This window comes from Nelumbo lutea, chromosome 1 (genome assembly GCF_056320005.1).
Source record: "Nelumbo lutea isolate HS-2025 chromosome 1, American lotus-T2T, whole genome shotgun sequence".
NCBI lineage: Eukaryota > Viridiplantae > Streptophyta > Magnoliopsida > Proteales > Nelumbonaceae > Nelumbo > Nelumbo lutea.
The window spans coordinates 182,888,832-182,950,792 of record NC_142684.1 but is presented as its reverse complement, the minus strand read 5'-3'; the positions used below and the strand labels follow the sequence as shown (position 1 = coordinate 182,950,792).

General features: G+C 40.7%; 2 protein-coding genes across 2 annotated transcripts; one reads left to right on the top strand and one right to left on the bottom strand.

Annotated features, from left to right (window-relative positions):
* Window positions 1-14,603: 14,603 nt before the first annotated feature.
* On the top strand, window positions 14,604-32,902 carry LOC148879679 (crooked neck protein, putative / cell cycle protein). The gene is made up of 7 exons (XM_088961296.1): window positions 14,604-15,928; window positions 16,098-16,163; window positions 17,112-17,256; window positions 17,340-17,558; window positions 31,672-31,888; window positions 32,046-32,241; window positions 32,651-32,902. Exons 1-7 carry the CDS (start codon window positions 14,772-14,774, stop codon window positions 32,763-32,765), a joined length of 2,115 nt encoding a protein of 704 aa, XP_088817422.1. The 5' UTR covers window positions 14,604-14,771; the 3' UTR covers window positions 32,766-32,902.
* A 2,164-nt stretch (window positions 32,903-35,066) lies between these two features.
* Window positions 35,067-58,239, bottom strand: LOC148879678 (mitochondrial adenine nucleotide transporter ADNT1). Its single transcript, XM_088961295.1, has 8 exons — window positions 57,459-58,239; window positions 54,676-54,724; window positions 52,433-52,596; window positions 50,936-50,973; window positions 39,806-39,918; window positions 39,525-39,638; window positions 36,199-36,543; window positions 35,067-35,448 (listed from the first exon to the last, which is right to left on the bottom strand). Exons 1-8 carry the CDS (start codon window positions 57,620-57,622, stop codon window positions 35,365-35,367), a joined length of 1,071 nt encoding a protein of 356 aa, XP_088817421.1. The 5' UTR covers window positions 57,623-58,239; the 3' UTR covers window positions 35,067-35,364.
* Window positions 58,240-61,961: the final 3,722 nt, after the last annotated feature.

The following is a 61,961-nucleotide window of genomic DNA, read 5'->3' as shown; positions in this document are numbered from 1 at the left end:
TCTATCATATATTTAGTATTTTACTAAAACATCACTTATAATTTGCAATGGATTTAATTAATCTTTCATTAGATGACATTGGAAAATGATAGTGTTGACCCTAATTTTCATTTAAATAAAATTAATCAAAAGAAAATAAAAATAAAAATATCATTTTTGCCCTTAATAAGACACGAGCAACCACTATATTGGCTATATTTGGTCAATTTTGTTTTCTAGACAAAAAAGTGTTAAGGGTATTTTTAGAATAAAAATCATGGGCTTAATGGCCAAAGAAATACTCCTTAATAAAAAGATGATTAAGTAAATAAGTTGTAAAATATATAAGATGTTTTAGTAAAATGAAAACTATAAAGTAGTATTAAGTAAATATGTAAAACTATAAGGTGTGTTCTAGTAAATGACCCTAATAGAAACACATAGGAGTATACAATTGTTTTATATTTTCAAATTTTTAAATAATTAATAATTATTCATATTTTATATACTACTTTTAATAATTTTTTCATAATACAAAAATAACGATAATTAATTTCAATTAGGTTTATTCATCAAACTAATGAAACTGACCAACCCGATCAACTCGACCCGAGTTGGTCGGTTTTCTAGTATTTTAGGTCGACTTTGGTTAAAAAATTTCCCAATTCGACCAAATTGGATTAATTTCACTTTGGTCATTTGTAAACTGGCCAAAATCGAATGACCTAACCATTGATATGTATATATATATATATTAATATTTTATTTTTTAAATATAATTTTTAATATAAAAAAGTGGGAAATTTCCCATATTTCTTAGTATAAAATGTTTTAAATCATAAATCTAATTTTTTTAATTTATTTTTTAATAATTACACTCTAATTTTTAAAATTAAATTAAATTTTTAAGTTTAGATCTTTTGAATCGACTGACCAAACCAAAAAACCAACCCAAACCAATACAACTTGAGTGGGTCGGTTTTCTCAAAACGTCAATCAGTTTCAGTTGACCAACTCCTCAACCTAACCAGCTCAATTTAGTTGGCCAAATAGCCTATAACCGAACTGAACCAACTCATGAACACTCATAATTTCAACTAAATTAATAGTCTTATCTCTAATAAATAACAATAATTTAATCTCCATAATCATTGAAAATTTATAGCAAAAATACACGATTATTGAAAATATAATTATAACGAAAAAAATACAATATTTACAATATTTACAAAAATACAATAATTACTAAAAATATATTAACTTAGTCAATAAATAGTATAATCTCAAATATTAGTTTAATCTCTAATAAATATTAATCAATGAGTTATAACAAAAATACAATAAATACAATAAGTACAATAAATTAAATTTATAAATTTCAATAGTAGTAGTTTAATCTCCAATAATTATTGACAGTTTTCTGTTAAATAATAAAACAAAATAAATTTATACATAATCATTGAAAATACATTTATCACAAAAAACAATAAATAATTACTGAAATAGATGTGGGCACTACCACCAGATCTGGCCACCACAATAAATTATCAGGCGTGCTATGCTTTTCAGGGACAGCAGGCACGATGCCGCTTGGAAAGAGATGTGGGCACTGCCACCAGATCTGGCAGGTACGGATGTCAGGCGGATCTTCCCTACAGGCTACCGAACTACTCTGATCCGGTAGGTATGGATTCTGCAGATGCAATCCCGAGGTACTTCTCCCTTGGGACACTTAGCCAAAAGCTGAGATGCCCCCTCCTCAAGAGTGGAGAGCTCAGGGCTCCCTAGGAGAGGAGAGCTCGGGGTTTCCTAGGAGAGGAGAGTTCGGGGCTCAAGGGGAGCTCGGGCTCCTTCGCGAGGAGCCCGGGTCCCTTAGGGCTGCGGGAGATCGGGGCATTTAGGCCTTGCGCTCGGGGCGAGCTGAGTCTCGCCTCCTAGCGAGTTGTTACTCCCACTTAGTCGCTTGGTTGAGCTTCATCAAGCTTGTTATGTCGGGTTGTGGCCAGGCTGTCATGTTGAGTTGTTGTTCATGCCAGGTCATGTCCACGTGCCTCCGTGTTACGAGGTCGTGCCAAATCTCCCTACATCAATTGCCCCCCACTCCCTATGCTAGGGGCGCTGACCTTAGTGCGAGGAGTCCGAGGTCTGTCGGGTGGATTTGACTCGGGGTCTAAGCCTTCTTGTCCGCCAGCTCATAGGTTGGACCAGTTCCTTGCTCGGGTCACGTATAGTCTACGCGCGGACGTCACGCGATTTATAGACTCCGCGGATGCCAAAAAATGCACTAAACTGATTTCGTCTCGAAGGTCGTGCAACCGGTTTTCATGAGGGCCGTCAGATTGCTTTGATCTCAATTGTAGATGCCCGAGGATAGTGGCTATAAATAGTGGGGGTCTTGGTCATTTTCCTTTGCCACAAATCTTCAATTGTAGTCTTGAACTCGCGTCCAAAGCCTCCATCTCGGGTCAGTTCCTTTCCAGTCCGGTCTTACTTCTCTTTGGTGAGTCATCCTAGCTCTTCCTTAGTTTCAATTATGTCTTCTTTCGATACCCTTTTGGACGAGCCCGAGGTGGGTAACTCGGCTCAAGGCAATCCTCCCGAGGCGCAAGAGGCCTCGGGTCACCAGGCATCCACCTCTCATTGAGTTCGCGAGCTCATTCGGCAATACAACTTGCCAGGGGAGTACACCTACAGTTTATCTACAGGGAACTTCCCATGGGAGCACGGCCCTGATGAGGTCGTGATCTTCCGAGAGTAGCTCATAGTCGGGCTACGTCTTCCCTTTCATCCAATCTTAGTGGAGGTCTTGAAACATTTCAACGTTATGATAGACCAGCTTCACCCGAACTCAGTCCGTAACGTGGTCGAGACCATTCTCTTTGTTATGAATATGTCATCCCCTTGACTTGGACATACTCTACTTCATTTTGACCATAAAAAAGAGTGTTTCATGCGTTCTTCCCGAGCACAGGAGAGCTTACTACTTGTCCCCCCACTCGGGCTTTAAGCTAATGCACAAGCTTCCTAGCAAGGTCCCGCCCTGGAAGTAGGACTACTTCATAGTCCGGAACCCCACGGGATGGCCATTCCCTACTCACTGGAGGGCAGCTATCCAAGACCCTGGCATCATACTTGACAAGAAGACCAGGGAGGCATTCCAATCATGGGCTGAGGTCGGCTGTGATTTCAGAGATTATATCAAAGAGGGTATGCTCTTCCAGGCCGGCTTGAGCCCGGGTAGGTAGTTAGTACCTTAGCTGTTTGGCCTACTCTTCTTTTCCTTCTTTTAATCGAGTACTAACGCCGAACTCTTTTATAGGTCCTATGGAGGCAAATAAACTCAAGGGAAACCGGCTTTTTAAACACATGAAGGGGAGGAAGAAGCGGGCTGCCAAGAGAGCTCGTATTGAGTCGCCGCCTGCCCCCACTCCCGAGCCCCAGCTTCCACAGGCTCAAATTTATGAGCCCGAGCTCCCCGAGGCTCCTCCGATCATCGACTTGGAGGAGTCCCTACCACTTAGGGAGCCTGGGGCCTCGGTTGAGACCGTAGTGAGGTTGGAAGTCGAGGCCAAGGTTGTCGCTGGGGCTGCTAACATTGCAGCTGAAGTCTCCGCCGAGCCTATTCACACAGTCGAGATGGCTGTCTCTAGCTTGGGGAGCCCAAATGGGGTCTGAAGCATCTTGCTCCCCCAATGCGCTCTTCGGAAGAGCAAGGGGGCTACTTACTCTGAGGAGATTGCGGTTTGGGCTGACATGCTCAACTCTTCTCAGCTCGGAGCCCGGGCTGCCACCCACACTATGGTGGTAAATCTTCTTCTTTTTCTTTTTTGTATGTGCTTCTTTTTTATATGTTCTTCTCTGGTACTAACTAGCTCCTTTGTCAGGCAAACTCCGCCATGCACGCACTTACTCTTCAGACCGAGAGGTACCTGAAGCGGGCTTTGACTGCCGAGGAATCTTCCCGCGCTGCCCATACCAAACTGAGGATGGCTCGCGAGCAGATCCACCGGTTGGAGAGCGGCGCCATGGCCCAGAGGGGCGTCATCACTGCGCTGACAGAGGAGAAGGATGGGCTAGCTCGTGAGAACAGCGAGCTGAGGGGAAAAATGGAGGCCCTTAAGGCAGAAGCGGAAGGCCTTAAGGAAAAGGAGAAGGTTCTTCTGCACGAGGTGGAGTTCCTCAAGGCGAACATCGCAGAGAAGACCGAGATCTTTACCTAGGCGATAGAGGAGACGAAGGTCAAGGCCATCTTTGAGTATATTCAATTCGATAAGTTCGATGCCATTTTGGGGGAGGCCTACCGCAAGGGGTTCAAGCTCAGCAGATGATTGATAAGGCATATGTACCCTGAGCTCGACACAAGCACCATCACCACCTCGCGAATCACGAGCGAGATAGTCCGTCAAGCCGTGGAGGATCCAGACTCAGAGGAGGAGGGTGGTGATGGAGAAGCTGATACCCCTGACCAGCTCGAAGCTCCTGGGGGTGTTGAGCCCCCGAAGTAATTGCCCTTGCATTTCAAGCCTGCGAGCTCAGTTCTTGCATTTTGTTTTTTCTTTTTGTTGAACTCGTTGTATAAAATTTTACATGTTAATGAAATTGACTCTTTTCTTAGTGATCTTTCTTTTCTACGTATTGCCTTATCCGAGCTTGTCGTGGTTGTGTGCGGATTGGTTTGTCGAAGGCATAGTAAGGTGCATGCCCGAACTGCCTTGCAGCGTACACCGAGGTGTTTGCTAAAGTAAGGCATTGTAAGGCGTGTGCCTGAACTACCTCATGGCATACACTGAGGTGATTGCCATAGTGAGGCATAGTAAGGCGTGTGCCTGAACTGCCTCATGGCGCACACTGAGGTGATTGCCTTAGTAAGGCATCCTAAGGCGTATGCCTAAACTGCCTCATGGCATACACCGAGGTGATCGCCATAGTAAGGCATCGTAAGGCGTGTGCCTGAACTGCCTCATGGCGTACACCGAGGTGATTGCCATAGTAAGGCATCGTGTGCCTGAACTGCCTCATGGCGTACACCGAGGTGATCGCTATAGTAAGGCATTGTGTGCCTGAACTGCCTCTGAGGTGGGCTAAGCGCTATAGGGTCTGTTTATGCCCTTGACGCGGCGTGCTATGGTGCCGAGCTCCTTGTTCAACTTAGTGTTTTGGCCCCTTAGAGCTCTAAGAGTGATTCGTGGTCTACTCCATTACTCATAGGTAATACTATCTTAGGTTGACGATATTCCACGCCTGAGGTACTTGTTTCCCTTCTAGGGTTTCGAGCTCGTATGTTCCTTCCCAGTTCGAACTGAGTTTGCCAACACCGGGCTCAGGCACCATAACCATACGCAGAACCAAGTCGCCAATGCAGAGAGTCCGCTTTTTGACCCTAGTGTTATAGTACCGAGCTACCCTTTGCTGGTAGGCCGTGGTCCGGATGTATGTGAGGTCCTGTACTTCATCAAGCAGGATGAGGTTGGTACATAGCTCATCTTTATTTGCCCTGTCATCATATGCTTCTAATCTTAGTGAAGGAACTTCAATCTCGACTGGAATGACTGCTTCGGTGCCATATGTGAGGTTAAAGGGGGTTTCTCCCATGGCAGTCTTTTCCGTGGTACGGTAGGCCCACAACACACTGGGCAGCTCGTCCGTCCACAGTCCCTTAGCTCAGACCAGGCGCGCTTTTAGCCCTCAAAGGATTACCTTGTTTGTTATTTCCGTTTGCCCATTTGCCTGAGGGTGCGCCACAGAGGTAAAGTTCTGCTGAATCCCCATGTCTCGGCACCAGTTTTGGATTTCGATGTCTTTGAACTGCTTACCATTGTCAGAGATCAGTATCTGAGGTAATCCAAAATGACACACTATGTTCTTCCAAAAGAAGTTCTGCACATTCCGGGCCGTGATTGTTGCGAGAGGTTCAACTTCGACCTACTTTGTGAAATAGTCAATTGCCACCACTAGGAACCTTCTTTGTTCTATTGCTCGTAGGAATGGCTCGAGTAGGTCAATCCCCCATTGCGCTAATGGCCATGGGCTAGTGAGGTATTTTAGGTCGGCAGCAGGCCGATGGTGGATGTTGGCATGCTTCTGACACTTGTCGCATTTTTTGACGAGCTCGGTCACATCTGCCTTCATCGTTGGCCAGTAATACCCCTATCGTAGTGCTTTTTGAGCGATGGCCCTGCCCCCCAAGTGTCCGCCACACAGGCCCTCATGAGTATTGCGGAGGACGAGGTCGGCTTTAGAGGGTCGCAGGCAGCACAGGTAGGGGAGCGTATAGGATCTTCGGTACAGCCGTCTGTCAATTATGACGTATTTGGCTGCCTGGCGCTCTACCCTCCTGACGGCATTACGATCTGCAGCGAGGGTCCCGTGTAGTAGGAAGCTCGTGAGTGGATCAATCCAGCTCGACTCTGCTTGAACGACGGAGCAACCTTCTCTACCCCCTGACAATGCTAGGCTGAGGCAAGTTCTCTATATACACGGTTCTCATGGTATTATCGCCAATGCTGGCTAGACGGGATAGGGCATCAGCCTCGACATTCTCTGATCTCGGGATTTGCTAGATGAAGTATGACCGGAAGTTGAGCAGGGCCCCTCTTGCTTTGGCTAAGTATGCTACCATGGTTGGCTCGCGGGCTTCGTATTCACCCATAACCTGGTTTACCACAAGCTGGGAGTCGCTGCAGACAAGGACGTGCTTGGCTTTCACTTCCTTTGCCAGATCCAGCCCGGCTAGCAGCACCTCGTACTGTGCTTCATTGTTGGATGCCGCAAACTCAAAGTGTAGTGCGTACTCCAGTTTCACACCGCTTGGCCCATACAAAACGATCCCAGCCCCACTGCCCTGCCGGTTTGATGAGCCATCTACGTGAAGGATCCAGGGTTCTTCATCCCAGTTTGGGCTTGCCCCACTGCCCTGCCGGTTTGATGAGCCATCTACGTGAAGGATCCAGGGTTCTTCATCCCAGTTCGGGCTTGGCCTAACTAGGAGAGACGCCGTGCTGGTTGCTACTTCACGGGGCTCGAGTTCAACCGACCTGGGAAGCCCGGGCTCACCCGCGCTGGGAGCCTAGTGTTCCACTGGCCTGGAGACTTCGGAACTGAAGGTGCACTCTGCGATGAAATCTGCTAAGGCTTGGGCCTTGATAGCAGTTTGTGGCTTATATTGGAGTTCGTATTCGCTGAGCTCAATGGTCCACTTTGTTAGCCTTCCTGAGACCTCGGGCATGAACAAGACTTGCCTCAGAGGTTTATTGGTAAGGACAACGATGGCGTGAGCTTGGAAGTACAGGCGGAGCTTTCGGGCTGCCACAACCAGTGCATAAGCTAACTTCTCTATCTCGGGGTACCTCGTCTCTACTCCCTGCAATATTTTACTAACATAGTAGATGGGTCGTTGGACCCGATCTACTTCTCTTATTAGTACTGAGTTGACCACCTCGTCACTCATTGAGAGGTACAACTCTAAAACATCACCCTCTTCGGGTCGGGTTAAGATGGGGACGCTGGCTAGGTGTCTTTTGTGCTCGTCGAACGCGAGCTGACACTCTTCAGTCCACTCAAAACCTTTGTTTTTTATGGCCTTAAAGAAGGGCAAGCAGTGATCTGCTGACTTGGACATGAAGCGGCTTAGGCCAGCTAGCCGGCCATTCAACCTTTGAACCTCCTTTAGTTTTTGGGGTGGTCTCATCTCTAGGATTGATTTTGTCCGGGTTGGCCTCAATGCCTCAATGGTTAATGATGTACCCTAGGAATTTTCCCGAGGTGACACCGAAGACACACTTGTTTGGATTTAACTTCATATTAAATCTACGCAAAATTTCAAAAACTATACGTAAATCTTGTACTAATTCATGTGAAAATTGGGTTTTGACGACCATGTCGTCTATATAACACTCTACTTTTTTGCCAACTAGTGACTCAAACAGCTTGTTTACAAGTCTTTGAAAAGTGGCTCCAGCGTTCTTTAGCCTAAAGGGCATGACCTTGTAACAGTATATGCCGAACTCGGTTATGAAGGCAGTTTTCTCTTCATCAGCCGGGTCCATCTTGATTTGATTGTAGCCCAAATAGGCATCCAGGAATCTCAGCAACTCGTGCCCCGAGGTCGCGTCCACTAGACGATCAATCCTGGGAAGTGGGAAGCAGTCCTCGGGGAAGCTTGGTTCAGGTCGGTGTAGTCGACGCACATTCGCCACTTACCATTAGCCATTTTTACCAGAACGGGGTTGGCCACCCAGCTCGGGTAATGGACTTCCCTAATAAAATCGGCTATAAGGAGTTTCCCAACCTCCTCGTCGACTGCTCTCCATCGCTCCGGGGCTAAGTTGCGTTTCTTCTGTCTAATGGGCCTAACTACAGGATCAGTGTTGAGTCTATGAGTGATTATGTTGGGGTCTATGCCATGCATTTCTGCTGCTGACCATGCCAAAACATCTAAATTTTCAAGCACCCGAGCTGGGTCTTCTGTCGAAGCCGGGATGGGGATGGTCTCCTCAGTAGGTGCGGCTCGCTCCCGAACTGCTCCGCAGGTCGTTCTAGCTCGAGGTCGTTAGCTACCTTGACCTTTCCTTTGAGGGCGGCTATGTAGCACTTACGGGATTCGAGCTGATCACCTTGTGTCACTCCGACTCCAAAGTCTGTAGGGAACTTCATCATCAGGTGGTAGGTGGAAACTACCATGTGTAGGGTGTGGGTGATGGGCCGTCCTACTATTGCGTTGTACGGGGAGGGGGTCGCGACCATCAGGAACTTGTGAGTGAGCCTCACTACACTGGGCCAGGTACTGACCTCTACCGGTACAGTGACTCTCCCTAAAGGCCTGACCTCCTCGTCGTTGAATCCTATCAGTGGAGTGCTTACAGGCTTTGGGTCGCTTTCCGGGAGCTGAAGCTAGTCGAAGGCTGCCTTGAAGAGGATGTCTGTCGAGCTGCCCAAGTTGACTAGGATGCACTTGACCTCGAAGTCGTTGTTCTTGATCCTTATGACGAGTGCGTCATCGTGGGGATAATGGACCCCTCGCGCATCGTCTTCGGTGAAGAAGATCGGTTCCTCTGGGGGTTAAGCTCTTCTCTGGCGGCCTCGTGGGCTGATGACCGAGCTGCGGCCAAGGTGTAGCCCGCGACAACCGATCCTCCGACGATTACATGGATGGTTCTCTTGACTGGTCTTTTGTCGAGAGGTTGCCTCTATGGCTGCTCAGCCTATCTGCTGGACTCGGGAGCTTCTTTACTCTGTTCCCCTTGCCGACTTGCTTTATTGTTACTGCTAAACCTATTCATGGGCCGGGTGGCCCGACGGCCCGGCCCGGCCCGCATAAAATTTGAGCCGAGCTCGGGCTTTGCCAAAATAGCCCGGCCCGACCTATAGTTAAGCCTAAGTAAACCCGACCTGACCTATAGTTAAACCTAAGTAAAAACCCTATGTGATGTCCATTTGAATAATTTTTTTGATTTGAGAAGGTTGTTGATTCACTTGTAGGCCCATTGTTCATTTAAATAGGGGAAAAACATCTAAATTAAAATAGATAATGTCTATTTAAATAGGGAAATTTTGATTTTCTTTTATTAGGTCGGGCTTCGGGCTCGGGCTCGGGCTTCAGGCTTTTTATCAGGGCCGGGCTCGAGCCCAAGTTCTAGGCCTATTGGTCGGGCCGGGCTCGGGCTCGGGCCTATTATTTTTCTGTTATTGAACACTAAAAGCCCGGCCCGAGCCTGGCCCAGCCCATGAACAGGTCTAGTTACTCCCATGATGTACAAAATCTCTCAAATATCCGCGACGGATGAGTTCTTCTATCTCATCGCGAAGGTTATTACAATTTTCGGTGCTATGACCATGATTTCTATGGAAACTACAGTACAAGTTCTTGTTCCTAACGTTAGGGTCGGCCTTGAGCTAAGGTGGCCACTTTACATACAGGGCGTCCTTGATCGCCATGAGGATCTCGACCCGTTTCGTGTTGAGGGGTGTAAACACTATTTCTGCTGCTGGAGCTTGGAAAGGCTGAATCGGGTTTGCCCCCGAGCTTGATCCTTCTTTTTCTTGTAGTTGTTAGGAGCCATGGGTTTCGGTTCCCTTCTTTTTTTGGGGGTGTGCTCGCCTTTCTGGTTGATCTTCTCCTCTGTCCCTATGAACTGATCTGCCAGTTCGAGGAACTTGGTCACGGTCTTGGGTTGGTTCACAACCACGTGCCATCTAAACTCCTTGTGGGTGATGCCCCACTTGGCCGCAGTGAGCCGAACTGCAGGGTCTAGGTCGGGTATCTGCAAGCAAGCATCATTAAACCGTTTGATATAGTTCCGGATGGACTCTCCATCTCTTTGGACTATGCTGAGGAGGCTCTCTTGGGTCCTCGGACATCTCTTGCTAGTGACGAAGTGGGAGGTGAAGACCTTCACGAACTGCGCCCAGCTCCTTATTGAGCCCGATGAGAGGTTTCAGTACCAAGTGTGGGCAACCCCTTTGAACGTAGTAGAGAAGGCCACACACATGCAAGATTCACTTGCCCTGGCTAGGTGCATCTGGGACTGGAAGGCGTCGACGTGGTCGTTGGGGTCGAAGGACCCATCATATTTGTCCAACGGGGGGAGCTTGAAGTCCTTGTGCATGGGGACTGCGAGAAGCTCCGGGGAAAAGGAGAGGGGACCGAGAGGAGTGGTGCAACTCTTACCTCTCCCGAGCTTATTTCTATTTTTCCCTTGAGCTCGGGAAAGTTGTGGACAGTGGTAGTTCGGCGAGATCAGCGATGTCTTCACTGCTTCTTGGCCGACTCGGCGTTGGTGCTGCTGGCTTCAGTATTGCTGAGCTCGACGAGCCCAGGGGGAGGCAGGGATGGCTACCGGTTGTTGCGGGCAAGTCCTTGTTCCATGTCGCCGGCTAGCACCTCGAACCTGTTCTCCGCGAGCAGAGGCTCGAACAATGAGTATTGGGGTGACGCCGGCCTAATCGGCTGGGAAGCCCCTGACTTGACCGTGGGAAGCATGGCGGGGGTAGGGATCCTCCCCTTTCTTTTATGAGATGATGCTGAAGTCTCCCCCTGGTAGGAAGGGAGTTCACTGCGGCATTGAGGCTTAGCTGGCTGCGTCACCGGATGTCGGGGGGGGGGGGAGCGAAGGGAACTGTTGTTGATATTGGTATTGGGACATTTGGTGCATCACTTGCTGCTAGTGGGACTGGAGTTGCTGGGACTGTTGCATCTGAGCCTGCATGGCTCACATGCATTGCATCAGATCCTCAAGCTGACCTTGGCTGGCCATCGGAGGGAGGATGGTGGGTTTAGCGAAGGTTGTTCCGACTGTAGAGGGCAGTGGAACAGTGATGGGTGCCACCGGGGGGAGGACGGTCAGACTAGGGACCCCGTCCACAAAGAGAGGGATGATGAACTGACCGATGCAGACAGTGGGTAACTGGAGTTGTTCTTCAGGGGTGTTTCGGCGTTCGGTGTTGCTGGAGGAAGCCATAAGTGTTAATGATACCGAACAGTTCTTTGAAGAGAGTTGTACAGAGGTTACAGGAAGGCCTTTTGAAGCGCTTCCCACAGACAACGCCAAATGATGCTGCACGATCTGGGCACTCCTAGCTGATTGTGACCTGGCTTCCGGCTGGAACGATCGACACATGTGAGGAAGGAGGAAGTGAAGGGTTCCCGGGGAGATATCCCGGTGGAAACACTCCGACAGCTAAGTTAGGAGTGGAGAAGAATCTCAAAGAGAGTAGAGAGTAAGAGTGCTGAAAGTGCTTAAGCTTCAATACTTTTGCTTTGCGAGGGTGGTGGTACTTTTATACCGGAGGTCGGTCACATCAGGTGTAACCATCACTGCCCTAGCCGTTACTGCCAGGACTGAGGTAGCAGGTGCAGGCCGCCACTTTGGGTTGCTGCTGCAGGGTACAAACTCGTCAGGCGTGCTATGATTTTCAAGGACAGCAGGCACGATGCTGCCTGGCAAGAGATGTGGGCACTACCACCAGATCTGGCAGGTACGGATGTCAGGCGGATCTTCCCTACAGGCTACCGAACTACTCTGATCCGGTAGGTACAGATTCTGCGGATGTAGTCCCGAGGTACTTCTCCCACGGGACACTTAGCCAAAAGCTGAGATGCCCCCTCCTCAAGAGTGGAGAGCTCGGGGCTCCCTAGGAGAGGAGAGTTCGGGGCTCAAGGGGAGCTTGGGCTCCTTCGCGGGGAGCTCGGGTCCCTCAGGGTTGCGGGAGATCGGGGCATTTAGGCCTTGCGCTCGAGGCGGGCTGAGCCTCACCTCCTAGCGAGCTGTTACTCCCGCCGAGTCGCTTGGTCAGGCTTCGTCTAGCTTGTTACGCCGGGTTGCGGCCAGGCTGTCATGTTGAGTTGTTGTTCATGCCAGGTCATGTCCACGTGTCCCCGTGTTACGAGGTAATGCTAAATCACCCTACATCACATATGTTGTCCACCATTATTAGCCGCTAACAGTGTGGCATTGCATGTGAAACGTTGTCTGGAATACATATTTGAGAATGTAGCTCTCCAAGAATGACAATAGTAAGGAAATAAAAGGTATGTGGGCCTGAAATTTTTTTAGGTCGGGCTCGGGCTTTCTCAAAGAAGCCTGGCTTGAGCCCAAGCCCGACTTGATACAATATATTAAATAATAAAATATATTTATTTAATAATATATATATATATATAATATTTTTTGTTCTTCTTCTCTTTTTTCCAAATAATAGTGAGATGTTTATTATTTTTGAGTTTTGAAGGTTTTTAATATAAATATAAAACACTTTTTTATTGAATAAAAAAAAAAATAGTTTTCAAATTTCTAGTCAGACTTGGGCCCGGGCTTTGGGTTTTATATGAGGGTGGGTTCAATACTTAGGCCCAATGATTGGATCGGGTCGAGTCGGGTCGGGCTCAGGCCTGAGTGTATTCTGTTGATACACATAGAGCCTGGGCGGGCCCATGAAGAGGTCTAATTGGGAGCAATGAAAGAGCATGTTTTATTGGTAGAGCTTAGAATTGATCCTGAAATCTCCAAAGCCAAAACTAACCCTAAAACCAATTTTGACAATGTAGATTTCTATTGGAATCGGACTGAACCGATCCATCCTCACCCTTAATTTGAGGTTTTATTGTTTTAAAAATGTTTAAAAAATAATTTAGCCGATATATTTCTAGCGATGGGGCAAAAGTACTGGAATCCAACAATTCAGGGAGGTCTGTTGTAGAAGATTTCGACCACTGTGGCTTAGTGGCTGTCTGTAATTTACCTAAAGACCAGGATACGATTTCTGGCCTAACAAAAAACCAAGCTTAGACCAAACTTCATGCTTAACTAAAAAAAAGGAAAATTTCATATTAATACCTGTGCTTTGGGCCCAATGACACTTTGGTCCTGAACTTTAAAATATGCTAATCCAATATCTAAGTTTTTGAAATGTGTCAATTTAATTCTTACCGTTAATCAACCAGCAGTTATGTACAATTTAAAACTTTGAAAATAAAATACTGTTCACTATCTTCTTCGTTGAGAAGAAATGAAATGGAAGTACAACACAACAATGTCATCACTACCCTTCGTTTGCTGTCCCATTCAAACAAGGTGGAGCCACCACCACCATGGTGAAGTACACCCAGATGCTGACAAACGTGGGCACTTCGTTTGTAGATAATGAGTCAATGACCGTGAAGATCTTGGTTGAGCCGAAGACATTGAGTTTCAATCAGCCGGAGGCATTTAGGCTCAGGAGGGAGTATAAATGCAAATTCGTAGAATGTAAATACATACAAAATAATATAATATATAAGGTTTTGCATTTGTACTCTTTCCAAAATGAGCCTTACTGTGACGTTTAGTGGTGATTCGATACCATCGGGGACGACAAGCTTTGCTCATCTTGAAACGAGGAATAGAAAGAAAGAAAACTCTCTGGTAATGATTAGCCGATTAGGTCTTAAATTAGATTTATGTTTTGTATTTTGTTTTCCGATAAAAAAAGGCCGGTTGTAGAATGGATTCAGATAAAAAAAAAACATCTAAAAAGGAAGGGATGGTTTCCTGCTCAAGTCATCAAGTGTTAAATGCATTATGAGTGCATGTGTAGAATGGATTCTTGGAGATACACGAAAAGAAACAAAGAAAAGTGGAAATCCAAAACCTAAAAAGACATTGTCATTAGCAAATAGATTCCTCATCATGAATCATGATATCTCTTCATTCCACCCGTTCAAAACTTAAAACATTGTGATCCACAAGGGAAAAAATAGAGTTTACAGACTCTATTGCTTCATGGTAGCTGCTGGTAGAACTCTATTGCTTTTACCAACTGAGTTCGTAATTAAAAGCGCTTTACCAATTGGTTCGATCGTGGATAATAAAGAGTGTGGATTGAAAAGCCAAAGGAGATGGATATGTGCATGAGACGGGAACTGGTGGAAGGAGGCAGAGGACGTTCTACAGACAATTTTCTAGTGATATTTTCATTTTAGAACCGGTGTGAATAAGCGGTTAATAAAGAAAATTAGATGTCATTATAAGGGTATTTATGTCTTTTTATATGCTACTCAACGATTGATTAACGAAAGGAACTAAATTGGCACATTTTAAAGTTCGAGGGATGAAAGTGACACTAGCCCCAAAATACAGGTTACTAATCTGAAATTTCTCGCCTATTGCCTCTTTAACCCTGGTCCGTCCTCTAACCCTCTTGCATACTCTCCCTCTTTCTCTCGCCGGCTGTATAATCTTCCTGTCAACTGCTCTATCTTTATCTGTCCCTCTGGTATTCTCGTAGGACAGGAGTCAACGGAGCTCCCGCAATCAACCATGGCGTCCGCGAGAGAATCAGATCCTACGTTAGGATATCTGACGCGCAAAGAAACCGAGGTTAAGCTCCCCCGACCAACGAGAGTCAAGAACAAGACCCCCGCGCCGATTCAGATCACCGCTGAACAGATTCTCAGGGAAGCCCGTGAACGTCAAGAAGCTGAGATTAGACCTCCCAAACAGAAGATCACAGACCCAACAGAACTTGCTGACTATCGTCTTCGAAAGCGAAAGGAGTTTGAAGACCTAATACGCAGAACCAGATGGAATGTCAGCGTGTGGATAAAATACGCCCAATGGGAGGAATCGCAGAAGGATTTTTCTCGAGCTCGGTCGGTTTGGGAACGGGCTCTCGAAGTGGATTACAGAAATCATACGTTATGGCTCAAGTACGCCGAAGTGGAGATGAAGAACAAGTTCATAAACCATGCGAGGAATGTATGGGATCGAGCAGTCACCCTTCTCCCTCGTGTGGATCAGCTCTGGTACAAATACATTCACATGGAGGAGATGCTTGGAAATGTTGCAGGTGCACGCCAAATATTTGAGCGTTGGATGAGTTGGATGCCGGACCAACAAGGTTGGCTTTCATATGTCAAATTCGAGCTTAGATACAATGAAGTCGAGCGAGCAAGGGCGATTTTTGAGAGGTTTGTAGAGTGCCACCCAAAGGTCGGAGCATGGATTCGATACGCCAAATTCGAGATGAAGAACGGAGAGGTCGCTAGGGCCAGAAACTGTTATGAGAGGGCTGTTGAGAAATTGGCGGACGACGAAGAGGCTGAAAACTTATTTGTTGCGTTTGCGGAATTTGAAGAACGTTGTAAGGAGATGGAGCGCGCACGATGTATTTATAAGTTTGCCCTGGACCATATACCAAAGGGTCGAGCCGAAGACTTGTATAGGAAGTTTGTCGCGTTTGAGAAGCAGTACGGGGATAGGGAAGGGATAGAAGATGCAGTTGTGGGGAAGAGGAGGTTTCAGTATGAGGAAGAGGTGAGAAAGAATCCTCTAAATTATGATCACTGGTTTGATTATATCAGACTAGAAGAGAGCGTCGGTAACAAGGAGAGAATTAGAGAAGTTTATGAACGAGCAATCGCTAATGTTCCCCCTGCTGCAGAAAAGCGCTATTGGCAACGATATATCTACCTATGGTAGGTTCCCTATCTTTGTTGATATGGGTTAGTAGGCATAGTAGCTATACCTTGATGTGTTGCAGCTATTGTCAGATTAGAAGTTTAAGGTCTAGTTTCCTTAGTGACACTACCACTTATTTTCTGCTGTTCGTTACTCTAAATTTTTTTGTCTCACTTTTATATACAGGATTAACTATGCTTTATATGAGGAGCTTGATGCAGAAGACATGGAGCGAACAAGAGAAGTATACATGTATTTTTCACTTAGTAGAAATAAAAATTGGATTTGATTAGACTTGAAAATTTTGTATATTATCATTTATCCGTTAAGAATTTGAACTATATCTGTTTGTGACCAATTTATTTGTAAGATATCCGTATGTGTGTATGCAAAGTTGCAAACAGAAACACACACACACACACACAAGTAAAAGAGCATGGCCGTTAAGTTCATTAGTGATAGTGCTTCTATTCAGATGAACTTTGTTGTCTGAGTTGAGAAGCTCCACTCTCATTGGGAGGTCGGGCAAGCTTCGATTTGTATTCAGAATTCATTCAGTGTAGTTGGCTAATTACCAGGGATAAATATATTTAAAGCTGTGTTTGGGTTGATGAAAAAAAAAATAAGAAGCAGAAAATTGAGGGATAGTTGGACTAGTATTAACTATTAAGAGCAAATGTATATGATTATCAGAAAGAACCTACTTCATTTTGTTCTATATGGCTCCTCTTAACCGATATACCACTGTTTTGTTTAAGAATGTTAAGACTATATGGTATTTTATGCCATTAATTCCTTCAGATATTCTTTTCTGACCCGTCCTTTAGCATTGATCATTGAAACCATCGTTTTTCTTTGTTTATAGGTGTTTCTCCGTTTTCCCATTTGCAGAAGGCATCCATCTCCTTTTCAAGATGTATTATGACCAAACAACCAATATGTTAACATTATCCACCAAAAAAATTTTCATGGCTTGCTATAATTGTTCCATCAGCTTTAGCTGAACGATCTGACTAAAGTTGTTCTGCATGAGAGAGAGAGAGGGAAAAAGTAATGAAAATATGATATGGATGTATGGTTCCCCCTGGATATCAGATGTATCTAATTTAATTTGCATTTGTTCAGGGAATGTCCCCCCATGATATAGATGTATGGTTTCCCCGGTTATCAAATATATTTAATTTATTTGCATTTTTTTAGGGAATGCCTTAAGTTGATCCCACATGAGAAGTTCTCATTTGCAAAGATTTGGTTATTGGCTGCTCAATTTGAAATACGGCAGAAGAATCTTAAGGCTGCACGGCTAATCCTAGGCAACGCTATTGGGAAGGCTCCCAAAGATAAGGTATTAAATATGTCCACTACTTTTAACCAACTTTAAAAAATTTAGGTGGTTCTGTGCTCACTGCTTTACATGTCGACAAACAGATATTTAAGAAGTATATTGAAATAGAGTTGCAACTTGGTAATATTGATCGTTGTCGAAAACTCTATGAGAAATATTTGGATTGGGCACCAGAAAACTGCTATGCGTGGAGCAAATATGCAGAGTTGGAGAGGTCTTTGAGTGAGACTGAACGGGCTAGAGCTATTTTTGAACTTGCAATAGATCAACCTGCCTTGGATATGCCAGAACTATTGTGGAAGGTATGTATATAAGGAATCTTCTCAATTTTGTTGCTTGAAATTAAGTGCCTGCCTGTTGTTCTTTTAAGGGTTCTTATTCGGGCCTTTGTAATGGTAAAATCACTCTTAGTTGCCATTGCCATAAGATATAGCAAGAGCATTTCAATTCTGCATACTGTATTTTTCATGGTTGGAAACAGTTAAATGTTTTCCCTTTTAAGGTTTAATTGTCCCTGTACAAACAGAAGCAACACAATAAAATAAGGCTTCATAAGGTTTGCATACCAGAAAAAATAGTTTTTTTTTTCTCCTGTTGGGCAGGAAGTGGGGGAAGGTCATCAAGTACCAATCACTATATAAAAGGGCGTTACTTTTTTTTTTTTTGATAATCAACAGATATAAAAGGGCCATTACCAAATGTGGTCTTGGCATCCAGTGTCTTATGAGGACTGGACTGGACGTGGATCTAACTTTTTTTTCCATTCTATTCTTTTTTATTTTTTATTTATTTTTTGGTTACAAAGTTCACTATCAGACTTGAACCTTGGTTTTCATGTTCGTGATTAGAGATTTTACTATTACACCAAGAAATGTCCCCTTGGAATCACTATATGTCATGCAGAAACTCCCTAGGGATTCTGACATTAATAATGTAGAATGTTCTCTGTTGATTCCCACTATGCCATTTATTGACCCCTTCCTTTCCAACATCATTCTTCTTTTTTTCCTTTTTTTTTGTAACTTGGGTTTTCCTAGTTCAGTCTCCCATAATGACAGAAGATATAACAAATCAATTTCCATAGAGATGTTGAACATCTCAAAGTTGCTAAAACATATGAAAGGAGGAATCAATGACTACATCTGGATGTTGTTGTAACTCTTTCCTCTATCATCAATAAAATTTTTTACCTTGTCTTTCAAAAAAAAAAAAAAAAGACTACACCTGGATTTGGAAGCTGACAGTTTATAATTGATAGTTTCTAAACCAGCTGTTATTTTCTTCTGGGTGTTCTTAGTTTGAGTCTACCACTATTTTTTAAGTTCTATTTTCTGGATTTCTATTATTCCAGAATGTTTGGGATGCTAGTTTGAAGTGAGTTGTAGTTTTTGTCACTAGAAGAAAACCAGCAACTGTTCTCTGAATGTCCCCAGATTAAAAGCATACTTTGCTGGATTCTAAAGTGAGGCTACCTTCAACTAGATCTACATTAATTGGTATTAGAATTAAGATACCTCCTTAAAAGGTCTTCAATCCCAGTTCTGATGAAGAAGCTAAAGTGGTTACCATAAAGACTATCATGGATTTGTGCGAACAAAATGAGGAGCATGCAAGAGCTGATGTGACATGGGGAACAAAGAAGAGTTGATCACACAATTGAGCAATCTAATTAATCATCTAGTAGAACACCAAGAACCACAATTTTCTAGCCAGCCAGAAGAGTTTGTGGGGCAAACCAGCCCCGAAAATTAATTTAGCTTCATTACCAGCCTAGTAGGCCCTGTAGGGGCCATTACTTGGTGTAGTGGTAAAATCTTGGGCTGGCAAGCATAAAAATGTAAGTTTGTGTCTGAGGGCGGCAACTTTGTGAAAAAAAAATGCCAAAGGTTAGGACCAGACTGTATCCATACCCCTCCCAAGATCCCAGATAGCTGGAATGAACATTGGGTAATAGCCTTTTTTTACCAGCTCAGTAGGCCTATCTCCAATCTTAGTCAAGGCTCTTCAGTCTGCAAAATGTCAAAATTATTTTTTGCCACCAAACAAGCTACCATGTCCAAACCGGCTGCTCATAAGGTTGGTATGAAGTTATCAGTGCAGAGAATGGGTCATTTTGCATTGGATTGCCTGTGTACCGGAAACAACAATTGGTGAAAGAAGGTAGGGACTTTGGAAATCATATCGGCTACAGGAACCTGAGGTTCTTAATGAATACTTATCTGAAAAAAAACTCAGGTTCTTAATAAAAAGAGGTAGGGGATGCATATTATGTTCTTTTGTGTAGACTCTTAGTCTTTGTTTGATGTATTTATAATTACTTTATGCTCCAAACAGTCAATGAACAAAAGTTGAAGGAATGATATCTTTTCCACCAAGTGCACCATTGCTGGTTATCACACCAAGCTTAATATAGACCCTGATAGATGGAAGAATGTAATTTCCCTTCAAACCTCTAGAACAGAGGTGAGATGCTGAGTAATGGTAATATAGAAAAACATTGGCATACTTTGAGGCAGGCTAAACAAATTGCAAGAAAGTTAGGAGGGACATAATCATGGTATAGCTTATTCATATGCAAGGCAGGGGGTTAATAGGGAATGGTTGTATTTGGGGTTACAGTGTAACTTCTGTTCATAAGACACAAAGGGGTTAGGTAACAAGGACTAGCTTAACAATGTTGGACTTAATTACTTGTAATCTTTTTCTTCAGTTTATAAAATCTTTCTTCGTTACTCATAAAATATGTAATTTCCCAAGAAACTATGAATAAGCTTGTTGAAGCCATTTTTTTAGTCCAAATAATATTTAAATAAATTAGAACTCAAATAAGTGGGTTGGCTTGTCTGCTAGCCAAATCATTAAAACTATAAAAAGTATCCCGTATGGGAGTTCCCTCTCTTTAAGTGGAAGGGACAGGCGTCCTTCACCTAGGAGGAGGAGGTAGTTACATAACTACCCCACTCCCTATTTAAGGTCCTTAAGGGGAAGCTAGAAAAACAGAGGGACTCTTCGGAGAAAATTTTCACAGGAGATTCTTAAGAAAAGCAAAGATAAGGAGAGAAGAAAAGAGAAGTGCTCAAGGGAAGGCAAGGAAGGAAAAGTCTTACTAATACAGGTAGAAAAAAGAAAGTCCTCTCTGTGAATGCTTCCTATAAATGTCTTCTACTATGTATCATTCTTCCTCTCTCTTTTATTTTCACTTTTGAGAAAGGAAATAGAGGGAAATAAACCATCTATAACCAGGTGCCTCTACTTGGTTGATTATGGTCCCTCTTTCAAGACAAAGTTGGGGATTAAACATCTACAATCTAATTCCCGAAGACTGATTATGGTTCCCTTCAAATGAAAATGAAGAGTAGAGGGGAATAAACCATCTACAACCAGGTGCCTCTACTTGGTTGATTATGGTCCCTCTTTCAAGACAAAGTTAGAGATTAAACCATCTATAGTTTAATTCTCGAAGGCTGATTATGATTCCCTTCAAATGAAGAGCAGAGGAATGAAAATCATCTACAATCAAATATTCAGTTTGATTGACTACGGTTCCCTTTTTGTATGCAAAATTCCAAGGATTAAGGCTGTCTACAATCAGAATTTCATTTGATTTACTATAACTTATCGTGAAGAAAGGAGTGAAAAGGAAATTTTCTTTGTAATAAAAAGAAAAGAGAATTGTATTTTCTTTTTCTTTCTTCTCATTCTTGTACACTTGATGTAAAAGAAAAGCAAATGAAAAGTTCTTTTTAAGTACCCTATTGTTCTTTTCTTTTGTTCTATGCATTCATTTCTCCAAGTCAGAATCAAAAAGTGTTCTCTACTTTCTTGTGGAGATGTAATTAAGGGGAACAATCCGTATGATTCCCTAAATGGGCCTTACCCAAAATAATAAAAACTCAATCACTTGATTGAGTGATTATGTTGCATGAGAATTTATTAAAATTTTCACACCAACAAAGCTCAACTTGAAAATGGAGCTATATCCGCAGGCCTTACAATCTTGCATGGTTGGAATAAGGGCCATGTGCTAGAAGATGACAAATGCTACCTTGTGCCATTCTCCATTGGTGATACATGTTTTTTGCTTGGTAGACCTTATGAGTTTGAATGTTTGATAGAAAATTAAGTTAGATGGCTGGACCAGCAGTTATATCATTCATAAGGATGGTTTACGTTAATGTCTCCTAAAGTGAAAAGGAGCTCGAAAAGGGGAAGAGAATAGTATGCATTTCCAAATCTGTACGAGTATGAGCTGGAAGAGCAGGAGATGGTGTTTGCTTTTGTAGCAAAAAGGGATACTTTTGACGGTAAGGTGGTGATAGTGTTCCAGAACAAAAAAAAGTACAATCCCTATCGGAAGAGTTTTAGGATGTTTTTATTCGAAGAATTGACACCTGAATTGCTTCATGTGTAGCATGTAACACCATATTGATCTTATTCCTGATACAACCCTTCCTAAAAAGCCTTATTATAGGATGTCTCTAAAGGAGCAAGCTGATTGACATTTATTGTTAACATGCCTTTGAAGTTGGAGATGAAGTATGGGAGTATCTTTCTAAAGAGAGGTATCTTAATGGATAATATCATTAATTCAAGCCCAAGAAGATTGATCCTTGTGAGATTCTAGTAAGGATTAATGATAATGTTTACAAAATGAAGTTGCCACTGGATTTGCAAATCAGCAATGTGCAGCATTTTTCACCTTATTATGGGGAGCATGACAATGAGAGTTTGAGGGTGAATTCTTTTCAAGAGAGTGTGACTGATGTAGTTTAACTTTTATGGCAATAGAGGATACAATAAATTAATTTTTAGGTAGGTTTGGGCTTCAGAAACTTACTAGAACATTTGAAATGAGGAATTGATGACTGCACCTGGATTTGAATTCTAAATGGATAGATTCTAAACTAGATAATTTCTACTAAATCACCTGTTATTTTTAGGGAGTTTCCTGTTTTTTAGGTCTATAATTAGTAGTTTCCTATTTTGTTTAGGAAACTATTAGTTTGAACCTATTGATCAAAGAAAAAAAAATATTAGTTTGAACACCAACCAACAAGCGTGGCCAAAAAGAAAAGTCCTGATATGAACTGGACTGAATAAAGGTTGTCTAAACAAAGCAGAGAAATATGATGGCATTTATTACCTATCGGTCTTTAAGGTGCCTACAAGGGTGGCTAGCAAGTTGGAAAAGCTAACGAGAGATTTCCTTTGGGAGCCAGGGGAGGAGAAAAAGGACCATAGGGTTAGGTGGGAGGTGGTGTGTAGGAGCAAGCAGGACGGAGGTCTAGGCATTGGGAATATAAGGAAGAGAAACTTGGCTCTACTAGGGAAATGGTTGTGGAGATTTTTATTGGAAAAGGAAAAACTGTTGGCTAAGATAATATGTAGTATTCACGGGCTTGCGGAGAATGGATGGGACTCTGGGATTCTGGCTAGGACTAAAGAGCATCACATTGGAAAGCAATCCAAGCTATTCTACCTTTATTTTCTCCCTGGATCAGGTATGACTTGCACTCGGGTAATCTCATTAAGTTTTGGGAACATGTTTGGGTTGGGGATTCTCCTTTGAAAAACCAATTTCCAGCCCTCTTTGCTATCTCCACCTTCAAAAATGAACCAGTTGCACTTGTACCCTCAAACTCAACTTTTGGGTTTGGATGGAACTTGGGTTTGAGAAGAGCTCTCAGGGACACAGAATTGGATAGTACCTTAACTCTCATGTCCACTCTTGATGGGGTTTTCTTGGAGCCTACAAAAACAAATAGCAGGATCTGGACTTTGTCTCCTTCAGGCTCCTTTACTTGTGCCTCCTTTACTTGTGCCTCCTTTAAAGCCCTAATACAACTAGCAGTTCCTATTGGCTTGTCATTCCCCGCCAAAGAAGTGTGGTGTCAACCTATACCTCCGAAGGTTGGGAGTTTCTATTGGGAAGCTTTCTTGGAAAGAGTCAACATAGGTGATTTGATTCAAAGAAAAAGACCCAATAGTTGTTTATCTCCTCACTAGTGTGTTCTTTGCAAAGCTGCTAGTGAGTCTGGTTACCACTTACTAATATCCTGTGATTTGGCAAAAAATATTTGGGAATGGTTTGCTTCTTTGTTTGGGTGCAGGTGGATTTCCGCATTGAATGTGCAAAGTTTGTTTAATTCCTCTTCTTTCAACTGCCCAACAAAAAGGTCAAGGATCATGTGGAGATGTGTGAGAGCTTCTGTTTACTGGACTATATGGGAAGAAAGAAACTCAAGGATTTTTTCATTATAGGAGAGAAGGTTGGAAACTATGCTAGAAGTGATCCATATAAGGGTAATACATTGGTTGAAAACAATGGACTTGTTTACAGATTATTCAACGGATGATATGTTAAGAAATTGGAAAGAAATTGCAAGTTCAGCCTTAGTTAAGAAGACCTCGAATCCCACCTGGGACTCTCCACCTCTTGGTTTTATCAAACTAAATTTTGATGGCAGCAACATGGGGAATCCAAGGCCTTTAGGTATTGGGGGGGGGGATGCTAAGAGATGAGAAAGCGAATGTAATAGCTATTTTCTTTGGCCCAATTGGAGTGGGAGACTCTTTGAGGGCTGAGGTGTTAGTGTAGAGAACACTGGTGTGGCTCCACAGCAGTGGTCCCCATTGTGTTTGTAGGACAGCATGTGTAGTTATTTGTTTCAGTTATAGTAGTGTCAGTTTGGGTTAGTTTGTTAATTTAGTTATTTACTTTATTTATCATGTAAGTACTAAGGGCAGATTTGTCCTTTTCATTATGTACTAAACATAACCTATAAATAATAAGAGAGTGGCAGCGGCAGATCTGTTAGAATCTGTCCCTCCTTTCAACCCCTTGTGTTCTCCTGTTTCTCTTCTATTCCTTCTCTTTTCTCTCACTTTTCTTCTGTTTTGTAAACCTAAAACCTATTAGGATTCAAGACTGATTACAGTCTTGATCTACTTTATCAGAGCCTATCTAGGGCTTCTCATGTGTGTCTAGTCCAGCCGACCACATGAGGACTAGCTAGGGCTGGAAGCTCATGAAGAAGTATTCGGCGGCTGAATCTTGGAGATTACCAGGAGAGGTTCGCAGCAGTTGAGGACTTGTCGCGGCTTGTAGAGAGTTGGTAATCAGGAAGAAGCAGCGAAGGTTAGGGTTCAAGTAACCCTGGAAGGCAGTAAACCGAGATCCATAAGTAAGTCTTTTTTTATTTAGTTTCAGAGACTGCAATCAGTTGAGATAGGTTGGACTTATCTAGAAGGAGAGGCCGAACTGTTTTAAGTTTGTTTATAGGGTTTGACTGTTGGGTCCCTCCTCTCTTAGAGGTGATCGGTTTTAGGGTTTCATATTGACCCTACGACAAGTCTCGCTTGTGCGGACTGCTTGGAGAGTGCAACTGAGCACTTATTTCAAACCTACAGTTGAAACCCTAATTCTGCTCTCACAGTAGTGGGCCCCACAATAGTGATTTCAGAAAATAGCATCTTAGATTGCTCTTCTAGAGGATAAAACCTTGACAGGCTACCTGGTATTGTGCATGCCGATTGATTTCAGATCAGATTTGAGTTGATTTCTTGCATATACTGTGATAGGCGATTGATTTCAGATCAAATTTGGGTTGGTTTCAAATCAGATTTCAGATCAGATCAGATTTGTGTTGGTTTCAGATCAGATTTTAGACCTGCTTGATTTCACTCTGTTTTCTGGTATAGTGGCTCTAACAGTTTGTAGCCACTGATTCTTGATCAAAGATGGAGTTTAAGGGTCAGGGAGAAAGTAGTTTTGGAAACAACAGTTATGGTAGTGTATCTGAAATCGGGTTTCAGATTACAACTATGAGATTTGATGGGTTAAATTACTTGGAGTGGGCTCAATCAGCCATGATGGCTATTGGAGGAAGGGGAAAACTGGGTTACCTCTTGGGAGATGTGAAAGAACCTTCCAAGGAGGACCCAACATACACCAAATGGGTTCAAGAGAACTATTTGGTTATGGTATGACTGTGTAATTCTATACAACCACATATCAGCCAAAATTACTTGTGGGCAAAGACAGCCAAAGCGATATGGGATCTTGTGAAAGAAACCTATTCCTAACCCCTTAATGTTGCCAGAGCCTATGAACTGAAGTGTGAGGTGAACAACCTTAAACAAGGAGAGAAGCCAGTTTCTGTCTACTTCTCTACCTTGAAATCCTTGTGGCATGAGATTGACCATCTAGAGACCCTTGAGTGGGAGAGTCCCAAAGATGCATAGACTCACGGAAAGCAAGTCGAGACGAATAGGGTATTTGAGTTTCTGGTTGGTTTGAATTCAGAATATGACATTGTGCGACAACAGATATTGACAAGAGATAGTGTGACCCTTTCTCAAGCATACTCCCTGGTGCATAGTGAAGAGACTAGGAGGAAAGTCATGATTCAGCCTCAACCCCCTTTCCCAGCCCTGACAGCTATTAAACCTAAGTCAGGGGTGATTCAGAAAGGGACCGGAAGAAGGAAGATAAACGGGATTTGGTATGTGAACATTGCAAGAAACCCAAGCACACAAAAGATACTTGTTGGAAGCTACATCCTCACTTGGTCCCAGCAAAACTAAGAAATAAGAAGGGTAATACTCATGTGGCCGTAAACACTGATTCAACATCCTCATTAGGTACATCCCTAGAGACTTTAGCCACTGTTCGGGCTGCCCTTATACAGTTGGAAAAGGAAGTTGGGAGTTCAGCTCAGCCATCTCAGTCGCCATCAGTTCCTGTCACATCTGCATTTGCACATTCAGGTACTCGAGCCTCAGCTTACCATGCTTCAGCTCCAGGTAATACTGACCACTACTAGGTAATAGATTCAGGTGCATCCGACCATATGACTAGCTTGCCATCATTGTTCACTTCTTATCACTTGTCCTCTGGCCGAGATAGAGTATCCATTGCTGATGGCTCTCTTGTTCCCATTTCAGGCAAGGGGGACATCAAGCTATCGGATACTATCTCTTTATCTTCTGTCTTGCATGTTCCTAAGCTTGATACTAACCTGTTTTCAATTAGTAGTATTACCAAACACATGAACTGTTCAGTAACATTTTTCCCTGACCGATGTGTTTTTCAGGACTTGGAGACGAGGAAGGTGATTGGGACTGGCCGTGAGACGAACGAGATCTATATGCTTGGAGAGAGTTCTCATTGGGAGGAGTTAGTGGATAAGGAGTCTTTTGTTTCGCAGTCTGTGAGTCCGGTTATGCTTTGGCATAATCGATTAGGTCATTTGTCTTTTAAGTCTTTGAAGAGTCTGTTTCTTGCTTTATTTGAGTCTGTTGAGTTATCAAAGTTGAGGTGTGAGAGTTGTGAGTTTGCCAAACATTGTAGAACCTCTTATTCTTTAAGTAATAAAAGGAGTAATTCCTCTTTTGATATTGTGCATACTGATGTTTGGGGGCCATATCATATATCTTCTATGGGTGGGTACAGATATTTTCTACTGTTTGTTGATGACCATACCCGCTTTTCTTGGGTCTATTTTATGCGTTCTCGGGATGAGGTTCCTGCTCTGACCCAAAACTTCCATCAGATGATTCTCACTCAGTTTGGGGCCAAAATCAAAGTCCTTGGATCTGATAATGCAAAGAAATACTTTGCTCAGCCATTAACTTCCTACCTTCTTAGCCATAGAGTTATTCACCAGAGGACTTGCCCTTATACATCACAACAGAACGGCGTTGCTAAAAGGAAGAATAAACATATCTTGGAGGTGGCTAGAAGCATTATGTTTACCTCCAATGTACTTATTCGCTTATGGGGTGATGCTATCCTCACGGCAGTTTATCTCATTAATCGAGTTCCTTCCCGGGTTCTTGATATGAAAACCCCGTTTTCCCTTCTATACCCAGACGAGGAGTTGTTCATTGTTCCCCTTTAAACCTTTGGTTGTACCTGTTTTGTTCAGCTTCTTGGGCCTCATCATTCCAAGTTTGAACTTAAGGCCTCCAAATGCATTTTCCTCGGTTATGCATAAACTCAAAAGGGTTATACATCACAGCAGAACGGCGTTGCCGAAAGGAAGAATAAGCATATCTTGGAGGTGGCTAGAAGCATTATGTTTACCTCCAATGTACCTATTCGCTTCTGGGGTGATGCTATCCTCATGGTAGTTTATCTCATTAATCGAGTTCCTTCCCGGGTTCTTGATATGAAAACCCCATTTTCCCTTCTATACCCAGACGAGGAGTTGCTCATTGTTCCCCTTAAAACCTTTGGTTGTACCTGTTTCGTTTAGCTTCTCGGGCCTCATCATTCCAAGTTTGAACCTAAGGCCTCCAAATGCATTTTCCTCGGTCATGCACAAGCTCAAAAGGGTTATTGCTGCTATGATTCAGTTTCAGGGAAAAGGTTTGTCTCCATGGATGTCACCTTCTTTGAGGAGACACCCTATTATCCTAGGGTTTCTCCTCAGGGGGAGAGCAGTGAGAGTGGAAGTGGGGCTGTTCCTTTACCTATTCCACTGGGTAATGAAGGCTGTAGTGGTGAGGGTGGTCAGAGGGAGCAGGAGTTGAGAGTCTATCACAGGCGATGCAGGCAGGTTGATCCTAGTCATTGGCAGTCCCGGCCAGCTCCAGTTCCTTCTACGGCTCCAGATCCAGAGCCTACTGAGACACCTCCCACTGTTGCTACTTCCCCTCTTGTGGATGACCTTGATCTCCCTATTGCCATTCGCAAAGGGAAACGACATTGCACCACTTCTACAACTCACAACATCTCACAATTCTTATCCTATGATCGTCTATCTCCATCTTACTGGTCCTATCTCACTTCCATTGTCGATTTCCCTATTCCAAGAATAGTGCAAGAAGCCTTATCAGTTCTAGAATGGAAAGATGCAATGCAAGTCGAAATGGATGCCCTGTTGAAGAATAATACTTGGGCACTGGTTGACCCACCAAAAGGAAAGAAACCGGTGGGATGCAGATGGGTGTTCACTGTGAAGTATAATGCTGATGGCTCCATTGAAAGCTACAAAGCCTGACTAGTTGCAAAGGGGTTCACTTAGACTTATGGTATAGACTACTTGGAGACCTTTGCCCCAATAGCCAAGGTGACCACCATCCGAGTTCTGTTATCCCTTGCAGCAAATCGTTCTTGGCCCTTTTTCCAGATGGATGTTAAAAATGCCTTTCTGAATGGAAACTTACAGGAAGAGGTCTACATGCAGTTGCCTCCTGGATTCTATGATACAGAGATAGGTAAGAAGGTTTGCCGACTGAACAAGGCATTGTATGGTTTGAAGCAGTCACCTAGAACCTAGTTTGATAGGTTCAGATTAGACCTTGGAAAGTTTGGTTATGTATAGGCCCAGTCAGATGATACACTATTCATCAAGAGGGTGGAGTCCTCTCTGACACTACTTGCAGTATATGTTGATGATGTTGTGGTGACAGGAAATGACAACCATGAGATTGAGTCCCTCAAACAGCTCCTTCATCAAGAGTTTGAGGTGAAAGATCTTGGTGCACTACGATACTTTTTGGGTATTGAGGTTGCTAGATCCAAGCAGGGGATTTTTATCTCTTAGAGAAAATATGTTCTAGATCTGTTGGCGGAAACTGGAAAGTTGGGTGTTAAGCCTGTTGATACACCCATTGAACAAAATCACAAGATTAGTGCAGAGGGCGAGGAGCCTCTTGAAGACAAAGTTATGTTCCAACGGTTGGTTGGAAAGCTCCTATATCTCTGCCTCACTCGGCCAGATATCAGTTATGCAGTTAGTGTTGTTAGCCAGTACATGCACTCCCCTAGAACTTCTCATCTTCTTGCGGCAGAGAGAATATTAGCATACTTGAAGAGATGCCTGGGTAGAGGTATACTGCTCAAGAACAATAATCACATGAGGGTGGAGGTCTATACAGATGCCGATTGGGCTGGGAGTGTTGATGAAAGAAGGTCTACCTCTGGATATTGTGCCCTTGTGGGAGGTAACCTTGTCTCTTGGAGGAGTAAGAAGTAGAGTGTTGTTTCCCACTCCAATGCTTAAGTAGAATACAGGTCAATGGCTAATGGAGTGGTTGAAATCTTATGGCTGAGGTCACTATTTGAAGAGTTGGGTATTGACTATGAAAAGCCCTTAATGTTGTATTGTGATAATCAGGCAGCTATTAATATAGCCTACAACCCAGTGCAACATGACAGAACTAAACATATCGAAGTTGATCGACATTTTGTGCGAGAGAGGGTCACATCACAAAAAGTGTGTCTTCCGTATATCACATCTAATATGCAATTTGCAGATATCCTCACCAAGGCTGTACCAAGGAAGAAGTTAGAGATAGACACTGATGTGGGCCCCACTGTGTTCGTAGGACAGCATGTGTAGTTATTTGCTTCAGTTATAGTAGTGTCAGTTTGGGTTAGTTTGTTAATTCAATTGTTATTTATTTCAGTTTTTATTTACTTTATTTATCATGTAAGTACTAAGGACAGATCTGTCCTTTCCATTATGTACTGAACATAACCTATAAATAATAAGAGAGTGGCGGCGGCAGATCTGTTAGAATCTGTCCCTCCTTTCAACCCCTTGTGTTCTCCTGTTTCTCTTCTATTCCTTCTCTTTTCTCTCACTTTTCTTCTGTTTTGTAAACCTAAAACCTATTAGGATTCAAGACTGATTACAGTCTTGATCTTCTACTGTTAGCAGCTTTGGAAGGGGTACAAAGGGCTAAAGGCCTGAATGTCAAGAAATTGATTATAGAAGGAGATTCTGAGATTGTAGTGAATTGGCTAAAATAAGGCACCTCTAAGCTTTGGAGCTACAGCAATGAAAAGAGAAAATTCTAATGGCTGATCAAGAACATGGAAGTTCAGTGTACTTGGGTAAGGATAAATGCAAACTCCTTTGTTGATGGATTGGCTAGGCAAGGGGTGAATAGGGATTCTGGTTTCTGGGCTCAGTTGTAATTGTTCTTTTCCTTTTGGGTGCCTGCCCACCTTCTTGGGGAGTTAAAATACTTTAGCTCCTCTACTTTGTAAGCTTATTCCTATTTATTGAAGTCTGTTGTTATTGATAAAAAAAAAAGAAATATGATAACATCAACTTTTCCATCCCACATTACATGAATAAGTTATGCACATCCATCAAGGCATTAACAGTCTTCTTTTAGCCTCTTTTTGCTCTTCTAATTGGTAAACTTCTCTTTTTTACTTGAAATGTCACCTTAAAAAACCTGTCATGTGGTTTGGGGTGGGGGTGGAACTCGACTTGGCTCTCAACTCAGCCCTGTCCCCATATGGGATTGGTCACATGAATCCTGTAATGTTGTTCTGTTCTGTTAAGTGTCATATCCATTGTTAAATTCTGGACCCTTGATCATTTCTCACTACTTCAACCTGTCCTTTTCGATCTTCCCTAGGGATGGAAACTTGCAAATAATGTTCCATGTCATTTTTTTTCTGGGGTGGGTGTTCTGTTTGTATTTCACTAAAACCAAGTGCTTCTGGCTATCAAAAACTGATACTTAATATTCTCGTCACCAGTGAAGCAGTCAAACAGAACCAGAGTATGGACTTGGTTTTAGGGGTGTTCAAATTTGGATGATAAACCAAAAACCGAACCGAACCAAACTGAATAAGCTAGTTTGGTTTGGTTTTTGTTTTTTTAAAAAATCAGTTATCGGTTTGGTTGAGATTTGAACCGAACCTAATTGAAAACCAACATAGTGGTTTTATTTAATTAAGTATATTAAATATATAATGCTTACTATTTAAATCTTTATACTTATTAATTATTTTCTTAATCAATGGTCATGTCGGCAATTCCCAATGCTTTGGGCCTATTCTAACTTTTAATTAATAATAGTTAATTAAATTGTTTAAAGAATCTAAGCCATTGAAGTATTAAAACCTAGACTAATTATTAATTATTTGTGGATAATGGCCAATTCGGCTTTGGGCCTATTCTAACATTTAATAAATAATAGTTAATTAAACTATCTAAAGATTTTAATCAACTAAGTACTAATTAAAACCATTGGGCTTCGGGGCCATTCTAGCTCTTAATTAATAACACTTATTAGTTATTAATTATTCATTATTCATTAATTGTTTATGTAGAACCAGGATGAATGTTTAATTGTTTAAATGTTATTGTTTACCATTTATGTGGAATCAGGGCCCAACCAAACTAAACCAAACCAAACTGAATTTGGTTGGAGTCAGTTCGGTTCAGTTGGGGAAGATGGTTAAACTGAATAGTTGGTTAGGTTCTTGGTTCTAACTGAACCAAACTGAACTCACCGATTGTACACCCCTACTTGGTTTACATGTAGATAGTTTTGAATCACTGCTATACATGCCTCTGCATTTTGCAACTTTTTTTTGGTATCTTGATGTGAGTCCAAACACTCAAATTGAAAATGGGAGTAACAGCTTTTTCCGGATAACAGGCTTATATAGACTTTGAGATATCAGAGGGAGAATATGAAAGAACCAGGCAGCTTTATGAGAGATTACTATATCGCACCAAGCACTTGAAGGTGTGGATAAGCTATGCAAAATTTGAGGCATCTGCTATGCAAGAAGAAGACAAGGATTCAAATATGCAGGAAGAGAATGATGAAGAATTAGTTAATGGAAGAAAACAGTGTCTCCTACGTGCTAGAAGTATGGGATTTGTTTTCTTTTATATATATATATATATATATATATATATATATATATATATATAACAGACACAAATGCATAGATACATTAATTTGGATCTTAATTGCATTAATTCTGACAATCTTTTTCATTTTTCTATTTTCAAAAAATGCACCAGGAGTTTTCGAGAAAGCTGTTAACTACTTTAGAACATCTGCACCTGAACTGAAAGAGGAAAGAGCTATGCTTTTGGAAGAGTGGCTGAATATGGAGAGTAGCTTTGGCAGTCTTGGAGACATCAGTTTAGTCCAAAGTAAGTTACCAAAGAAGTTGAAGAAGAGGAGACCAATTGTATCCGAGGATGGTCCAGCTGGGTATGTCCATCAACTTTATGCTCTCTATTCTTTTATACAGAATGTGATGATGGAAACGTTTTAAGACTAGGATCTTGGAATCGTGGGTGGCATGCAGACTTTGGCAAGAGAACAACCGTGTGACCCCCAATGAAATACATACACACTGTTTGAAATAAAATGTCAGCTGTCAGCTGACATGGTGTCCTGAATTTATTGCAAATGCTGGGGTGTTTGCATTTTATTGCGGGGTTGCAATGGAGTACTGCGCAGCAGATGTGAACTCGACTTTGGCCAAGTTCCTTGCTAAGTGCTGTCTGAAAAATTTTGGCCAATTTCTCATCAGCTCATGCTACTAGTTCTTTTTGTCTTCATTTCTTCTCTCTGCGTTGGGTGATTTTATTTGTTAATTCTAAATGGAACCTTGCAGGTACGAAGAATACTATGATTATCATTTCCCGGAGGAGACTCAGACTACGAATCTCAAAATCCTGGAAGCAGCCTACAAGTGGAAGAGGCAAAAAGTTGGTTCTGATGAGGACTGATTATAACTCCCTATTGTTGTTAGCACAAATCTGAATGGTTCTTCAATGCATTTGTGGGCCATCAGAAACCATCTTAACCAAAAACGATTTGTAAAACTTCTTGTGATTAACGAAAAATTTTTCCTTCCCCATCTCAAGTGGAATTGAATCGTCTGGTTACCTTCCTGGTTGGCAGCCCTCTAGAGCCGAGACACCACTTGCCCCTTTCTTTGTACATAACACTGCATGGGAGCATGGAAATATAGATTTGAATTCAATTAATTTATGTATCTAGATATCGATTTGGAAGCTGAAACCCAGTAAATTTGTATAATAAAGCAGTAGAATATAAAATTAAATATAAAACAAATAACTATATCTATTTATTGCAATTAATTGGGCTGTTGTGTGTAAAAGAAAGAAAAGGAGTGTCGGGAGCGGGTAATTAAAGAACAAGAATTTGGCATTATTCGACAAATGGTTGTGGAGATTCTTTTGGATTTTGATAAACTCCACACAATATTGATTGGTGGCACTTATGATATTGATGTTACTGCTGGGGTGTTGTGCTGTATGTTAGGGCAACATTGGTTTCCCCGTAGAAATCCATTGCAGGATCGTTTCTTTTTTTTTTTTTTTTTTTTACTGGGGGGACATTCATGGGAATTGGGAAAGATAAATTCTGTCCTTTTTCTTTATCCAGCTTTAAATCCATCTCTCGTTTCTCTCGTATTTCAACATTTAAGTGGAACTTTGTCTCTAGAATTGATCAACTTCCTTGATGGGGTTTGCTTTGACGACCTTAAAGAGGATGATGTAATCTGGTCCTACTCCACCTTAGGCAAATTCTCCAGTGCTTCGTCTTTATGAATCTCTTCATCTTCCGATTCCTCTTTGATTCCCAATTAAAAGAATCTAGAGTGGACCTCCTCCCAAGGTTAAGGTCTTTTGTTGGGAAGTATATTACGAGTTCATTTGTGTCCCACAGAGAAACATCCCACATGCATATCTCAATGTGTATTGGGAAAATCTCCCTTATTTGTCATGGGCACCAATGTGATCTCGTATACTATATGATGATTTACACCTGTGAAATTTCACAGAAGAAAAATCTCGCCTTATGTTTTTATCCTCTATATTTTATATGCGGCGAGAGCATCTACATCTGTCAACATCCCCATGTTTATTATCCTCTAGAGTTGCTATTATCTCCCAATAGAGTCCACTGTCAGAACAATGTATCAAGCTTAACTTTGGTGGATACAGTAGGGACAACCTGGGCCCTTCAAGGATAGGAAGAACCTTTAGAAACCATGATGGGGACATTTATGCTGTTTTCTCTGAACCAGTAGACTACATGAGCTTTAAAACAGCTGAGATATTAGCTGTTTTACAAGGTCAAAGATTGGCTATGATATGAACTACACTGATTTCCAAATTGAAGGGGACTCCAAAATAGTAGTGTGCTGGTTGCACAATGAGGACAGGGTTCCTTGGCAGTACAAAAATGCAATAATGTAATGGGGGAGAAGAAGGAACTCAAAGGAAACAAAGTGTTGCTAGAACATGGATCCACAAATTGGCTAATGGAGATGTATTGGCTAAACAAAGGGTGGATAGAAAAAACTTATTTTGGGGAGGGGAAGGGGGTTACTGATATAACCTAATCTCTGATTCGGGATCTGCCCTACCCAGAAGTTGTAAACATCTTTGATAAATGATAAGGGAGATATTTCCAATATGCAGCTGCAATGTCTCTCGTGGGTGGAAATGGAGGAACAACTCGGAGTTGAAATCAACCCCCCCACAAGATAGTTTCCCACGTCTCACAGCACATTCCTTCCATGTATTGGGAACATCTCCTAATGAGGTTCATCATTTCTGGGAAATATCATCGGGATATTCCCAATACACAACGGGAATGTGTTGTGGGACGTGGTAAAATATCTTGTGGGGGGCTGATTTGAAGTCCGTCGCATAGCCGTAACCCTTCAAAAGAACAAAAAAAAAAAAAGCCAGACGAACGTCTCCAAAACTCAGCATGTGAAGCACATGCGAATTAATGCTTCTACTTTCTAGGCTAAGCTTTATGAAAGACACAGAGGAACAGTGAATGTCTGTGAATGTCTGGCTGATGCTGTATCATCTGGATCAATGTATACCAAAAGTGCATCAATGGTCCTCGGAGAAAGATTTGAAGTTTAGAATCATATATATCACTCACCTACGTGGCTCTAAGGATAAAAGCAAATGGAGAGAAATCGCACATTCGCACAAAATTGCTGACAGAAGAAGATTATTCTTATAAATAACCAGCCATCATTAATAAAAACTGGTAAAGGATATTTCTTTAAACTAAGAAGCTACGCACATTCACCTCGTGTTCCATATAAAACCCTTATTAGCACAGCATATGAATCAGAAGTTAAAAGAAAGGGCAAAAAACTTGGGGAACGTTTAGATGGCGACAAATGACAAGAAAGACAGTAGGAAAAATATCACACTGAAAGGATTCAGAAAAAATATATATGCATATTTATATGTTCACCTCTACCCTCTTTCTTTCGCCTACAAAAATAGCATCATAATTCGCCAAACGTCTCAAGACTTTATACAAGCTTCAGTCCGATATTCTCATCTCAACTCCGAGAACGTCCTTCACCATCTCATATGTCACAAATGCAATTGCAATGGATGGCACCACCTGAAGAAAGAAAAACAGCAGCATGAAAACATCTCCAATTTAGATTTTATTTTTCCCTGTTTTCTTAATAGTAAAAATGTAATTCGTTATACATTTTCAGCAGGTGCGAATAAATGTAAGCTCCTTAGCTGGACAAATGACATTCTCCTCAATTTTAAAACCTAGGATACATTTAAAGGATGATAGAATAGATTGGGTTCCACAGAGGATTGTAGGGCTAATGTATGAACCACTTTGAAGGAACCCTCTATCTCAATCTAACTATGGTGGGGGATCTATAATTCCTCAGTCCCAGAGACTGAAAGGTGCCCATGCAACAATTTTACCTTAAGCATCCAGCCCTCCAGAAGGAAGACTTGCCAAAACAAAAACCAGAAACGCCCCACCTCTAAATTAAAAAAAAGAAAAAGAAAAACACAATGGGGGGGGGGGGGGATAACAAATAGATGGCCAATGAGATCTTTACTTTCGAAGGCCAAAGTAGATTAGGACATTTCTACATTTCGTAACCAATATGCATATCAAATTAAGCTCTGAGAAGTGCACATAAAAATGAGATGTCAATGAGGAGTAGATGGAATGGCAGGTCCCAAGTCCCAACCAACCTGAGTGTATCACATCCAAAGGTGTGGCAAAATATTGTCCTCTATACATGGTCATGAGATTAGTGATCTTTGTTTTAAACAGAAGCCAAAGTGCCTATTGGAGTTAAAGAGTCAGTCAAGAGGTTGAATATAATGTGCAACTGACCTTTACAGAATTGGGGACCAAACCCTTGTACAATGCTCCAAAGCCTTCATGCCGAACTGTTTTCCTAAATGCATCAACCATACCAGTATACTCCAGCGTTGCCTTGCTCCTTCCATCACCAGTAACAATTGAAGCAGCATTATTCCAGCCCACCATCTGCATTCTTCTACGAATGACATCAAGAGGGTAAGCAACTGTCTGGCCAACTGTTCCAGCAACAGCTCCACATGCAAGCCTTGTTGTCACACTCAATTCAGAGTCCTCAACTAGGCCAAATGGTTTAGCTTTGACCAACCAGTCTTTTAAAGATTCATACACAGCAAAGTTGAGACCTACATATGGGATCTGCAAACATCAAAAAATAGTATAAGATCCACAAACAGCAATGAGAGTAGAACTTCTTGTTTCTCAAGTGGAGTTTTCCATTTTTAAAATAAAAAAGATCTAGTAATATTATTTTTAAAATTAATTTTTCTTCACCGTGTTTGCATGTTGTGCAACTTCTTTTCACACCATGATTTTCTTTTTCATTCATCTTTTTTTGGGTTGGATACATAATTCATTATGATTCTTCAACTCCTTAAAATTTCTTTTCTTATTCTGCATTTTTTTTTTGTAAATGCTTCACCCCCTCCTCAATTCACAGTTATTGATCCAAAAAAAAAAAAAAAAATGCTTCCCCCCTCCTGGAATACTGCAAGATCTTAAATCCAATATGAATGGCCTTCTTCTTTACACTGGTTGAGAAGGGGAATACAAAAAAAAAAGAAAAAAAAAAGTAGAGGGTTAAGGGTCTTGGAGAGAGAAAGGTGCAAATGAAATTGTGTTGGAATAATTCTCTGCTACAAAATGATGTTAACATGAAAAGAAGCCAAGCATATGTAGGTTTATCTTATGTTAATTCTAGAAATCCATAAAAGCATGTAAAGTAATCACATACGAAGCTTATGCATACATTGATCCACGAGCATATAAAGGCCCCTTCTCTTTAACCAGGAATAGAAAGAGCCCATTATTATGACTGTAATTGTAAGGTGCTGTCTAGGCAACAAGGAATATTTTTGGGGTTGTCTTGTGCTTCATCTTGTTGTTGTAGGCTATTATCTTATACCATATCATATAATATTGAAGAAATAATGAAAAAAGAGGTGAAAGGGTACTGTAAAAGATTAAGTTTTCCATTCAAAGAACCATACAAATGTGATAACTATGATAGAACTTCAACTAGCAGCCTTCATCATGGTATTTCATTTATATCCATCAATATGAGGGAAAAAGACAGAACATTATTTTTCTATAGCAGAATAGGTTCTCCATCCATTCATTTTTTTTTCTTTTTGAACTGTAATTGACATGCAACACAAAAAGGCACTGTCTTTCTGTGTGGCATTAACAACATAGGGGCTGCAACCCTTCCTTTTTCACCCATAGGCTATGTCATGTTGTTTTCATTATACTTTTAATATTTGGTTATTTCATGCTCTCACTTTTAATGATTGATACTTGCTAGGTTCAACTAAGGAAATGATATATGTCATAAAGAAAATTAGGCAAATAAGCTAATAACCGTTTACTATGAAAAAATATTTCCTAGGAAGCACCTATCCTCTAGACAACAAGGCATATTATCACTTGGCCTTGCCTTAGCGCATTGGCAACTATGACACTGACCAAGTGAACTAGAAAGCTTAAAGGAGGAAAAATACTTGCAATGTTTTAAAACGCATAGGCATGATGCGAGCCGTTCCACGTCTCCTTAAGAGGAGGGGAATGAGGAAGAAGAGGAAGGATGATCTCATCTTTTTTTTTTTTTTCTTTTTTTTTTCTAATGAAAGATGTCTTATAGTAGAAGAATGAAGATGCATAACACAAAAAAAGGGATGCATTAAAAAGGTGTTGGGGTGGGGGGCGGGGGGCTGCAAACTTTCTTTCCCCTTCCCTTTCTCTTTTATTCTTTTCTTTCTTTCTTTTCCTTTCCCTTCCTTTTTTCATTTCCTTCCTTTCCTTTTCTTTTTCGTTCTTTTTTCTTTCTTTCTGTCTTTTTGTATGAAGCGTGCATGAGATGCATGAGGTGTACACCTCAGAGGCATCAATGCCTTTGGCATACAACCTCACCTTAGGGCATTTTGGAGGTGCCTCACCTTGAAAAGCTTTTTTCTTTTTTTTTTTCATACACTATAAAGGCAAAATAAACTATGATATTGCTCTAACAAAATTAAAAAAGAAGAACAAAGAAGATAAAGAGATCCCAGATGATCATTTAATTATATCTATATATCTCCATTCCCCAAAATTCTGTGGGGCACCTGATCATAAGAAGATGACAAGGACTCCCAACCAATTGGAAATGCAGCTTGCTTCTGCAGCAGATATATAGATGCAAGCACACAAACCTGTATTTGAGTACCGGGCAAAATTTTGCTCTTCTTTTTCCTTTTTTCTTGAACCATAAATGCAAATTATGGTTTGAGCAGGGTGTCCTCTTAGGCTGTGTTTGGTTTGAAAGAAAAATAAGGAAAGGGAAAGGTAGGGAAACCTGTAAAGAGAAAGTACAGGTTTGTCTACCTTTCCCTACATTCTCATTCAAACCAAACACAGCCTTAGGGGGAGCTGGAAAGGCACTCAGACACAAAGTTTGACACAGGATGAAATTAACAGGACATCGAATACAAACTATCTACAATGCAGGGCAGGGGGGCAAAATTATTTTATGGTCAGAAGAACACAATTGTAATCAGTCCAAGATGGGGAACATTAGTATCATGATATCATCATCAATGTTTTAAAACACGGAGGCATGACACGAGGCGTTACTTCCACTACCTAGAGGCGTGAGGCGTAGTTCAGAACGTAAGAAGCGTAAGCCTCCCGAACACAAGGAGACGTAAGCCTTAAGAGGAGGGGATGAGGAGGAAGGAGGAGGAGGGGGGGGGGAGGAAGAAGAGGAAGGAGGATCTCATTTTTCTTTATTTTTAATAAAAACCTTTTATATTAAGAAGAATGAAGATGCATAGCACTAGTTGAAAGGGAGGGGGGGGGGGGGCTTGTCTTTCTTTTTCTTTCCCTTCCCTTTCTTTTCCTTTCCTTTTTTTCTTTTTTTTGTCTTTTTATATGAAATGTGCATATGAGGCACATGCCTCTGGCACGTCTCATGAAAAAGGTGTATAAGGCGTACACCTCAGAGGTATCAGTGCCTCTGGCATACGCCTCAGGGAATTTTGGGGGTGCCTGGCCTGGAGACACACCTCCAGGCGTACACCTCCCATGCCTTTTAAAACACTGATCATCATATAAATAGTAGGATAAATGATATCCCAAATACTTACTACTCCAATTACAGAAGGAAGCCAGCCTTTGTACAAAGCTCGTGGACCTTCTTCACGAAGGACAGTTGAAAGTGCATGGAACATTCCTCTATACTGATAAGGAGACTTCTCTGTCTGCAAAAGTAAGACAGCAAAGAAAACAATATTACAGGATCATAAGACTATATTTAGCAAAAAAGAAGAGTCATAAAAGACAAAATTGGAAAATAAAAAACATTGGTACCATATTTTATGAGTAGTTAGCCAAGGAAACTGCACATAACCTAGAGATGAAGCAATACCTGCACAGTTAGTCTGCCTCGTACCATGTCCATTGGATAAGTTGCTGACATAGCAATGATTCCAGCACATGCTCCAGCTCCAAGGCGTAAAAGAGGGGTTAACCCTGCATCTTCTGCAACAGATGACACATCAGTTAAATGAGATCCTTCGCTGTCATATTAACTTCATCTCAATCGCAAAATATGTTAATCAAACAGTGGACGTTCAGATAGTCAGCATTATTTGCCAGTTATAGAACTAGGTCCAGATTTAAGTGGATTAGTTATTTAGGAATGACAAAAGCACCAATGCACAAAGAAGGTTTTCTAGGCCCCAATTGGGTCAGTTTCCTAGTTCAAATTGGAGTTTTTAAAATAATAGCCAATCATTCAGAGGATATTACATACAGCAGGCAGCATGAGATGAAAAATCACTATCCACATTTTCTGTTTAAGTATATAGAAATGGAAATCATAGTTTAATTGGGTTTATCTAGGAAATTAAATATCAATTGACTAAGACTAACGTGGGCTTTCATGTGATGACATAAGATATATGCAATCAGAAAGACCTCCTGTCTAAACATTACACAAATATTACATTGTTCTTTTCTTTTTTGATTATTAACATAAACTTTTATTAATAATAAGAGAATTATAACATTGCTCTTTTGTCAGGTGCTAAATTCATAATCAAGATAGACATCATCAATCAAATAAAAATCTGCATAAATGAAAAGAGGATTGCTAGTAAAAAATGAGTTTATGCAACTCTCGGCTTTCTTTTCCCTTAGAGATAAGGTGGGAGTCATGAAATACATGTTCAACTTTGTCTTGTAATGTTGTTTTGCAGGTCTCACCAAGCCTGTAGGACGAAGAACTCAATACCAATAGTTGCGTAAATTTGTTTTTTTTTTATATTTACTAGGATTTGTCATGTGCATCAAAATGATATCCTAATCCAATAGTTGCATAGACTCAGGATGATCACATATATAGTTTAGAGTACTCTGCTGGAATCATAGCTACAACCATGCACCTTATTAATGTGAAAGAAATGGGTTGTTTAGAGCACAGATTCGACTTGCTGGATCAATGTTTGGTGGAAAGATTTATAGGGGCAGATCCGGAGAAGCTTGTTTCAGAGGCACTAAATAAGATGAAAAAGGGAAAGACATTAGAACCTGATGGGATTCCAAATATCAGTATGGAAATGTATGGGGCAGGCAGGCTTTTTATGGCTACAAAACTATTTAATAAGACAGTGAAAGGAAAGAAGATGCCTGATGATTAGAGAAATAACACTATGGTGCCTATATTTAAGAAAAAAAATGATACGCAAAGTGGTAATATCTATTAGTGGATTAAACTTATGAACCACATTATGAAAATTTGAGAGAGAATAATTGAACAAAGATTACGACTTGAAACAAGTGAATCAGAGAACCAATTTAGCTTCATGCCAAAGAGATTTTTTTTTTTTTTGATTAGAAACAATAACTTTCATTAGAGATAAATTAACCTGAAAAACAGAATTCAACCCTTATTAGAAAAGGTTGATCCAATAAACATCAAACATTACAGCACTGCCCAATAAAGACTCTCCCTTACAGTCCCTTGTTGGACAGTTTTGTATGCCCTTAGCTTCAATCAGAATGATGTACTTTATGAGTTTATTGTAAATGAATAAAAGTGCATATTTGATTCATGTTCCTTTGGTATGTTTCTGTGTAATACCCTTAAACTGGACACCTAATGAGACTTGTGTTAGTTTAGAATGTTCACAGCCAGTGGGTCGGTCTGAGGAGACCTATCCTGATAAGGCTGACACTATTGTGCCACCAAGTCGGTTGGGGTGGCCTGTCTCAGCTGCTAGGGTGAGACCCTAGGCACATACAGTGTAGGATTAATTGAATCTTTGAACTGGACCAGATTTTCAGTATTGCCCTAGACCTTGGAGATTAATGGGCAAAACTGGAAAGTTACACCCGACCCCTAGACTCGATTATGATACTGCACTAGGTGTCGAATTGGGCTGTCTTTGATGTACCAATCAGTGAGATCCTTAGCAGGGGTCAAAACCTGGGTATGTTGGGACAGTTTGAGAATTCATCTGAGTGGGTGATCATAGTGACAAGATCAGCCCCTTTGTCGGACAAAGGTAATGATCGGGGATGCTCTCACTGATGGAAACCAAGACTGCCGGCAGCCAATTTCAATCGTTGAGATTTGTTTTGCAAAATATATTTTATATGAGATATAAAAGTATATATATATATATATATATATATATATATATATATATATATATATATATTATGGTTTCTAAAATGTTTGCAAAAGGTTTTAATTCCCCGGATCCATATAAGTAGGGAGTGCAACACTGTTCCTTGCGGCCAAGGGAGAGGTCCTATTTTGTCGGGTAGTGTATGATCATTATGGGATGAGAAGTTAAGTGTAAGACCATTGAGGATAATACCTGATGGGCTAATCTTGCATCTGCCCATAGTCCCTGGGTGTTACAAGGTGGCTTGGCCCAGGGACCACTTATGGTAAGTGTTGAGCCCATAGAGCCCATTTGATGGGTTTCAGGGGGTGCACTGTCCATAACAGTGTATTCGGCCAGGCCTTGTAACAAAGGCTGGGCTGAACCCATGTGGCTGATGTGTAGATCAATGCTTGGGTCCCACGCCATACAAGGAAGCCCAACTGGGCAGCAGTTAGGAAGGTTAAATGAGCACATAAGCTTAATGGGCCTAAAGCCCATTTCGAACTGGACTTATTTAATAAGTTAAATATGGGCGAATTCTGAGATGGATCAGCAGATAGGATAGGGTCTTAACTCTATCCACTTAGAGAGTCCAGACCTGAATATGATTCAGATCTAGAAACCTCCTAATGAGATTAGGAGAAGGCTGATCTAATCTACAGATAAGATAAGGGTTTATCCTTATCACCTAAAGAGAGGTCTGATCCAAATGTGATTTGGATAAGCAGCTCCTAATTGGATTAGGAGCTGATCCTTTGGGTTTACAAAAGGAGGGGGCGGCAGCCTTTAGAAGAATGAGATATTCACATTCTCTTCAGTGCTGAAATCACAGAAGAAAGATTTCTGCAATCCCTGCAAAGATCTTTCTTGCCACCTCCTTCCTGCAGCCGCCAGACATCCAGTTCGATCTCCAGTTGTGGGAGAAGTCAAGATTCGATCTTGACATCAGTTCTTTGAGTAAGAATTGATAGGAAGTTGTGCTCACGTGCCATCCTGCTGTTTCTTGAGAAGGACAATTCTTGGAGAAGAATACTGTTGATTCTGCTCCATCTTGCACTGCGCCATATTCAGTGGGAGCAGTCTTTGGATCCTTCCTTGGGCGTGAACACCTTCGTTGGGAGATACTTTTTCTCCGTATCAGGTATAATCCTCTTTTGTCCCTTTTGGTTCAGATCTGGTTCAGTTTATGGTTCAAGATTGATCCTTGAAAATATGATTTTCTAAATAGGGAATGCGATTCCCAGTTGAAAGGGAGAGAATTTTTTTTTTGAAATTCGCCCGCCTTATTCCCCAAAATTTGGGCGTCCATACGATGGATCTCTCATCCCTTCACTTGTTTTGCTAGGGCGTCAGCAAAACCATTTGCTGATCTCCTTACCCACTTAAACCAAACACCCACCTCCCTTGTTATGATAAGAATTTCCCTTATTAGCTGTCTATATTGCCAAATTCCCAACTGCCCTGATTGCATCCACCCAATTACCAACTTGGAGTCTCCCTCTATCTCAATCTGTTGTAGCCCCAATTGTTTGGCCAGTTTTACACTTTGATGTAGCGCCAAGATTTCCGCTCTTAAGGAATCTCCAACTCCTATTGGACTTGAAAACAAAGCCATTATCTTGCCTTCATTATCTCTTAAAACACCTCCTATACCAAATGGGCCTGGATTTACCTATAGATCTTCCATCAAAGTTCAGCTTCATCCTTTGTTGTGCCGGTGGGGACCGAACTTCCTGTATCATAGCTTTGGAAGTAGTAGTAGTAGATGCCACAATACCCCAACTTCTATAAATGTCTTCAACTGAGAAATCCTTAAAAAGGTCACAGGATTTCAACCAATGGATAACATTAGTAGTTATTCCTTCCGCAACCTCTTCCTTGGATCTACATCTACCTTTAAAGGTCCTATTGTTTCTTTCTTCCCACATTGACCACAATATAGCAGCTCTAGTGGCTCTCCACATAATCCTTCCACGAACCTTTGGTTGCATGTAAAAAGTTGGATCAAAGAGGTTCACCACGCTTGAGGAGGGAGTCCACCTGCATCCAAAGAGAGAAGAGAACCAAGACCAAATAAAGAACACAAAGGGACATGAGATTAGTAAATGTGAAATTGTCTCACCAGAACCCAAACAGAGGCAACAAACATGGGGGGAGAGGCACATATTTGGTCTCTTTTTCTGCAATAAATCCAAAGCGTTGATTTTTTGGAGTACCACTTCCCAACAAAAGGCCTAAATTTTAGGGGTTACAGGGCTACTCCATACCTCCTTTGAAGGAAAGTTCCCTACAAGGTTAGAGGTCTGAAGCAAAATGTTATAGAAAGAAGAACAATTGAAAAAACCAAAAGGGGAAGGTTTCCAAATTCTGCTATCTCTATAGGACTGATCAAGAAAAACTTCCCCTAACTAAGTGATCAAATCATCAACCATCCCCATTTCAGAATCCCTTAGACCTCTTCTCAAGCCCAAATCCCAGGAGTTATCAACAAACATTGAAGAGATCACTTTTCTTTTGTTTTCAGACAAGGAGTAAATAGAAGGAAATCTATCTCTAAGGGAGTTTTCACCAACCCAAACATCTTCCCAAAACAAGACTTTATTTCCAATGCAGACATCATATTTGAAATAAGGAAGCATAAGAGGCAAAATACTTTGAATAGCTTTCCAAGGAGAACACTGAGAAGTCCCAGGGTCAAGTCCTGCATCCCAGCCGTTATCTGCCAATCCATGAATACTAACAATCACTCTAGACCAAAGTCTGTCCTGTTCCATCGGTAATCTCCAAATCCTTTTCCCCAGCAAAGCCATGTTTAATCTTATATTTCCTAACCCAAGGCCTCCATCATCCCTACTTCTAGAAACTTCTCCCACTTCACTAAGCAATCCTTCTTAGTATCCCCTGGTTCCCACAAGAAATCCCTCATTATCTTCTCTAACTGGTTAGCTACTTTCACTGGTACTCTAAAAGTAGACAAGAAATAAACTGGCAAGTTGGCTAAGGTTGACTTGATTAAGGTTATCCTACCCCCTAAAGAGATGTAATTCCTCTTCCAAATTGCTAACCTCTTGGAGAATCTTTCAATTACAGGGTACCAAATACTCTCAACCATTGGGTTCCCTCCCAGTGGTAGCCCCAAATATCGTAAAGGCCAGACCCCCACTTCACACCCCAAAATCCTAGCTAGGAGATCCACCTCCTCTCCCACTTAAATTGAGCCCTGCCACACAACTTTTTCCCCAGTTCACTTTAAGATTGAGCTTCCTTTCAAATTGAAGCACTAGACTCTTTAAGTTCCGTAATTCCACTTCCTCCCCTTCACAAAACAAGATGATGTCATCTACAAATTGTAAGTGTGTGACCACCACCTCCTCCTTACCAATCCTCCAACCTCTTATCAAATTGTTAGCATCGGCCCTCGAAATCAGGGCACTCAACACATCAGCTACTAGGGTAAAGAGGAACGAGGACAATGGATCTCCTTGCCTAATACCCCTCTTTGCAGGAAAGAAACCCCTAGCTACACCATTCACCAATATTGAGAAATGACATGAAGAAATGTATCCCTTTACCCAACTGCACCATCTCTCCCCAAACCCTCTCCACTTGAGAACCTCTAGTAAAATATCCCAGTCCACCATGTCATATGCCTTTTCAAGATCCAATTTGCAAACCAACCCCTTTTCCTTTCTCCTCTTCACCTCAACACATTCATTGGCAATAAGTATTTGATCTACAATTTGTCTTCCTTCTACAAAGGCCCCTTGATACGGTGAGATTAGAGATGGGAGGATCTTTTTAATCTTAGCGCAACGACCTTAGAGATGATTTTATACATGCTTCCCACCATGCTTATAGGTCTGAAATCCTTTGGTTGGAGAGCGTCCTTCTTCTTAGGAACCAAGGCAATAAAAGTTGCATTTGCTCCCAAGTTAAATTTGCCTCTCATAGAACTTAAAAAACCTCCAACAAATCCTCTCTAATTATCTCCCAACAATCTTAATAAAAGGCCATCGAAAAACCACCAAGCCCAGGAGCTTTAGCTCGATCCATGGAGAAGATTGCATTTCTCACTTCTTGGGCCTCAAATCTTCTTTCCAAAGATTCCAATAAGACACTATCTTCCACCCTCCACTCCAAGTCCTCTAAGCTCTCACTAGGTCTCCCTGGGTTGTCAAACACTAATTTGAAGTGATTAACCAAAGCTTGAGCTATATCATCTTCCCTTGTCAGCAATTGCCTATCCCACTCCAATTTTGAAACAGAACTCTTCCTTCTCCTCCCATTTGCCAACGAATGAAAAAACCTTATATTGATGTCCCCTTCCTTTAGCCATTCGCACCTGGATTTTTGCCTCCAACTTATCTCCTCCTTCCTAAGATCTTCCAGTTCCTGTTTCAAATTCCATCTTTCCACCCTACCCTCTTCCTCTAGTCTTCTTTCAGCTTCTAGTCCATCTAGCTCCTGCACTCTCTGACTGATTTCCACTTTCATTTGCTCTAATCTACCAAAAACCTCTTTATTCCAAATCTTGAGTCTATCTTTCAAGAGTTGTAGCTTCTTGTAAAACCTATACCCCTTCCATTGGAATTCCATTTGGTCCACCTTCCACCATTCTTTTACCTTAGCTAGAAACTCTGGATGAAGTAACAACATGTTTTCAAACCTAAAAGGGCACGAGCCTCCATCTAGTCTTTCTTGAGACAACCTGATTGGGCAATGACCTGAAATAGGTCTCAGCAATGCTGTAACACCTAAAATCCCCCATTCAGCTTTCCAATCTATTGTAAAGTGGAACCTATCCAATCGACAACAGGTAGGGTTTTCTTGGAAGTTTGACCAGGTAAAATTTGCTTGCTAGAGGGAGGTCCCGTAATGCAAAATTCTCCACAAAGAGATTAAACTTCTTCATGCTAGATGTAATCCTACGACTGGGGTTACTGGACTCGTTTAAGAATCTTATTACGTTGAAATCCCCACCCAAACACCAAGGGCCATCCCACAAACCCCTAACAGCTGCTAGTTCTTCCCAGAAACCTTCCCTTTATGCCAAAGAGATCAACCAATGAGAGCTATATTTCTTTTGAGATGATTGATAGAAAAGTTTAGAGAGAAGAAGAAAGATCTTTATATGGTGTTCATTGATCTACAATGGAGTTTCTAGAGAGATAATATTGCGGGTCTTGAAAAAGAAAAGGGTTCAAAATAGGTAATATAGACCTAATTAAGAATATGTATGAGGGGGCAACGACTAATGTTAGAACACAATGGGAGAGACTTCAGATTTTACAATTAATATGGGTCTTCACCAAGGTTCAGCACTTAGCCCTTATCTATTTGCACTAATCATAGATGAATTGACTGAACATATCCAAGAGAAAGTTCCATGGTGCATTTTGTTTGCGGATGACATTGTTTTAATTGATGAAACTAATGAAAGATTAAATGCAGAATTAAGCTTATGCATAAATGCCTTAGAAACAAGAGGTTTTAATATAGGTAGGACTAAAACAAAGTATGACATGCAAAGTTAATAATAATAGGAGTGTAAAGATACACTTAGGATTGGAGACCAATAGATAATTCAATGTACCATTTCCGGTACCTTGGTTCAATAATTCATAACAAGGGAGAAATTGAGGATGATGTCACCCAAAGAATTAGAGCAGGATAGGTGTTGGGCAGCCAAGAAACATGTCCAGAAAATGAATGTGTTAGAAATGTGAATGCTAAGATGGATGGGTGGAAAAACTAGAAGGGACAGGATTAAGAATGAAGTTATCCATAGGGACCTAGGAATAGCTCCAATAGGTGATAAAATGAGAGAGAATAGACTAAGATGGTTCGGGCATGTGAATAGAAAACCGCCAATTGCACCCGTTAACCTAGTTAGAAGTGATTTGTTACACATTAAAGGGGCTAGAAGAGCTCGGTGTAGACCAAAGAGGACATGGGGTAAGAAATGATTTAAGCACTAATAATTTAACAGTGGATATAGCTTTAAATGGAATGAATTGGTGAAACAGGATTCATGTAACCAAGCCCATATAGTTGGAATAAGGCATGGATGATGATGATTCAGAAGTTTGTTTTTTCCTTATGGGCATTGCGAGAATGGGACATAGGATATCAGATGTTAGGTGACAGCTTGTTTCTTTTCTTTCTGAAAACAAAATAAAGGTGCTAGTGATATTCTTAGATGGAAACTTTTGTAGACCAGAATACCAGATCACCACTTCACCAGAACTCCATTTCGATTGGTGTCTCCTTTAGCAGGCTGTATCAGAAACAACAGGTATTCAAAGTTAGTTTGAATAAATGTTGCAGGTATACCAATCCATGTGTGGTGCATCCTAGCATTTAGATCAATAGGAGATGCAATTGGAAGATTTATCATCATTTATAAGAAGGATAATTGTGGAAATGGACAAGACATACTAGGATAATTGTCTCCTTTAGCAATGCTAGGTTTCTTTATAGTTTAGACCCTATGGAGATTGTGTTGTAGACACTTAAACAAGTGACCGCAGCGCATCACATCCCACTGCAAAGCTAAAACCCCACACTCAGATAACAAGTAAAACTGTGCTGAAGGATACTTAACTACAATTAAGCCTGGAGAGGACCCATACAACAGTCACTCAGTCAAACAACAAACCAATGCCCTCTCAGCAAGATACAGCGAACCATTGCCACAATGCAAAATTGACAGAACACCAAATAACAACACACATGTGGTTTAATACACCAGCGCAGTAACCCTCTAAGCTGCGATGACACACCACCAAAATGTTGCAGCACAGCAGTACAACACGACTTGAGTGCTGCAATGCAGTAATTTAACATGCATAAAAACTGCAACGAATTAGCAGCACATTGACACTTCAATCAAAACAATTAAGGCTTAGTGAGAAGTTCTAGAAGCAGGGTTGTAGCCAAACTTGTGCTTGTGTGCAGACCCCGGGAAAAGGGCGGGAGCCTTGGTCCTGGAGTCTCCATGATGACATGTGGCAAAATCTCCTCCAATACTGAGTCCTTGCACAAGCCCCGCCTGACTGTATCTTCAACTCTCCTCCAACCTCCATTAAAGCCTCCTTATAGTTCGCAGAAACCTCCCTTCTCCCTCTGCCCTTTTCCCAAGGCCATCCACCATCTTTCAGGAAGACCCATACTGTTGCCTTACCTCCCCACTCACATCTCCTTATATATAAGAGATAGGATAGTTATTGCTTGGGGCCTCCTCCATTAGACAGTAATGAACTTTGATGAATGCAATTTGGGAAACCTAGGTGACTCAAGAATAAGTTGGAACATAGCACTGAACAGAGTGAAATGGTGGAATAGTATACATGAATGAAGCTGACCCCATATAATTGGTACAAAGCCTAATTTAATTAAGGTGACTCAAGAATCAGTGCTTCTTCTATGGACCACAAGTAGATGATTGTAATGATGTTCTCAGATCCAATTGGCACCACAACTCAATTAGAGAAGAAATGTCGACTACTTCAAGATTTAGATTGGCTAGTTCCCTTGGGTACAAGGATCTGATTGTGGAAAAGGAATTTAAAATTATCATCAGCCAGATGAACCGATGAAGAAGGAATAGCAGGTCTTTGATGCTTAAGACATCTAATCATGGAAGTTAGATATCTGGCTTTACCAATTTAGATACTTTTTCATGGGTCCACACATTGCAAGTATTGTATCAGATTCCCTAACCAGGGCAGGAATCAGTAGACAGCCTTTATTTTGGGGCACATACGCAGTTTAGTAAATTAATAATGCTTGTATTTGTGGGATCAGTTTGGGGAAAAGTAGCACTTGAGCTAGCACCTATTCGCCTATTCATTCATGCTTTAGGGAAGAAATTATTAAGATTGTATTGTATATTGGCACCGTGTTCTTTTTCAATAAATAAATTCATCACCAGTTACTAGTGAGAAAGAGAGTCCATTCAGAAAAGTACCCAACATATAAAGTAAAAAAATTGATTCACATTGGCAGGATCAAGAATCGAGTGAACATAAGAAAAATGTTTCCTTACATGCCTAGTCTAAAGTGTTGTTTTAAAATTGTAATCATATCATATATTGTAGAGAAGGTTGAAATGAATAGAATCGTAAATATATTGTAAACCATAAGATTACTTTTTGTTTTTTACAAACTTGTCAAAAAATTAAAAATAGATATACTAGTATTTAAATAATATAGAAAAGTAATTTTACCCTATTTTAATTCATATCTACTATTTGTGTATCTAAAACAAGAGCTTACAGCATGTACACTAGAAGCCTATGAAGATAAAATCAAGTTTGACTTGAATGACATGTAATATACATATAGTGGCTCTTCAACCTACAAATAATAGAAAATAAACTCAATATGGTTTTAAGAAGGTCATAAATAATCTATATAAAACATTTTGTACTAAGAGATTAAAAATAAGTTCCCTTTGAAAATTTTAAAAAGAAACAAAGAAATGACAAGAACTAAGTATTAATTGAATTGATTCAAGTGGCATGAATCATATAAATTGTAAGATATAGAAATAAAATCATAGGATCAAACAAAAACTGTATTGCAGAAAAGGATTTAGACATAAGATTCAAAGTGAAACCCTTGGAGTTCATTATTTGAATCATAAAACTATATCTTAAATTGCAAGATCTTGACAACCCTAAACATGTGTAAGAATCGAAGGGAGAAACTTAAAAAGTAGATTGAATAGGGTACCACATTGTACCAGCTTTCAAATATGGAATATTATATTATATGCATAAATGTGAGAGCGTAATGTAAAAAAGAAATCAATCATAAACCATAGAATAGTAGTGCAAACTCTGAATAAATATGATAAAGAAAAATAGAGGCTGCCATACCATTGCCAGTTTGCTGCCTATAAAACCACAGAATTCCACTGTAAATATCAAGAAATAATTAGCACATGGAAGACAATGAACTGCAAATAAAATAACATCCTGCAATTCAAGGTATGAAATAAAAAAAATAAAAAAGGAAGAAGTGAAACATTAAGACGTGTACTGAAAATTGCCAAAAAAACCACATGAGCACAAAAGGAACTGCCATTTCATTGAACACAAACATGGTTGTCAAGGCATTACCTAGGTGACAAAACAGTTCTCCAGTCATTTAAAAGGGATGCCATGAAAGAATTAAATATGACATCATTAAGGCACTCCTCTAGACAATGTAATGGGCCTGAGGATATAAACCAGCTAGGAGGACTGGACATTTATTGATATGCTGTACACATTTATTGCTTTAATACTTCTCTCTCTCTCTCTCTCTGATATATATATGGCAATTTGTGAAATAATGATATTAAGTTTGCCATTGCCTTGTGATTTTGATGATATAGTGTACTTTGTTAAATTAAATGCATTGTTTCTTTTTTTGATAATTAATTAAATGCATTGTTATTCAGTAAAATTATCGATCTATAAATGCTGGATGTCATTCCAACTAGATAAATAACAGAAGAATTTCAGTTTTTTTTATCAATTTTCATTTCCATGGTGATATGTTACCCAGCATCACTTGTACACAGTATACCTTGACAACTACAAACACTAAGTCCAAAAATTGCATGCAAAAGGTTGGATAGAAAAACAAATAAAATGGATAGCACCTGGGAAGCAAAGATACTAAAGGTATAAAAGACTTTCTATTACTAGGACCATTTGATAATGGTTGCATTGGATACACTGAACTGCTTGCTTGTTCGTCTTTAGTGGCTAGTTTAATCCTAAATATCACATGATAGGCCTGGATATGGTCCAAACCTTTGGCCTTTTGTTTTGGAAAAAGTTGCTGCTCTCAGACTCAAACCTGCATTGTCACACTTGCCAGCCCGAGATTTTACCATTTCACCAACTAATGGCCCCTAGAAGACAGGAAGTGAGAACGGGTCTCTAATTTTCTCTTGAAGGGAGGGGTGGAAATTTTGGTGAGAGAATGGTACAGCAAGATATTAGGGAGAGTGATGAAGAGGGTTGTCGTTCTGAATTTTTATTGGATTGTTTGTCTTGGTAAATCAAGGAAATGGCATGTTGGGTTTAGGCTGTTTTTAGTAGTTTGTTGTTTTTGTTTTGTGGGTTTAATGAGCAAATCTTGTTTATCTTTCTCTTTTCTTGGTGGTATTGTATTTTCTTCTTTTTATCTTTTAATAAAATTTTTCTTCACTGTCACCAAGAAAAAATTACTCAGTTGTAAACAGTTTCTATCCACACATTATAAAACACAATCAATAGTTCATGAAATGTATGTTTGTGTATGGTGAAACATAGAAACTGCATGTGCATAAAAGAAAAATGAACATTAAAACAAATAATAACAACATTAGAATGAGCTCATACCTAGATGCTTGCTCATAGCTGAAGAACTTGACAGCTGAGTTTGGGACAATACGTGCACAATTAGTTCCATTGCCTTTGAACAATCCTCGGAAACCTTCAGTTTTCCATATATACTTCAATCCTTGAATTGTTCCATTATACTTTATATTGTGAGGATTTTGAACCTGCACATTCCAGTAGCTACAAAATGTATCATGTTTTTAACATAAACTATGAGAAGAAAATTATAATAATGTATATATACTGATGAATGTATCACACTACATATATTGCAGAACATTATAATTAGATTACCTTTACATTAATAAGATCCTAACTAGATTGATTAACAGTATATGACATCTCTAATTCTTCTAATTAAGTTTTACAAGTTTCCCTGCACTACATACATTCTCCTGATAATTTGTCACTTTATAAGTGAAACTTCAGTACTTAACAATCATCTTAAATCTTTTAGACTGGTATGACTGCAGAATTGCAACTATAATTCAATTTCAAAAGAGCATGAAGGGGAATGAGGCACCATAAATCAACACTTCATCCTTGGAAAAGAACCTTATCCTTTTCAAGAAAGTCAGAGTTTTCCCTTAACCTACCCACCTCCCAACACAGAGAAACAAACACAAACACATACAGATGCAGCATTTGGAGGATCGTTTCTCCACTACTACATAAGTGGCCCTAGGGACTCATTTCAACAAGGGTCCAGTTTGAGGAAATCTCCAGTCACAGTTTTTCCTTTGAGGTAGTTTAAATAGTAAATTCTAACTGAATTACTACTTATCAAAAAAAAAATGCTAAATAAATTACTTAAGAGCCTATTACATTCCTACCAATATTGGCTATTCATGTGGACAGAACCTATCAACAAGGTCCTAACCATTTATCACCTCATATCTTGGAGTAGAGATGTTAGGAATGCTAACTGAATTACTACTTATCAAAAAAAAAAATGCTAAATAAATTACTTAAAGGTCTATCATATTCCTACCAATATTGGTTATTCATGTGGACAGAACCTCTCAACAAGGTCCTAACCCTTGATCAACTCATATCTTGGGGTAGAGATGTTAGGAGTGTGTGTGCACTGAACTTCTTGATACAAATCTGGAATCACTCCTTAGAGTTGTTTTGAAAAGAATTGATTGTTCCAGGTATCTTCATCAATTTTGCGGATGCTTGCTCAGTTAGGCAGTTTAGTTAAAAATAGTTCAGCTACGACACCAGAAAGATATGATATCTAAAAAAATTGTGACCAATCAACCGGTATCATAAACAAGTTAACCAATCAGGTGGAATTTATCAAAATTCACAGGTGGGTTTAGATTGGTCACAACTCTTATGGTATGCAGTCTTTCCAGCATCATAGATAGGTAAAATTCTTTGGAGCTTACCCCATTTTTAGCTATCTGACGCATATGGAGGCAAAGGAATTATGGTATCTTTGATGACATTCATGGGAAGCACCTAGGGATCTTATTAGTGATAGGAAAGATAGAGCATGGAGTATATTGGCTTAATATTAGCTTATTTGAATGAATGTCCTAAAGATTTTGTAATTGGGAAAAACATATTTTTGAATGTCAGTAGATAATGTAAACGAGATGAAAAACTATACATGTATTTCCTTTTTGTATAGGGGGAACATGCTTAGTACATTTTTGCGAATAATATAATACACATTCACCTATCAAAAAAAAAAAAAGAGTATTCTCTTTCTTTGCTAAAAATACTAAGCACACATTTTTCTTTCCTATTATGCCTAACAAATCCATTAAATATATTGTACATAGGGTCCACCTGAGTTATAAAAACCATGATGAAAAACCCAAAGAATCAACTTTTCTGATAAATGAGGACAAAGTGGATATGGGCAAATTGATATATATATATATATATATATATATATATATATATATATATATATGCGTGTGTATGTGTGTGTGTGTGTGATGTGTGCATTCAAAACACACATGCGCACATGCACACACACATAAAGAAGCATGCACAAATGATTAAAAAGGCCCTTATTCCCCGGCCCATCAAAACAATGAAATTCACACATATAACATCTAAAAGCCTGGAATCATTAACACAATGGTTGGAAAGTAAAATAATGCAAAGAAGCACAACAAGAAATTCATATATATCCCACTATTTGGAGCTAACCACTTGGACTTCAATCCTTGGCTGAACTAGGTATAATGAAGGAGGAATTCCAACAAAATAAATAAATGGTGTACCTGAAGCAAAATTTTTAACCGTTCTAATGGAGCAACAGCAGTGCGTGACCTGAAACATAAATACAAGCTTGATTGAGGAATATCAAGGCATGAAAAGAATTTGCAGAAGTATATCCCTAAGAGAAAATACAAACTATAGGCATATTTTCATTATCATATACCTATAAGTTATAAACAATCTCTAATTGACAACAAATACAATTCCAAAATGTTGGGTTAACTTACACTATAAAACCACATTCTTCTTCAATAGTTGATGATAGTTCATTAATGTTAAGAATGATCATATTCTAAGAACATTTGTATGAAGTTGAAATATCACTTCTAGTAAATAAACACCCCAAGTCCTAGCACATTAAATATCATTTATAACAATCTACCAGACCTTCAATCTACCCACATAACCAACAGAACTACAACTTTACCATGTATCCTTGTCTCACATATCTTCCTTTCTTGAGAGCCACTCCATGAATGTCTTTCTTGCATCTCCCCCTACCCTTTTTTGAGCATTGTATCTCCCTTTCATTTCTTAACCTATTTTCATGTACCCTTACTGTTTGCACATCACTCTGCCAGTGTGAGCTTGTCTTACACCACCGGTCCAAACCCAAATAAAGGAGCCAAGGAGGGTTGTGTCAAGTTTGCATCTAGCACTAAAATTTTTGCCAGACTTTCATGATCATAGATCCTGATTAGGGCCATCAATGGATTGGATATTGGTCCAAACTGATCTGGTCCAACATGAGTCCATTACAGATGGATCAGGTCCAATCCAATCCAATAAATATTTTGGATTGAACTGGTCCAATCTGGTCCAATTCAATGTCTTATTGGACCATCCGGCCTGTTCAAATTGGTTTTAATTCAGATTGCATCCAACCCAAACCCAGTCCATTGACATCCCTACTCTTATCTTCTGTCAATGGACTGGATATTGGTTCAACCTGATCAGTCTAATATAAATCCATTAAAAATGGACCAGGTCCAATCCAATCCAATAAGCACTTTGAACCATTAAGTCTGGACTGGTCCAATTCAGTGTCTTATTGGACCGTCCAACCCATTCAAAATGGTTTTGATTCAGAAAGGGTCCAACCCAAATCCAGACCATTGACACCCCTAATCCCGATTTGTCTTTTCGTGCTCATGTTAGTGCATTCTTCAGAAATGAAATGCTACAATAGTCTCAAATGGGCAAGGGTATGTAAGCGTTAATAGTTTAACCATGGATATTGCATTAAATAGAACAGAATGGCGAAACAGGATTCATGTAGCCAACCCCATATAGTTCGGGTAAGGCTTGGATGATGATGATGATGATGATGACTTCTTGCACATAATGAAATGGATAATTTCTAATCGATAACTACATAATGAATGTAAAGGAATTATAATTCCTCCTTGCTAGTTAATTTTGCTCCAGGGATGGGTTTGGAAAATTTGAACCAGGTACCCCATGTAATTTGGTAAAATCTTAAAGATTCACCCCCATATTAATGGGCCTAATTTCCTTTTACTCTTTTATCCTTTCTTTTTGAATCAATCTACTTACTCTGCATTTGCATTACAAAAGCTGTTGATGACACCCATTGGTTAACTTCCAGACTGTTGTCAAGGCAAGTAGGCAGGTACCTCTAAGTGCCAAGCGCTAGCATTATGTACTCCGCCATTAATAATTTTAGCAGTCCAAGATTTGATTCATTTTCTTTTGATCAGTGTCTAAGATTTTATTATTTGATGCACGAAAATCATATACATGTTGTAAAGAAAAGAAGGCACAATAAGATTTCAGCTTCAAATAGCAAGTACAAATGGCAATATTCAAAAATCAATAAAACAAAAACAATTAATTAGTTTCATATTTATGACAGCATTATTGCTACAGAACCAAGGGCTCTGAATCTAAAGCGAACGAAATGTCCAGTTCCTAGACAATTATGTCACTGTATCATAAAGCTTAGAAGTATATAGCTATATTATTATAGGACAAAGTTCTGACAACAAAAAGAAGATTTACATAGCTTGTGAGAACGCACCAGTGAACCATCTAATTTACAAAACATCCTACCTTTTGTACACAAACAATTTTAGGAGACTTTAACAATAATATAACAGAATCGCAGTCACCTTCACTTTTAGCAATTGAGGAAGCAAACAAACTTAGATGGTGATAAGAAATCTAGTTCATGGTGCATTGAAGTTTGTGCAAATTAATAAGATGTATAATACTGCATATTGGCATGCCCAAACAATCTTTCCTCTAGCGTTTAAGCAGATAAATGAAAAATTAATTTTCTTGTTCTTCTTCTCTTTTTTCTAGTGAGAATTGTGAACATGATGTTCACAAGGATAATAACTATGAATTGGGATTAGTGCAAAACAATAGTTAGAGCTTAATAAATTAACGTCGTTTTGGGGGATATTGTAGAATAAGAAAAATTTTAACCATCAATTATGTATCCAACAACCGACGAAGATCCCAACTGAAGTTGAACCATAAGTAAAAGAAAGAGAAAAAACAAAGTCGAACGTCAATTGCAAAACAAAATAGAAAAATACGGCACGATCACACTAAGAAGATCGCAAATCCCATTAAAGGATTGAATAACCAACCACGTAACCATAACTAAAAAAGCAAAAATAAATCTCCACCACCTCCCCCCCCCCCCCCCAAAGGAAAAAAAAGAAAGGCAAAAACAGAACCAGCAAGAAATAATGGGAAGCTAACACTAAATTCACCAAGAAGCAAAAGAGAGAGTTCGAGTAGATGAAGAACTCACACTCCTCCGGCGACTCCTCCAGCAACGAGAGACTTGCAGATACTGAGGATCGCGTGACTAGGCGCCTTAACTCCTTCACTTGCAAGCTTCGCCTCTTCAGCAAGATTGACGATCGTCGAGACTGCAGATTCGCTTGTTTTCCCGACGACATCCTCCGAAGCCATCAAAGATCAAACCTTACGAAGCAAACTCAAGACGGAACCCTAGGAGCACTAGGAGCTTCGTTTTCCTGAGCCGGTACTTCCGCGATGGATCAGTTTTCCGTCGATTAACCGAGAGCAAAAATCTCCATTTTTCTGCTGTCGCAGTTGTTGGCGGTGACCATAGAGAGGAAAGAGGTCGTTGGCAAAAATATGCCGGGAAAACACCACTTTTGGTTGGAAGTTCACAGATGAGACGGCGTTCTGTTAATTCATATAATGTGATAGAGAGAGAGAGTCTCAGAGTCTAATAAGTCTGTGGGAAAGAATGGCCGATTGAGGGATGTGTTAGTTTTATATGGTACTGGTAGTATAATGGTACAACAAGTGAACCCGTTCTCTTCTGTTGGTTGGATTGCCGTTTGCCTTTCCAAAACGGAAACCTAGACACATCTGACGGCCGTTGTTCGTACGATAGCCATCAGACCAATTCCGATTGTGACGGGATCTGCTCCTTACAAATGGGCGCCTCACAGGAACATCCACCGTGCATAGGAAACATCTTCCGATAGTGAGGGAAATTTAGACACATCTGACGGCCGTTGTTCTCGATACATGATAGGATGTGCGTGTGAGGCGTCATATGTGAATAGCAGATTAAGTTATATAAATGCCGTCGGGATTTTAATTTACCTAAATACCCTTTCTATTTTTCATATTACAAAGTACACGTGGAACTGAAGGAACGAGGAAGTTTCTACTGATCCCAAAATGGCGGGGAGCCGGTCAGCCGGGGGACAAGGGCTCGGGGCTCCCAATCCCACTCCCGCTATCGAGTCTCAACTTTCACACTAATAAAGATCATCCAGATGAGACCATAGTGCTCAGTGTCTATTCTCACCAGGCTGAGCCGTTGTGCTTCATTCATTCAACAACAACCAAGAGCGAGACGAGACAAATATGTCATCCTTTCGTTGCCTAGAAAAAGACGGGACCGTTTTATCAAAAAAAAAGTGGCACTTAAAAAGGCATAAATATCTTTTTAATTTTATTTAATTTTTTTATTACTCATTTAAATATTAATAAAAAATGAATGGTCTCAAATTATTTTTTATTTTATTTTAAGAAAATTGGGGTTACATTTTAATAATTATTGATGATTTTAATTTTTTTCAATAGAAGAGGCAAGGATTTGAGATTACTCATTTTCTGTCAACATTTAGATGATTGATAAAGAAAATTAGATGATACTCAAAGGGCATTTGTATCTTTTCGAGTATCACTTAACGGTTGATTAATTATAAGTACTAAATTGATATACTTTTAAAGTTTGGATATTAAATTATCGCATTTTAAAGTTTAGAATCTAAAGTGATACTAAGCCCAAAGTATAAGATACTAATCGAAAATTTTCTAAAAAAAAAAAGCATATAACCTTTTTTTTTTTTTTGAGGGGATAGCTACCACTCAAGTTCCAAGCTCCACAAATAATTTTCTTAAAAAAGTTGCATACAAATGACTTAATTTGTCACGTGGCATTGTGCTAGCGTGTTAAAAACATGCTTCATGAATAATAAAACCTTTGAATGAGTATGGATCCAGCCTTGGTACCTCAGCATTCATCATCCCAGTTGCCACAGCCTGAAAGGCAGGGGAGAAAGGCTTGTATATATAATTAGGGGTGTCAATTGGACTGGATTTGGTTCAATCCGGTCCAGTCCAATGTGAGTCCATTACAAGTGGACCCGGTCCAATCCAGTCCAATAAATATTATGGATCATTTTGGACCGGTCCAGATACTGTCCAATTTGTTCAAATTCCTATTAATTTAGATTGGTTTCAACTCAGATCTGGTCTATGGACACCTATGTTCTTATCTTTTATCAACGGATCAGATATTGGCTCAATCCAATATAAATTCATTATGGACGGACCAGGTCCAATCCAATATGTCATATTGGTCCGTCCAGCCCATCCAAATTCAATATATTTTATTGGTTCATCCAATCCGTTCAAATGGATTTTGACTTGAACGGAATCCAACCCAAAACCGATCCATTGTCACCCCTATATATATATAATGTACATCAAAACCTAATTGGCTAATTCCAATTCCCAGTTTTTTATTGCGAATTGCGATGACTCAAAATCTTGTCATTAGCGACCTAAACAGCATAAAACTAAGTAGAACAGTGTAATGACAAGTACAAGTTGAGACATAAAAAAGTAGGGATTCAAACAAATCTTAATTAGGTAACTGATGAATAATAATCAAGTAGAAAGCTGGCTGTTTGACATAAGCAAAACACACTCCTTGCAAACCCGTCCATGTGGACGTGACTCAGACAGCACGTTATTGCATGCAACCCTGATTAAATCACAGTATTTGTATATAATAAATATAATACATGCGTGAATGATCCATCGCATGTCTTCATCATACAAATCAAATTATAGTTTGGTGCAGATGTATTCAGTTTGTTTAGCATAGAAGGCCGAAAAATTGTAATGGAGCCTTGGCCATGTGGTTGTAATAATTTCTTTTTTTTGGGACAAATTTAATATTATAGGACTGATATGGGTTGGTAACTTGGTAAGCAACTATCTAGGCATATTTGTCATTCCAATAAAAATAGGGGTATTACTGTAATTTTATTATTGCATACGTGAGAATTGCCCCAAACACATACGTTCCGAGTTCTGATCCACAAGTTATCGGAACGTGTGGTAGAAGCGACCGAGGGGATTGGGTGCACCGTGTCTCGACGTGCATATATTCCATTCGAATGCTCATTTGCTCCTGCGAAGAAATGTACTGGCATTTGGCCCAACGAAAGCAACCCTTGTTTATCCTTTATTTGACAATGAGGATGGAGGAAAAGATTGAAAAGACAATTCTTTTGCGAGATTGCACGGAAGGAATAAGGAAAAGTGTGCGTGTGGACACTGTTTCGCCATTTGGATAGGTGAAAAAATTTCATCCAACTAACTTTTCTGGAAATCTGAAGCTTTCTACGCCCAAGCCATTGCCCATTTGTGAGGGGGTTTTCGATGGGGGCTTTTGGCTTTATAAGGTGATCCCCACCAACACAATTTATATATATACCGTTGTCGCTCGGGTTGGCCGATGGCAACACTGTAAATTCGCTCCTGAGGTCCGGAATAGGACGGAATGCTTCAAGGACCCGAAGACTTCGTGAGGGTATTGAAGCCGAGGGATGGTTGAGGCTTGGGTGTATGCCGAGGCCGAGGCCGAGGTCGAGGCAGACCACCTCCTTAAATACTGAAGAGACCGAGGACTAACGGCCGAGGTGAATGATATCGAAAGCATTGGTGTTGAAGTTAAGGTGCTCGTCCATGCGTGCGAGGGATCCAAGGGAACTCTAAAAGGTTGTGCAAAGAAGAAGGGGCCAGAGGCCTCGGGTGAAGACCTGAGGTGGGGATTCTAACGGTCGAGTTAGTAATTGTACAAGGCAAGTAGCCGGTCTGGTGTGGGAATGCCTGGACGAGGTCACTTGTAAGCACTAAGTCCAAGGTAATGAGAATAACAAGAGTTTCTTTTGTTCCAGATCCTTTACGTTGTGGGAGGTGCCTTGTATTTATACTTGGAGCCTCTTGGAAGTAGTTGGGCTCGGATGGCCCAGATGTGAGTCGTACGAGAGCGAAGCGCGATCATCCGACGGGGCCACGCGGCGTCCCACGATTGGGCCTATGCGATCCGCACAGAGCGGCCCCATACGCTCCGCGATGCGTCCTTGATGACGCTTCTTGGCTAGACACGTGTCAGCCCTGTATTGGCCCAGCCGAATGCGCCCATATCATTTGCCCCCTACTCCCGAGGTCGAGGTGGTGGTCTGGGTAAGGCTTCAGCTTTGGCCGAAGGGAGTGTTAATGTTGGTGGGCGCCATTGGGCTGATTCGGCAAAGGGTACCCTACAGTGGCATTGCATTCATCTCGCTTATGCTTCTGTCCAAGGGAGAAGGGCGAAGCTGTTAAGGCCTCGGCTCCGACTGAGGGAGCCAAGGGAGAGAGAGGCTCAGGATGGCCGAGTCCATGTCTTATCCTTCGTAACGACATGGGGTCGTGCGTAGTACGATTTGCTCGGGTGAATGCACCGGGGTCGTGCCCGCTACGGGTCAAGCGCAAGGAGTCTTCCGTAGGGGGGACGGGTGCTACGGGTGAACCGGATCATGCGTTCGTCGGGTCGGTGCATCAAACCGGTGGGATGTGGCAAACGGACCTGTCGGTTCGACCAGTGTCATTTTGTCTCCCCGAGGCTAAGTGCCGAGTGTCACACCACGGATGGGCTATGAAGGCGAAGGCTTTATAACCGTTGGGTCTGGTGCAATCTGGGTCGTCCGTT

Bases quoted from the DNA above. Each gene is read 5' to 3' on its own strand.
- LOC148879678 (XM_088961295.1), bottom strand. From the start codon at position 57,622: ATGGCTTCGGAGGATGTCGTCGGGAAAACAAGCGAATCTGCAGTCTCG. The intron at 36,544-39,524 runs GTAAGTATTTGG...TGATGTTTGCAG, and splicing joins TTCCTTCTGTAATTGGAGTA to ATCCCATATGTAGGTCTCAA. The intron at 35,449-36,198 runs GTCAGTTGCACA...TTCTTTCTTCAG, and splicing joins TGGTCCCCAATTCTGTAAAG to GTGGTGCCATCCATTGCAAT.
- LOC148879679 (XM_088961296.1), top strand. From the start codon at position 14,772: ATGGCGTCCGCGAGAGAATCAGATCCTACGTTAGGATATCTGACGCGC. The intron at 15,929-16,097 runs GTAGGTTCCCTA...TTTTATATACAG, and splicing joins CAACGATATATCTACCTATG to GATTAACTATGCTTTATATG. The intron at 17,257-17,339 runs GTATTAAATATG...GTCGACAAACAG, and splicing joins GGAAGGCTCCCAAAGATAAG to ATATTTAAGAAGTATATTGA.